Genomic DNA, 72,089 nt, shown 5'->3' with positions numbered 1-72,089 from the left:
GGTCAGAGGGGCTTCTGTGACTCATGTTTTAATACTTTTTTTTCCAGACACTCTGACTTCTGTAGCCATAGGGACAGGCTTACCACATCTTGGTCTGGGAGAGCACTAGGCTTTCCAAACTCTGCAAATTACACTCTTGCACTTGATAACAGTAGCGGAATTCAAAATCATGAAGTGAACAGCTGAATATTCTTTTATTTCTTTTTCATTGCTTGTGTGGAATTTTCAGGAAACATGAATACCTATTTTTCTGCCCTTCTTACTCCACAGCAATAACAAGATATCTTTTAAACACATTTTACAAAAACAAGGAAATAATTCAGTCATATATTCTGCTTTTTCCAGGGCAATATTCTTTAGTACTCTGTTACAAACAGATTTGACATTGGGCTTTGAAAAAATAAAAGGACAATTCTATTTTTATTATGTGAAGAATAAACACAATGGTATAGAACGCTACTGTATAGATTACGTCTTGATACCTGCTGGATGGGAAATCTAGTATAATATGTCTCTTTTGTTTTAGAAAAAAACACCAATAAAAATTGTAGCTTTATAATATCACAAATATGCATACTTGCTTTACATCCAAATTATGTAACAGGCCAAGTAACCAAAAAAGTGCTAAATAATACAAGCTAAAAACAACAAAGATGACGCTGAAAAAATTTAATATGCATTCAGCTGGCAACGTAAAAGTTCACAGTGCTTTCTGTGACCACTAGCAGTGTCACCCAGGCACAAATATGATGATTGTGCACAATTTCCATGTTTAACTGTAGAAAAGAGCAGGATATAGGCTAGGTCTTCCCAAACAAAGAGGGGGGCCATTTAAATACAAATATGAGACAGAAACTCTGTTTCGAAGTAACAGAGAATAAAGGTGGAAAGCGACAAAATTACTTATATAAAGATAAAAATAACATTTCTGGGTCTTAGGAAGGAAGGCATGGGAAAAAATCACTAGCCTTCAGGTAAGCAGACTTCTATAACTTTACAGCATGGTTGCTGAACTCTGGTGGGATGGATGTCTAGACAAGAGAAGGGAATGAGTAGAGCTGGTGACCTTTAAAGGGCATGGGTGCAAATTATCACAGTTCAGTGGAAAGACAAGTAAGGCTTGGGAAACACTGACTTGGTTACTTCAGTTTTTCAGTGATTTCAAAAAGAGGACCCACAGTAGAAATTAGCTGATATTATTCCTTATTACCACTAGTAATTTAAAAGAGACAAAAAGAGAAGAAAATATGGAAAGGTAATTCTTTAAAGATTTAAGGATAAATTAAACTTATTTCGTAAGTAATTCAATACAAAGACAATCACCAAAAGAGCTGCCTTTATATACAGTGAAAAGGAAGCACTGCTTTGCAGTTCTCAGTGACTGACATATTCAATACCAGTTTGCCTCCTTCCTCACCCGGGGAAATGTTTAACATGACCAGTGTTAAACATGACCAATCCAAGTGACTGAAAGGTAAAAACTCCAGCAGAGCAAAGAGCATGTTGGATGTTTTGAAGCTGGCAGTGCTGCTAAAACACACTATTGCACAGACTGAGGCCAGTGTCTCCGTGAATGGTGCAGCCAACCTCACAGACCACTCAAGATGAGGGCAGAGAAGAGGAACCTGCCTCCTTGCCAGCAATGGGCAAATTATTGGCCCACCTTGCAGTCCTAAAACAAGTGTTTGCAAAAGGCCAAAGGAAGTAATTCAAGAACAAGTCAGAAGTTATGCTTCAGATTTCTAAAAAACCTGGACAAGCTCTGAAAACTGACAAGACAACAGGAAAACCACTTGGTGAAAACTTTTAAACAGGAGAAAAGAGAGGGTGGAATTTATGAATCTGAGCCCTATGAGTTTATCTCTGATTTCTAGAAAAAAAAAAAGAACAACAAAGCTCAAGCACCACAGAGGTGCAAATAGCACCAAATTATTTGCACTTCTCTTCCTTTCAGGGCATAGATCCTCCTGAATGGGGAGTAAAGTATGTGTTAATACCTTGACTTTAAGCTTTGAATACAAAGACATTCTAGATTATTTTCTTGCAAGAATTAAAAAAGCAAGTTAAGAGAAAGCGACATGTGGGACCAGTTAAATAGCAGAAGTATCAGCAGATAATTGGCAAGCTGGATCAGGGAATGGAGTGAGGTTTTACAAGAGTCTGTCCCAAGCCCAAAACTACTCCATATTTCTTTACCAACCTTGTTGAAAGAAACAACAGGTATGGTAACAAAATTTATTACAGGTAATATCAATAAGGAGCAGAGTTAGAATTCCAAATCATAGTTAACTGAATTCTTACTGACTGCAACAGAAATTAGGCACTGTGCAATAACGGCAAATGCCAAGCTCTACATTTAGAGGTAATCCATTCAAACATAGGAAAACATATTACTCTATGCATAGCTGGAGCTGCAGAAAGAGATCTAGGGGTTAACCAGTGTATTTTGTGATCCAAGGGGAAATGCATAATTGGAATAGGTTTTGTCAACCGTGTGAACTTCTTCATTCATTTAAGTGACTGAGTTGCCCTCAGCTAGAGAGTCATGCCCAGTTCTGGGCACTCATTCAAGAAAGAATGTGAACCAGCTGGAAAAGGCAATAAGAATAATCAAAGGTTTGTAATACGCAGTCTAGAAGGATGAAGAAGAAAGTGGTCAAAAAACCCCAAATGTACATCAGAAGAAACGGATGCCACTGTCAACAGAAAATAGTGGTCCTAGAGGTTTAAAGCTCTACTTACATGCCAATAAAAAAATCTTAACATCCCAGACTTTTAGAAATGCAAGACAGCGCCTAGAACCATTCTAATTTGACAGCAGACTGGGCACTACTCTATGGCAGACAGGTAGTAAGAGGATCACATTGATCCCCTAATTAAATCCAAAATAATATAATCTAGTAAAAAGAGTCGGAATTGGGAGCAGAGGTGAGTATCTGTCCTACAGAAAGTGTTATATGAATTATTTTAATTACATTTTGTTTGGTTGGCATGGCAAGGTTTTGGTAGCAGGACTGTACAGAGGTGGTTTCTGTGAGAGGCTGTGAGCGGCTGCTAGGAGCTCCACACATATCCAACAAAATTGGTTCCAGCTTGCGATAAGACAGCTACTGTCACTGCACCACTGGCAAAGGACAAGTCCAACAGCTGCAATGGTAACACCAGTGCAATAATGTAGTGAAAAAGAGGTGCAAAATGCTTCTCAATAGCAGCTGAGAAAGACAACTAAGAATATCTGAGAGAAAAAAATTTCAGCCACCAAGGTCAGTAAGTGGGAGGAGATGCTTCAGGGGACAAAGCAGAGGTTTCCCAAGACTGTGGTGAGTCAGGCTGTGCCCTGCAGCCCTTGGAAGTTCATGGTGGAGCAGAGATCAACCTGCAGCAGATATCAACCTGGAGGAGCCCAAGTCAGAGCAGTTAGATGCCTAAAGAGGCTGTGATCCCACGGGAAACCTGCACTGGAGCAGGGTCCTGGCAGCACCTCTGGTCCCATGAGGAGAGGAGTACACGCTGGAGCAGATGTGCTGGCAGGACTTGTCACCCAGTGGAGCAGTCTGTTTCTGAAGGGCTACACCATGTGGAAAGGGACCCACACTGGAGCAGTTCATGAAGAACTGCAGCCTGTGGGAAAGACCCACACTGGAAAAGTTCATGGAGGTTCATACATCTTCCCCCACACCAAACGAGGGGGAAAGTGTGAGGAGTACCCATCCCGCTCTGCAGAGGAAGGAGCAGCAGAGATAACTGTGATGAACTGCAGTTTCCATTTCCTATACCTCTGCACCACTGGAGGGGAAAAGGTAGAGATAATTGAGACTAAAATTTAGCCCAGGAAGAAGTGAGTATTGTGGGGGAGGTGTTTACAATTCAGTTTTTATTTCTCATTACTATACTGATTTGCTTGGCAAGAATTTATATTAATTTCCTCAAGTCGCTTTTGCCTGTGATGGTAATTGCTGAGTGATAGCTCCTTGTTCTTATCTGAACACACAAGTCTTTTATTACTTTTTCTCTGCCTTGTTCAACTGAGGAGGGGAGTGATAGAGCTGCTTGGTGGGAATCAGTTATCCCCTCTGGGTCAAAAGCACCACAACAGTCAAAATGTCTCATACTGCAGGGAGCTCTCTTTTCCTTTCTGATTCTCAGTGACTTCTTCCATTCAAACCTCGTTTTGCTAGCCTTTAAGTCTCAGTAGGCTACCAATTTTTGGCACGCATTCTTTGCAAATTGGATATTACCTCTGTTTTCTGGAGCTGAATCATGAAAAGGAAGAAAGACATGATGGAATTCCATGTTAGCATTTGTGAACTTTGCCATTGAAGGACAGGATAAAAGAAACAGAAGACACCTGATCAGTGTCTTGCTTAAAGCTACACATCACTTGAAGCACAACAATGCTGTCTCATGCCAGGCCATTATCTTAGCTAGAATACTATGTATTGCTCGTGGTGGTATTTAGGCAGAATATTCAAATATTCACTTAGGCAGAATATTCAAATGTGATACCAGAAATGCAGCAGTAGATGGCATAATTACACAGTGATCTGGGGGAAATTTCAGGTTCCCTCATCTCTTTGGCTAATTTAAGCAGACCAAATATTAAAAAAATTAAAATGCCCTATAAATAAAATAAGCGAAAATGCCCCCTAAATAAAATGTCCTATACCTAAAACATTTTGTTCTCCAACTGAGGAATGATGAAGGTGGCTGACCAACTGTAAGAGCAGAAACAACACAGAGGAAACTGGAACTGTGTTTTCCTGTAAGAAAGTTGAGCTCTAGGCCCAAGTTCCTGTAAAAGTGGTCAGAATCAAGCTGGAATTCAGTGTTTACATTCCTTTCTTTAAACTGAAAGCAATAAAAATTTCAGAAAAGAAGTCCATTGAGTTCTTATGTAGCTATGTAGATAATGTGGTTGACATTACTTACTCTTCCTTTAAGACTATTTTCCTCCATATTTTAAGAGAAGGCTGGTTGGATGTTACAGCTTTGATGTTTTTTAAGGAATCATAAATCAATTTTTAATTAACTATATAACAGAATTTTTCCCTTGGACTTCAAAGCTATCACAGATTTTCAATAATTTTATGTGAAGCTATATTAAGTTACAGTAAAATCCCTCACTGCATTTCAGACTATGATTTCAAAGTGATAAGTAGATATTAAAGCATGTGAAAAATGACAACATAAACAACCTAATATAACAGCTTCTGAGCCACAGGCAACAGTAAAACTAAATTTCTGCTACCAATAGGGGTTAGCAGTACCCTAAATATAATTGAATTGCATGCTGCCTGTTTCCTTCATCCTTACAAATGTTTCAAGGTGCTTGCTGTCTTGCAAAACACTTTGATTTTTCAGTTGAAAGAAGTTTCCTAAATAAAAAAAAAAAATTCATAATTAAGCTCTCTTCTCACAATTATTTTCCTTTGCAGGAGATGGAAACTGGACAAGTTTTATTCCACACATAATGAGGATTCTATGGCCTTCTCCCACACTCTTGCAGTATTTTTTTCTTGGAGAATCCATTCTAGTTACTGGGATTTTCTGCTGGGTTTTTTTGGGGGGAGTTTGGTTTGGTTTGTGTTTAGGTTTTTTTAAAGAACTGAAGCCACCTAGCTTTTAGCTTTTGTACTTTGATTTCTGTTACTGCCCTGGCTGATTTCTTCTTTACCACAGGCAGATGTTGTCAGGCTGTGTCTTACAAGTGTTCTCTGAAAGTTGTCAGGCACATTTACATATTTATCTAGTAACAGGTGTTATCTTGCCTAAGGTTTTTTCATGAAACATGTGTCCCAATTCCCTACTTGATCGTAAGAGTTAAGTCCTGCTTGCCTCACAGGTTATAAAATTGCTCTCTGGAAACATATAAACTTTTCTTTTGAGTCAGTGGATTCCCACAGTATTACTAAAACTACTGTTCTGTCAGGACACTGGACAATGCACAGCTGATATTAAAACAAAAACAAAAACCAACCAACTAAAACCCCAAACAAACAAACAAACAAAAATGTTAAAAACTCTGCACATTTCACACATTAAGCCTGAGGAATTCTCATTACATTTAAGAGTAACTTTATGACAGTTGTATTGGAGTCCCTGATTTTTTTCCATACTAGGTAAACTCAGCTAAGGTTTGCAAACGTAAGGACTGATGTAAGCTTTTTCCACCCTATAAGTAAAAGTGTGTCTCTTTGGCTAATTGTAAGGCCTAACAAAATTTTTTCTGGACAACAGCTTAGATCTCCACGTGTTTATACACTACAATTTCATGGACTGTAGCATTTCACATCCTCAAATCTCTACAGTTTCAGGCAATATTTACCTACAGAAATGGACCAAACCCACTTTCTGCCAAGTTGTAGCTGTTTTGTAAAGCACACATGGTTTTTCAGAGTTTTGATTCAGTATCTTTTCTTTTCTTGAATACATATTGCAAATGAAATCAACTGCTTTAATCTCACTGCAGCTCCATCTGATCGGTAAAATAATATCCTCCAAGTTTAATTTCAGAAAATAACACCAAATTCTGCAAATTCCTATGTTTACATACGAAGCTGGCTCTACAGAACAGATCCTTTCATGTAACTGAAAGCCATTTCAGAATAGGAAGCCCCTCAGATATATCATGTCACCACAGCAAATGCTTCCTGAACACCTGCAATAGCGCTTGCTACTTAAATTTTCAGGGTCAAAAATTATTGTTGTTATTATTACTATTATTATTACTATTATTATTATTATTATTATTATTATTATTATTATTATTATTATTATTATTATTATTATTATTATTATTATTGTTATTGTTGTTGTTGTTGTTGTTGTTGTTGTTGTTGTTGTTGTTGTTGTTGTTATTACCACCACCACCATCATCATCATCACATGTCTTAGCACACTACCATGTGTGGTATGCAGTAATTATTCAGAAATAAGATGGTTCATGCAGTTCTGATTTCAGACACTTCAAAGGTAGGAAAAGCAAGCTTTCACACCTCAGTTGCCTATGATCTGCAACTCTACCGAAGCAGCAGTCAAAGAATCAGCCTGCAAACACTCAAGAAGGAATACAAACCACTCCTGAGCAGGGGATTGCCTCCCCAGAAAGCAAGACAGTGGAGCTACTACTATTCATGTCTTTCATTTTTTAGAACCTGCTAATTGAGTATTGTGCCACTCAATAAAGAGATATAGAAACACATGTTGTGAACATGATAGGCCTTTTTCTGTCTCAGGTTTTGTGGCACCTGCAGTTTTAAAAGCACTTGAATATCATGATCAAGATTAATATAACTGGTGCTTCATAAATGCAAGGGAACAATTCCTTCATACTTTTGCAGCAAACTGTAGCTCTCCCGTTTTGGAGCCCAACTTTTCATCTTCACTTTCTTGTGATATCTTTAGACTCCATTCCAAAAAACTAGCATAAAAATTAAGTTTTAAAATCACTTTATTGAATGAAGAGTTTGTTGTTACAGTACTAACTTGGGAAAAGGATTTGAAAATACTCCACAGCAAAACAGACACTTCACAGAATAATGAAATAATATAATACAGATGCAATACCATTGGCAGATCAGTTCAGAGCTACTGAGGCTTAATACGGTTATTAAAATTATATTATCATTATGAAGTTATAAGTTTCAATACAGCATTAGGACTTGTTCATTAAGCAGCTGCAGAAAAAAACTTCAAGATTGTGGCAGAGTGTACTGGTGTGCTTCTGCATGTGTGAATGATCCAAAATATAACATTCACAAATTGAGTTCTCCTGCAGGGAGTGCTTAATTTAGAATGTTTATAAGGCATAACAGATTTTTCAGCTTGCTTTCTGAATTTTAAATATAAAATGAAAGCATAGGATTAATCCCATGCAAAGAAACTGGAGGCAGACATTGCATTCCTCTCATTTGGATTGTTTGCAAAATGCACTTAATGGTTTAATTCCAGTTGTTCCCACAGAGCAGACATGGGGAGGCTGCTGAAATCTGGGAGCATCACAGGACTAAAGGAATGCTATTGAAATCACACAGCTCTTGTAAGGCTCAAAGGAGAAGGAACTGGAGACATCATAGCTGAGTCTTCACACCTTTCTAAGCCTGCGGTCATGCACAGCAGCTCTGCAAACCTCTTGGTGTCTCCTGCCTCCCCTAAGGCACACATTCCTTCCCATGGCTGTCCATTCTGGCAGCAGTCCCTGCTCTGGCAATGCCAGGGCCACTGCATGCCCAAATCCCAGATGCTCCTCCTAGCCTGACTTGCCCATCCAACATAAATTCCAATGTCCAGGCCAAGAGTCACCCCACAACTCCAGCTGGCTGGGCACTGGCTGAAGACCTGTCCATCACAACTCTGGTTCAGTAGGTTCTCAAGCAGGACCTTCAAAGCCACCACTTCATCAAAAATGACAAGGACATTTCTGCATGGGGAGAAGGTGCCCAACTGGCTAACCTTCACAGTGGGGCACTTGAGATCTAATGCTGCAGTCTTCCCTCTTTGTCCCTGGCCAACACCCCTAACAGACAACAGGACTCTGCACTGCCCTGATATGGCCTACAGCATTTCACAGCAGTTGGATTTACTGCTCAGCTCCTGAATCCAAACACCTGCAGCTCAGGAAATGAAAAGTGGTAACTGCCATTTATCATCTTGCCCTCTTGCTGCTGCAGCATGCCAGGACACAAGCTCCAGGCTGCAATGTCACCACCATGGAACATCATGGTGACATTTGAGAACTTCCCCTTGGAACCTGCAGCCAGCCAGTGCCAGTTCCTTGGCATTTGCTGTCTGGCAGGACTAAGCCCAGCTGCCCAGGGAAATGCCTATGGCTAGGAATCACTCTGCTCTAACGCTGACAAGAGAGTTTGAACGGGAGCCATCTCCAGGGAAAACATAATCTGCTTCTGCCCAGGATGAGTCCCTTCAGCTGAAAGACCCAGCTTCTCCTGTACTTCCAGAATGTGACAAGAAATCACCTTGTAAAGCTGGTCTAGCATCCCACAAGGAAGAAGAGCATTTCCAAACATGTATTGATAACCAAAGTACCAACAGAATTCATCCCCTTTATTAAAGAGGAGTGCTCTGAAGCTGATGATTTTACCTTTCCAAACAGAGACATACATACACACACACCCCCCTTCCTAGATTCATATGCATACACACATTTGTGGATTCCCCAGGAGCTAGCATGGACCCTCTTATCTCACATTCAGACTCACAGAATATTCTGAGTTGAAAGGGACCCTGCAAGGATCATCAAGTCCAGCTTGCAAATAAATATACAGGGATTGCATCCACAAACCTTGATGTTATTAACACCATGTTCTGACCAAATGAGCTGATCTCCTCTCAGTATCCCTTCACAGATGTCAGCCTTCTTTTAATCCTGCATCACCTGAGGTACAAGATGAAGTGTCTAGAAGTTTCAGTTCTGATGTGGCACAACTGCAGCCCTGTAACTGCTGCACAAGGTGGCCCAAACTCTTGCCCCCATACTTTTTCAACAGTGCACCAAGGCATGGGGGCTAACAGACTTTTAGGATCTCAGCATCTTTTTGCAACAGTCATTTCCTTTGCATGTTTACAAGCACATCCCCCCACCCTGTGACCTTAACTAAAGCAACATGGTCAAAGTTACAGCACGTGCATCTGATTAAGTCATCCTGGAAATTTTCAGATTGTTCTGTGATTTAGGGTGTGAAGGTATATGTGTTCTCCTTCTGTCTCCTTTTATTTTGTTGAAATTGTAACCTAGAAATATGAAGATTCAAGAATGAGAACACTACTTTGCTAGCAAGCCTCCGCTGTTTGCACCCTAATTTCTAATAATTGCAAATAATTAAATCCCATTCTTGATCATCCAAGGTATAGAACTATTTGATCAGGAAAACAAATGTATTTCAATTACACAATCCATACTTTTTTGTACACTGTTGAAAAACCTTCCTCTTTTAAATTCTTTATCTTTTCTTTGTTAGTATTAGCTGTATTTTCAGATACAGAAACATTTTACAGGTGTTGCCAGCCATTAGTTCAGTTTAGAATGGCATTTCAAACTCTATAGGTGAAATTGAAGAGACTATAGCTCTGTTAAGTACAGGAAGAGCAAAGAACTAAAACAACTACACAGAGACTGAATGAGAAATCAAAAATAAAAGCTGAAGCCTCACAGGATAGGCACGCATTTTTGATACTGCATAGCCCAAAAAGCAACATAGGACTCAGTGTAGCCTTTGCTGTGTATTCTCATCATAAGCAACACAGGCCAGGACAGCTTTGCTTTCTTCACTACACTCCTTGAACATTTCACCAGCATACTCTTTAACCTTTTAAAGACTAGGTGTTCTGAACCCTGGAATAACAGCAAGGCATCATGAATTTCACATACCAGCCGAAGTTCCTCTGAGAATAAGTGAACACAGGCATGTTCAGCTAGCAGTTTTATCTAGCTTTGTAACAGGCCTTGGAGATTACACATTACCATCTGCACACTTTGGATTGAATTTCCATGGTTTGGGATGAGCTGAAAGAACAATTTGCCAATGGCATACAATCGCCTGAATTTTGATTGACTGGCAGATGAGGGAAGAGTTTTGTATTTACTACAACGAAGTACATTCAATAAGTAACATTGGTAGCATTACCAAAATTAATGGTTCCATCTTGCCAATGGTACTCTTGCTGAAAGAAGTGTGCTGACACCCTTCTGCCTTCCTGCACACAAAGGCTTCATACAACAAAATCAAACATAATAGGAAATCAAAATACCTCCAAGTCCTTCTTAGCACACACTAGCTCATCCAGTTGTTACCATTGTTATAAAAACAACAATGAAAGATACACTGGATGAGACTTTACTTTGAACACTGAAATATCTGAAGAACTACTTTCCATGGGAAAAAATCAAGAAGATACTAGATATTCTTCTCTTCAGTGGCAAAAGGACTGCAACCTCTCACAAGCTGAAAAGCTGCTTGAAGAAAGAAACCTACAAGATGCAATTTAACAGAGGAAAAGAATATACTAACAGTCAGATTTGGAAAATTTGAAACCAAGCTTCTTCTTCTAGCGTGTCAAGGTCAAAGGAGCTGTGATAGAACACATAATGTCCACTAAAAAGATACTTAGTCCTTTATTTTTATGTAACTAAATAATGAGATTTAGCGTATGATGAAACAGACCTTAAGCACACTAACTCTTTGTTTTAATTTCTGCAATACTGTTTCTCAAGACCACAAAGTTTGTTCCTACAAGCAAAAGCACAAAATGTCTGGTTTAAATATGATGTAAATACAGGCAATCAGCTGTTCTAGCTATCCAGACCCCTGACTGTGGACTTTGCGGCTATCTGAAGGGAAGAGGCACAGCTACTCACTGTGTAGAGAAATTGGGCAGAAAAAGTTAGTCTCCAGATTAGAAAATAAAGTCAAACACTGCAGAAGCCTTCAAAAGTCATGAGTTCAGAAACAGATAGAGGTAGGTAAAAAGAAGGTAACACATTCAGCTCATTTCATGGAAAAAAATGATATTTCTATCTCTTCTGCCTCTTCTATCCATCTCCTTCAAGGAAGTGTAATTTATAATTTTTTTTTTTCAGATACTTTTGGTCCTAAAGAATCTAAAAGTGAGGTTGGGGTTCTTTTTAGCCAAGGGGTGAGGAGTTCTTTCCAAAATGCAAAAGCCAAAACAGAAAATCACACAAACATTTTTCCCTCCCATAAAGAATTCTAACGAATGAATTCATTCTTGCAATGAATTTTCAGAATTTTTAGATGTAGTCATGTCCAAATGTAATTTCAAATACCCAATTAGTAGCACTTCTTGCTAATACCAACCAGCACTGTATGGTACTGTATGGTACTTCTATGTAAGTTGTAGGACTGTGTGTGCTGGTTTCAGCTGGGTTAATTCCCTTTCCTTCACAGTGGCTGGTGTGAGGCTGTGTTTTGAATTTGATCTGAACACAGGGTTAGTAATACATAAATATTTTTTTTCACTGCTGAGCAGGGCTTACAAAAAAAGCCAAGGCCTTTTCTACTGTTTGTACTTCCACTGACCAGGAAGTTGGGGGTGCGTGGAAGGTTGGAAAGAGACACAGCTGGGACAGGTGATCCCTTTCTAGAGAGACCAAATGGATTTCCAGGCCTTTGTGCTCAGTACATAAGGCTGGAGGGAAGAAACAAAAAGGGGGGAACATTTTTCTACCCAAGCAAGTGTTACGCATGATGGGGCCCTGCTCTCCCAGAGATGGCTGAACACCTGCCTGCCATGGGAAGCAGTGAAATAACTTCTTTTTTTGCTTTTTTGGTGAATGTGGATTTTGTTTTCCCTATTAAACCATTTTTATCTCAACTCACAAGTTTTCTCACCTTTGCCTTTCTGATTCTCTCTCCGCTGGCTGGTGGGGGATGAGCATGTGGCTGGCTGGGGTGAAACAACAACACTGTGATACTCATCCTTCTCCAGCTTCAAGAGAGGTTTCACTTAGTTATGCAAGCTCTATGTTTCCAGCTGAATATTGCCATTAAGATTTTTATGCAGGTTTACATCCAGAGGTTCAGTCTGTTAACTTGTTCTTCCACTGTCATGCTCTTTTGTCTTTAGTACTAAGGGGAGCTACAAAGGAAAAAAACAATATCAAAACTAATGCATCTGTGCATATGAAGAAATCTGAGACAGATATTTAATGGGAAACAGGTTAAGAGCTTCACACTACTCAGTATATCAGTTCTTAAGTAAGAAATTCTTTACTGTGACATGGCAAGGCACTGGAACAAATTGCCTAGAGAGGATGTCCCATCCCCAGAAGTGTCAAAGACCAGATTGAAATGGGGTCCTAAGCAATCTGATCTTGTGGAAGATGCTCCGCCCGTGATGTGAGGGTTGGAAATAGATGGTCTTTAAGGCCCCTTTCGACTTTTCTATGATTCTGATTCTATAAATTCTTCATCTTAACTTTTGTAACCTCCCTCATAAATAACAAATGACAAACATCCCGATCACAAAATAAGATACAAGTTATGTATCAGGATCTCACAAATACTCATACCTGGTGGACATATATTATCTGTTATCCAATAATCTCAAATGTAGAAAACACAATACTGACACATAATGCAGACAACATTGAGTAAAGAGCCACAGAATAAACATGCTTGTTCTAGAAAGGAAAAATTTATGAAACTTTCTTCTGTTTATATAAGTTTCTTGATTTTGCACTAAAACTAACAAATGACACACAAAAAGTAAACTGTTTTGACACCTGCCTGCCTTTGGATGTCAACTTTCTTGTTTGTTTCATCATCCTTGGCTCAACCATTTAAAGAAGCTTTAACTTAAATTCTTGCTAGAATCATCTGCATTTAAGGCACTTTACGAGAGTCAGAAGGGTAAACGACTCACAGTGGAAAAAGTTTTCTTTGAAAAAAAGACCATTGGTGAAGAACTCTGTTTACACTTATAAATCCACTGCAGAGATAATCAAGAGCATTCTCAAGCAGGGAACATTTGAAAAGGATGTTTCTAACTGTTATCAGAAGAGTTTTTTTGACAATTAAATTAATCAATGAATTCTTAAAGATCCTGAACTCACCCCAAGCTGTAGAAAGTCATGCTCTAAATTTCTGCAGAATGCATTCCAAATTCACTGCAGGATCCGGAGTCTATCCTTTGCATCAGGCCCCATCCCAGGCAGGTGGGAACTGGTAGCTGCAGCACCAGCCAGAAGGGTGCGGGTGGGCTGGGGGTCCATGACTGCGGCTCAGCGGGAAGAGAAAGGCAAATGCCCCCCGGCACAGGCCACAGGGGTGGTAGGACCCGCTAGATGGTGCTGTTTGACCACATATTTTGTACCTTTGTCTTTGAAAAATAAAAAAAAAAATAAAAATGGACAGGGAAAAAAACCATTGAGGGCGGCTACAATTTTTGTAAAAAAAAAAAAAAAAAATAGCATAAAGTTTCAGGAAAAAAAAATTGATCAGCTTTGTCCTCATCATTCATGTGAATGGTACTGGTTTCCATCAAATCTCTTTCTTTAGGCAACATTAGATCAGAAATCTAAACTTTGGCCTAGTGGGCTTAGAGACATGTTCTCTCTTTTTTAACTGTTGTTGTCTAAAATAATGCAATTCATAGGTTGCTCTAGGGATAATGTCTATTATTCAACCATATATTAAATTATAGCCTGGAAAAGACTTCTCATTTTATTAATTCAAAGAAATAGTAGGTTTGAAAATAAATAAAAAGCAAAACTTTTAAGGGAAAAGCAAATCTAGACTGTAGGATACAGAGCATGACCTTTTGTTTCCTGAACCTCTTCCAGCTCACTGACAAATATCATAAGTTCACTGCACAGAAAGACCAAGTTTAGTTTTTCCAAATGGTTTATTCCACTTTGTCTACACTTCAAAATAATAGTCTATAACAGTCTAACAGTTCCATAAACCACGAGTTCCATAAAGCCTGCCAGGAAGGGGACAGAGGGGAATATCTTCAGGAAATTTTGGTGTAAAAATGGCAGCTAACCCACAAAGGATTGTAATTTTCTCTTGGAAAAATAAAGTTACACACACAAACACACACACACACACACACACACACACACACACACACACACACACAAACAAAACTTGTGACATGTAGGATAAGGAGGCAAGAAAAATGGGTTGAGCCAAAAGGAAATTTTACTGAAGGGGGCAGGGACAAAGTATGTAAAGCACTAAGCCATTAATATACAGCACACTGTAAAAGAATAAGAGTGATAATGGGGACAGTGAAAGTGTAATCACTAGCAGATTCAACAGAATTTAGAAAATAGGTTGCTTATTGCTGGAGGCCTAAATACAGTTCACAGAGAAGCATTCAAGGATCACATTACAATTTACTTTTCCTGGTTTCTCATGAAAAGCTCAGAAACAAGGCCGAACTCAAAAGTTAGCTTCAACATCTTAGATAAATAAAATCCACTGCTTGCCTGAGTAACAATACACAGGAAATAAATATGCTGATTAAAACTGCTTACATATGCAAAGTCACCATCATGCCTCTAGAACCTAGTATAAAACAGTGACTTTTGGAGCATTTTTAAAGACTTTTTTTAGAGACAAGACAAGAGTATGCAGCCTTAAGCGGCACCAGTGGAGGTTCAGGATGGACATGAGGAAGAAGTTTTTCACTGAAAGGGTTTTTAAGCATTGGAATGGACTGACCAAGGAGGCAGGGGAGTCATTGTCCCTGGAGGTGTTCAAGAGACTGGACATGGCACTCAGTGCCATGGTTTATTTGTTGTGGTAATGTTCAGGCACAGGTTGACCTGATGATCTTGGAGGTCTTTTCCACTGTCATGATTCTATGATTCTATCACACAGGATTTACATAGCCTTAGAATGGTGGACACAAAATACAAGCTTAAACTATGCAACATTTTGTTTATAATTCTGAATATAAACCAAAATTTATTCAAAGTGTGACTGCAGAAGTTTAATTTAGTCTTTCAGACATAAAGCTGACAATAATGTTAAAGTTACCCAGAAAACTAGGAACTGAGAAAATATTTGTGATATTTTCTTTCATTAGCACAAATAACTTACTATCAGATTAGATTATTCAGCAAATATTCAGGCATTATTTATAATAATTTTTAATTTCTAGTAATTAAAACCAACATCAGTGAAATTAAAGATGTTAAGAGACTTGAAGCATTGTTTCCAGTTTTACTGGAACACTGGGCTATGTCTTGTATTTAAGCATAGCCTTTGTTCACTGCGATACTACCAATAACAAATTGATAGCTTGGCGTAGCAAACTGACCTACAAAACATAGGTTTCAACATAAAAGATTTTTCTGCACAAATCAACAACTTCTTATGCTATTAGCTTACCAGGTAGCCTACCACATATTTTATTGTTCACTGTAGAATACAGTGAGTACAGAGCAATGAGCTGATGAAAATTTCAATTCCTCTAATTTTTAACAATAAACTATGTTACCACTGAAAGGTAAAAAAGGGTTGCTTTGTAATGCTAGATCTAGTAAACATTTTAACCGTGCTTCTTTATATTTTCAAATATGTATCTGGATATACTCATTACTGATAACAATTTCTAGGTATACCAATACTGATACAAAGTTGTCACCTTTGCTGCACTAATCTGTTTTAAATTTGTTCACCCTCATTCAAGGGCTTAGAAAAATTGTTGTAAGAATATTAAAAAAGATTTGTAAAAAAGGTTGCTAAAAACCTAAGCCCAGTTACCCTAAATCCATCTGAGGAATGCATGCAGGCACACACAGACTAAAATTACAATGGTTCAGCTCCTTGAAGTGATACTATCTACTGCAAACTGATCCAAAGCATAGCTTTATGTAATTCATCTAAAGTGGCATGGTTTTCAAGGACACAGTCCTGTATTGCTGGTCAAATTGAAGAGATGAAGTTTTGAAGGCTCTCCCTACCCCACTTATTTGAATGGCATGGCCTGCTTGAATAGGCTTTTTAAACACTCAGCATTAATTGGTAACAGAGACTAGATTGAAATCAGTCGAGTTCTTTTAACCTTTCCCAAATACCCTCACATCTTCAAGTTTCACTTAATGTAATTGTAAAAACAGGTCTACTGTTACTCAGCTCTCAAGGGTGGCATTAACTTCATTAGGTGCTGTTTGTACAATGTGTTAAGCGCCTCATTAGAACATGCACAGAGGTATTTTAGACTAATGAGGCTCTATTGTTATAACCTATCCCTGCTTAATTGCAATTTCTTTATAAGTAGTTGATGTGGTGCAAACTCTCTTAAATGGCAAATACTGGTACAACAATCAGTTTTAATTGATGTGTACATTAAAATAAATCTTCCCATTAGGCTGCAGGCTGTATGCCTATTAGCCTCAGAGAATAAAAAAGCATTTTTTAAAGAGAAAAAATACGTGTGTCCAACCATGGACTTCACCCATTTGAAGAAGGGTGCTGCAGACTCCTTCCTTCTCTACAGCCCTACACAGCACCACCAGATGGACCCTACAGCTACAGTGAGATAAAAACATGGAATCATTTAAACTGGAAAAAACCTCTAAGACCACTGAGGCCAGCACTGCCAAGTCCACCACTAAACCATGTCCTCAAATGCCACATATATGAGTCTTTTAAATACCTCCAGGAATGACAGATTTCAGCTCACCACATCTGTATTCTACAGCAGCAGCCTTCATCATCACCCTCAGTTCAGTTGATTCACTGCCTTCTATCACACTAGAAGAGATACAAACCCAGAGGTCAGGATAGACATTCTCTCACAGGACCTAAACTGTGGTATTGGAACTGTGCTTGTGGTGATAAAAGGGACAGATGAAATCACTCAGCTTGCAAATGCCTCAAAAAATGCTCTATGCAGGACAAGTATATCCAACAAATCACTTGGAATGAAATAAATTAATCAAATCAAGGCAAAAACAAAAGCAAAATCAAATAAAGCAATATGCAGGCTGCAAATATGAATTCTCTTTCTGAACAATGCCAGTTCTGTGGTCTTCTGTTAAATCATGACAAATATAAAACCTCCAAGGGAAAAGAAATGCACCTAATCTTTAGTTCTTTTGCACTGGCAAAGCTCCTTCAAATTATAATTCCTGGGCAAAAAAGTATTTTGATTTTAACACAGAGAAAGACAGTACTTAAAGCCATGTCTGTGTATACAGGGATAGAAATTAACCTCTGAAAAGACATTCAAACAGAAAAAGTATCTTTTAAAACAAAATTTGTATTTTTATTTTACTTTCAGGAAGCACTCTACTGAACAATCACATAAGATTAATCTTGTATCTCTAATCCTTCCTCCTATTGTTTGTGTTAAATAAAAATATATGGTAAGAGGTAGGAAGGGACCATATAAACAAGTGGGGGCAAATTCTGCATGGGATTACATGAAAGCAGTAAACCACCACTTTTCTTCTAGAGAACAGAAAAACAGGTTTGAAGTGCTTAAATTTCATGGATCTGTTTACTTTCCTCCTGGTCAGGTCTAATCACTTCCTGAGAAAATCAAAGCAACCAAATCCACGAGTTGTTCAGATCATCTTTATGATTACTGTAGGCAAGTTTCTATCCAGTGAGGGTTTTCCATATTCCTACCTGTAAATTCAGTTCAGTGTTGCAGCACAGGGATGTCTGACCCCGTGATTGGATCAGAATTCTGATGACACTTCCATTCACCTAGGTGAGGTTTTGTATAATACCTCAAATGCCATTCCTGTTTTAATTATTTGCTGCATAGATATATTAATAAAGCTGTCCCTGTTGGCTTCTTATAACCATGTTGTTGCTTTGCTGACAGCTGTATTACCAGGTGCTATCTCTTTAATGTTATTAGGGTCTTATGCATCTTCTTGGTGCTGCTACTCTAGCTGAACATTGCTGGAATTTCCTATTTTATTCACTAATGTCTTTGCCCATGCACAGCTTGAGAGGGGGTGTTACTATAGTCAGCAATGACATTTTACATGAGACATACCAATACCTCATTTACCAAATGAAATGTTTAATAAAGCAGAGGTCTAGCCAGGAGGCAGCTAGCTCACCACAAAGATGACAGTAGTATGGATAAGCAGAAATTTCCAACATTTCACAATGCTATTCATTGAATTGATTTCTGCCTTTCATGTCAGCAGCGACCATCTTAGTAAAATCTCACTCCTAGCAACATTTTACTCTAGGTCTGTCAGTAATCTTCATCATTAATACAGAAAATTTGAATACATGACCTAGACAAACTCATCAGATTCAGCTGTGCAAATAAGATATTAACATTAGTATTACAGTACAGAAGAGACTAGATCAATTCACATTTTTAGTAGACTGAGAATACAGCAGAGTCTAGATATCATTTAGAGAATGGGGAACACAGTCATTTACAAAGCTGAATTTATTTAACATTTTAAAGCATATCCTACAAAGAGCCAGTCCTTATTAATAGTAATGGTATTTTAGTCAATCAGATGAAGTGGTTTTTTTCTTCTTAATAACAAACACAAGTCTCTCACACCAGGCAACAAACTTGGGATTTTTGTCTCAGACATTGTTTTTTTTTTACTTCTCCTTATCAGCCTCAGGTGCTCAAGATCTAAGACTTGAATTTTTAGATTTCAGTGTTTCCTTCTGTTGAAAGAAAATTTTGCAAAGTCTCATCTTCTAAGGTAAAGTTGTCTTTCAGAACTCTACCACATCAGACTGTCTTTTCTTCCCCAGTGGCTTTCTCCCAGATTTATTGGGTGAGGGCTTGTTTCTTTAAAAAGCTTTTGCTGCCTGGAAGTAGAGGCTTCCAAACCCAAATATGGACCTCCAAAACTTGAGCATATGGGAGTTCCAGGATGAGAAAGGGAACTGGACATTCATGCAGTGGAGTAACTGAAACAGCATCTACTAAGGTGACCACCATGAGAGGGAGCAGAAAAGACGTAGTTGAAAGAGCATGCTCTAACAACGAGATTTTTGAAGAGTAAAACAGTCACTGGCTTCCACAAATATGACCACCGCACCATTGGTTTAATTCCTGTGTACCTCTAGGCGTAATTCTTCAATACATGTTCTTCTATAACTCACACTCCACCTGACCAGCAGTTTTCTGTCCCCTTGCTCCACAAACTTGTCTGTGATTCTACACATGAGTTTTGGTCCTGTGAAGCATTTAGAGTAGCACAGGAGGAGGCACAGCAGTTCTACATAACTGTCTGTAGCATCCTACATTCTCAACACAGCATTTGTGTAAGTTCAGGCAGGAACAGGCAGGAACAGGAACAACTGAAAACCCACTACATGCAAACTGAGTGTCACTATTGCAAATAAAGCACAGATTAGAACAGATTAAACCCCAGTTCAAAAGGGAAATCAAGAAATCTAAAATCAGAAAAAGGAACGGAATATTGGAAACTAGATATAAAACTTACCTAAAAATGTCCAAACTGATTTTAGAGTGACCAACATAGGACCCATATTTCTTTCGGGAATTATTTGTGGAAAGGTGCACTTTTCAATGTCCAATTAAGAGGAAAAAAATATTACTTTTTGAATAGACTTGGTCCAAGCAGGGAAAAAAATGAGACAATCTTAACCACAAAAGACAATGTTGGCTTTGAATCAGAGCAGCTGCTTCTGTATATACCCCAGAAAACAAAAATTATGAGAGCTAAACCCATAAAGCAATAACTCACCTACCCATTATTCTAGGCATCAAAACAGACTAGTTATGCAGTCCAATTTACAGGCCAGTAAATTCTGAAACTTAGAACAAACTGATAAAATGACCATTCATTGATTCTCCTACTCCTTATTAAAAAATCTATAAGCTTCTGTGGCCACTTTCCAGCCAAGACATAAGCTCTTATAAGATTGTAAATAACATTCACTACCATCTCAAGTCTCTTGTATGACCTTCAGCCACAAGTTCAGCAGCTGGTTTATTGCTCATTTGGTTCATTCCTGGATGGTGATAAAATAGAATGTTTTGTTCAAAATCTATTTCCTGACATCTCTTTACAAACTCTGTCTAACAGCATCTTCCTGTATGATCACTTCACCTTGCAATATCTAGGCAATTTTTTAGCAGTGACCTATCACAAGGCACAAAGTCCTTCCTAGCATAAATGAAATCTCTTGCTCTGAATGCCCAGATTCCACCATTTTTTTCATCCTATCCCATAACAGGAGACCATTTAGAACAGACAAATGAACTTAAAATGTGTGTAACACAATTGGCATTGTTAATATATTTCGGAATACCTCTATTTTTAGAAGAAATACTTCAGGGACTAAGAAAGCAAGAATAATCTACCATTTCTTTTCTTGAAGTAATTCACTTTATTTTGACTGGAAAAAAAAAAAGGCCAAACAAAAAAAAAAAAAAAAAAAAAAAAAAAAAAAAAAAACCACAAAAAAAAAAAAAAAAAAGTAGTCATGAATACCAAAAAAAAAAGTACATTTTTCCAGACAGTTTCTAACCTTTTAGTGACAACTGCTGCAGACTGAAAATAAAATCGTATGAGGTTCAAGGACACCAGCCACATTTTTTTCCTCCCTGCCTGCCTATCAGAAATAATTGCAACAGTCCTAGACTCCACAAGATATAGTCTAGCAGATAAGTGATAGCAGAGTGTCAGTGACAAAGGTTAGAGTTAAAGGGTATAGTTTGATAATTGAGAAAAATAAGGATACACTTGGCCAAATATGAATACAGAGTTCAAGAAAAGTAGATTAAAAGAAGAGGAACTCAAGAAATAAAGGGGAAAAGCTGTTTTCATTGTATGAGACAACAAGAGCTAGAGCAAAAAAAATTTACTCAAGCTTACAAGCTACTGAGCTACCAGTTTCTTCAGAACATGAAGAACAATTCTCTGGGGAGAAGTCCATGTAGAGCAGATAGCCACACCATCAGGAGTATCAACTTCTTCCCACACCTGATCCATTGCATCAGAAAGAGAAAAGATACTGGTGTCTGTTAACTACTGCTAAGAGATCTGAAGTGAGCAGCTTCAAAAAGTAAGTTCTCTATCTGCCCCACATCTCTATTGGTGACATTTCTGTAGGTATCTAGACTTCCCCTGAAAATATTTATGAATATCAGAAAGACTTGGAGTGATTAAATGCTTTTAAATTTTCCTAGTGGTTATAAACTACATGGTTTTCATATCCTTGCATCAAAATAGGGCAATCCCAAAGATTATAATACAGCATAGATCCACATGGAATAAAAATTGCATTAATCCAAGTCTTATCATTTATACAGGCAGCATCAGGTCAGCCCTTCTGGCCTCCTAACTACAATCAACCATCTACTATTGTTCAGCCCTAAAACGATCTCCAAAACAGCTCAAGATCACAGTTTTGCAATGCACTAGAAATTAATAGTAAACTCACTTTGTGTGGGCCTGATAATAAGGAGAGAAAATAATCTCTTGAGCAGTACCACCACTGTACCTTCCTGTTCCCACTAGAAATGCATCTCGTAGGCCTGCTCCTTTTCTTTTCATCAATTCAGGGAGTTACTGCTGCAACATTCAAGGCAAAGACCTTACTAAGACCTCTTAATAAGCAAGAGCCATGAGAGTCTCAGGGCACAGTCACACAAACCTGTTTTTCTTCACATGGCCATACATAACACTGATTGTCACTGCAACAAAGCTCCTGAGGTGGAATTGGCTGTGTTAGGTTTATGGATGGACTTGATTTATATGATTCTGTAATTTTGTGTAGTCTGGCCTGAGCTGACCTGAACTATCTCAGTAACACCAGCTGTGTAGGCAGGAGCACATAACTTCCCAGCCCAGTCCTTGACCTGGTTAGCATTGCACTAGCATGGCAAACCTAGAAGCCCTTCAGCACAGGCATATGCAAGTAGCCGTATAATTGCAGGCTGGAAAACACACACTTACCACTTACTATTGTGGTATAGGATGGCAAACAGTAGCTTAGAAGAAGGAACAGTACCTGCACTGAAACTGCAAAACTTGACTGTTTTATAGAACAGCAAAGATGCATAAAATTTGAGGAAGGAATAATGTCATAGTTTTTCCTTGCTAAGAATGTTCCTGCAATTACTCATTTACTCACTGTACTTGCTCTTTAACATAGAGAAAGAGCACAGTTGCCATTCTGACTCTTAATGAAGGGGTTTCATTACATTTTACTGTACAAATAGATTTCTTTCAAAGATAAATACATCATATTAATGATTTACAAGGTCACTATGTCACTTAAGTTTTCTAAAGTTTTAAGAATGTTTCTTTCTTTGAAAAAAATAAAGACTTCCTATCCTAAGTGAATAGGTATGAACAACACAACAGAGCCAAAGCAAATTCTTCTTGTGATTAGAGAAGGAAAAAGCTTTTGTATTGTTGAAGGTTATATCACTTGTTTTATGGAAGAATAATAAAGTACAGAGACTTTGCCTAGTTAGGCAGCCGCATGTTTGTAGCCTATGATCACACAGGATCAAGAACAGAGTAACAAAAAGGCCTAGATAGCAGGAAATCAAACAAGTACAGCACAGTGACTCAAGAAGGCATTAATTCAGAATCTAAGTAACTTAAATACAGCTTCTTAAGTACAGGTTTCACAGGGAATACTTAAAGATTATGAAAAGTATATATTTTATTTCTTTTCTGTTTTTTTTTATTCAAAGTCTCCTCACATTTATTTGGAATCTTTGCTCCAAGGAAGCAGCTGTTTAATCTTTACCTTCCTTAGCTATTATGCTAATCACGTATTTTAACACTCTCTCACACATTCATAGATTTCATTACAATTTGCTTAATACTGATCACAAGCAAATTTTCTATTAAAAAAAAGTCTAGGTATTTAGTTATGCAAAGAAACAAGAAACAAAATATATTAAAAGAGAGAAAAAGACAGTAGTTTGATTAGATGTCTTTGCATTTACAAATAAATCTTGCGAATAGTCAAAATGGATTTGTACTGTTTCACAAGCTGTTTATAGATGCTGACAACATTACAGAGTGTATTACATTAAACATCTTTGGTCAGTCTCATTGACAAAACTCCATTACCATGCAGGTCCAAGATGAAGTTTAACAGAATTTCTAAATGCTTTGAATGTTAAATCAGTACTATAAGATGATTTGCAATATAAAGATTTCTGATTATTTCATTCCTTAACCGAATCATTATAGTAATCTTCAACAAACAGAAAACCATGTAAGTTTGCAGTTAATGTTTGCCAGTTTATGGAAAAACTGGTTAGACAAACTGATTTTGTCCAGCTGGGTTCCTGTGCATTGAGAATTAAATGACTACCTGAATTTAAATTGAACTGCAAAGATTTGACTTTTATAGCACCTACACGCACACATGTGAACTTGTCACTGGAGAAGTGCAATATAATAATTTTGGCATGTTCACAACAGGTGGATGTAGTCACTTCTTGAACATATACAAATTTGTTATTCAAACTTGGACACTTAGAGATCACAAAGTGAAATAGATCACAAAGTAGAATTTATGACAGAACATGTTTCAGCTTTAGGTACAAACCTGAAAACAAAACATAATATATTTGAAATACAGTACATGTTTTACACTCCTCAATTCATCCAAACGAGTTATTGTTATTTATAATGAAATTTCAAAGACACAGTTCACCTAGATTTGATAATCTTTGTTCTCAAGTAAACTTCTGAAGTGCTGCAGATAAAAAAGAAAACTCCCTTATGATGTCACAACACTATGTTACTCATTAACTGATTTTTAAACCTAGTTTGAGCTGGAGTCACACCAAGACAGCACTTCCTACAGCAGAGAAAGGCTGTGTGTTTCACGGATAGCTCCAGAATTGAACTTACTTAAGTCTGCAGTTAGCTCCATTAAAATGCTGAAAAAAGGAAGCTCCTTAGAGGACTCAGTTTTTCTTTCTGAAAGTCAGAACAGCTTCCGAAAATCAAGTAATGACACCCCAGCCAGTCCTGCGGAGAGTGTTGGATCAGTATTTATAAGGTAAATCCCAATATAATTGAATATTTTGCATGTGCTCGATGATGGGGGAAGAGGGCAAAAACACAGGAGGGCACTGGGACAAGCGCACTAACAAAAATACCTAGATAAGGAAGCCTAATATGTAAAGGAAATGCACACAGAGGTAGTAATTTCATGTATGCTACTGATTGCACTGGGAAGGGGAGCACCACTGTAAAGGAGAAACTTGTAATGGAGGACAGAAGGGTACTTTTTTTTCTTCTTCCTTATCTATTGACACTCAAATAGGACTTTGAATGTGTATAACACTATATACTAACAAAATTCAAGTTTTAAAGTGGCCTCTATGGGGTCAAATACCTACTATATTTGATCTCTGTACAAAACAAATGCAAATTTTGTTAGATTGGGGAGTTTAACAAAATATTTTCATGTGTGTTTTGGCCTAAAGGAACTTCATAATGTTTATTAAACTAATTTTCAAGAAAAGCTCCACCTTATTCACAAAAAATATTCAAGGAAGTAGAAAACTTGCTGAATGAATACTGGTAAAGGGTTTCCTGATAAAACATTGCAAAAAAAAAAAAAAAATAGGGGAAAATATGCTTTCTTACTTTGGAAGGGTGGATTTATTGAATTGCAAATTCCCTCTATGGTGGAATTCATTGCAACGCAGAGTTCTGGATAAATCATGCACATTTTAGACAGCACAAAAAAAATGAGGGAAGGCAACATCAGAGGGCTGCTGGCACTTAGTGTTTATCCTTCATAATCTACTGCAGGAGCAAGACAAGCAAACACCCACAGTACTTATGTTAACCCATCATGAATAAAATAGCTTAAGAAGCTATTCAAAATACCATTAGACATTTATTGGTTCTTCATCTGCTTGAAAATTCTTTGCCAAGGGTTGGTCTTTAATTGTGCATGGTGCCAAACAACCCTGAAGAGTCATTTGGAACCTCTACATAGTCTTTGTGTGGCTGAATTACATTTCTTTGTGGCTGTGCACAAATTCTTTATATGGGATGACAGATCTTATCACTAATTGGGTCACTACTATAAAAGAGCCTGTTGGCCTAATTTTTCTCTTTTGAAATATTATTAGGGCTTTTTAATACTATACCTGCATATCATCCTTTCTTCCAACTCAAATGTCAGAGAGATAATGTCCAATAGTTTGAACAGATAATAGAGAATCAGAAATTTTAAGTTTTAATTAGAGATTTCAAAAACTCTTATCTAGAACTGATCACTTTGAGCTTGTTTAAAAAAAAATTCACATGATTTTTCATATGCCTCTTGATCTCATTTTCTAATTAGGCATGGGACATAAGTAACATACAGAGGTATTCAGAGGGTGACAACACAAACATGATTTTTACTGACTTCCCAATTTGGACAATATAAATTCTGTCCTCCTTTCTGTGTCCTGTCCAGAACACTGGGCAGACAGATCTACCTACTTTTTTATTTACCATTAAATAACCAGTACACAAAAAGCTGCCATAAATGCTCTGGGGGCAATGTGACCAGACCTTACAAAGAACAGGGCCTTTACCCCAGATTTCTCAACAATCAACCTGCCTGCCAAGTATTGAGTGGTAGGAGCAGACCTTCTAGAAAACCAGTTTACTCAGTTGCTGGTTCAGTAAGGATAATGTGATTATAAAACCCTGCTGTGAAACCATACCTCTATCAATAGCAAAGATGGAGTAGCAGGCTGCAAATACTAGACAATCTTATAAGGAGGATGCACAATAGCACACAATGAACTAGATGGACTGAGCTCTCACCAAACGTGCTTTTCATGTCTTTGTCACAGTCATGACACATTTATTGAAAATGACCCACATGAAAAATCACAGAAAATGCTTTTGGAAAAAGTAAATGCATTTTTAGGAACTATTTTCATACAGTCTTATTTATCTGGAGCGTATTTTCTATATATGATTCACCCACAGAGAAAATTTACTACAGTAATGATCCTTCTTGGTCATTTTAATTATTCATGCCTGAGGAGAAAAACTGACTATACGCCTAAGTTTTTGTATACATCTGTTTTCACCTACTGTAATTGGCATGTGGATGAGCATGAATTTGGCAGAAACCAGGGAGTTATTAACATTTCATAAAGGGAAGCTCACAGTTTATCGCCATGGCAGCATGTTGTTCCTGACATATGGAGCAAAACTGATTTCAGAGGGAAATTATACCTCTGGAGCTAAAGCTGAGGTTTCAGCCACACCTTATCGATCAGAAATTTGTATTGATAAAAGTGCTGGCCACTTGTCTTTGCAGCATTTTATCAGCATGAATGTACAGAGTTGTTCTGACATCAGAACAAAATATGGGCTAAAAAAACAGAGATCTCAAGCTCCCATTTGGAGCCAATCCCTATAATATGAGTCAAAACCCTGTATCCACTTCTCCTAAAATTTAAGAAAATCTTAAGGCTTTTGGTTTTGAATAATCCCCTGAGTGACTCTAGAAAAAAAACCCCAAACACATTGAACACAAGAAAATTAGTTTTTTCAGCAATTTAGACCACCAGTTCTGTGAATGTCATAACACTATGTAAGTTTACCCCAATCTTAGCAAAAATCACATTGCAGGTTATATATTAAATGCTTTAAAAGTAAATCAGCATTTGTCAGTAACATTGATATTAGGTGAGAGTTATAAACATTTTTTTAAATACAAAACAATGTTTTTAAAATTACAGAACATTGAGAGGTTTGTTTTCTAAATATCTTATCAAAATGGAAATCAAAAGGGTTTTCGACTCCAGTCCTGACATGGCAGCTCATTTGGTGCACTACAATACACAAATACAGTAAATAAAGCACTCACATTTTGCATCTGTGATCTGGCATTAATATTTATCTATCTTTTGCTAACAACAAAATAACAGAAAAACTCCTGAACAACCACTAACATAAACTTTAAAGATGCTTTTGTTACAGACAGGTTTTTGTTTGGACACAAAAGGAACCCTTCATCCAGATTTCCTCTATGAAGATTTTTTGACAGAAAGCTTTTTCAAAGGAAATTCTGCATTGAAATTATATCCCTCAGAATTTTCCAGTGTACCGCTGTAAGACTGAGGCTTAGCTCAGACAAATATAAGAAGTCATGTTAAAAGGATAGGCACATACCACCTTCAAAAAGGTGTGCTGTTTGTATAGCTCAGTTATGAGCACCTGAAACACTGGCAACCACCTGACTGCTCAATGGCTTGTATCTGGGCTTTGGCATTCATCCTTACTGGCCTGAATATGAAGACATATTTACACTTGTTTTGGTTTCTTTTTCCCCCAGAGTAACATGATTATATTACTAGCTCTAAATGAGACAAAACAGTAACTGTATAAGCACAGTCAACTAGCTTATTATTCACAACCCTATCTGATGTAAAGACTGTGAGAAAACTGATAGTATGATTAATTCTTTCACATTATCTTGTGTTTCTCACTTTAACCTTCCTCTTCTAAAGGTAAGGACAAAGCTTTCCTAAGCTTCTGGAAAGTCTGAGCACTCTATTTTCTTGTGGAAGATTCAATTTATCCTCAAACAAGACAGTTTTCATTTTTTTACATACTTAATGGACCATACTGCTGCACTTCAGAGACTGCAAGATGACTAAAGTTTTTTTCAATAAAATGATCATCATATTTACACATATCATGAACGTTTGCATGCACTTGGGCATATGTGGTTCCAAACAGGACCCACACGTATTCATTTACGACACATAGATTGAGTAATTAAATACATCTTATTCATTAGATATACATCATCTGTGTGTATTTAATGAATAATAACATACAGCTGTAGCTGGATTGAAATTTTTGTCCAAGTCATTTCTATACAGAGAGACTTGGATATTGTCCAGGATTTCCTTGGACATTTATAATCAGAGGATGACAAACCAAGCTAATGTGACCCACCAGAGTAGAACAAGCAATACTTACATTTATCTTTTTTAGCACAGCTGGACAATATACTAAATGAGAACATATATCTCTTTTATTAAAAATGGAAATATCTTTTTTAAATTATAAATGGAGAAAGTGGAGTTCACTGCCATGAGATTTCAAATAATCATTTTAAATGACAAGATCTAGACATCACAGTATTCTAATATGTTAGCATTGACATTTATGAAGCATCCAGGCCAACATACTGCATGAAAACATGCCACAACTGCTCTTTTTTTTTTTTAATCATGAGCTAAGAGGAGACAGTGATGCGTTTTTCAGCAAAATGCCAACTGGCTGAGTGCTTTCTCACAGCTGGCAAAACCAAACTGTTAACACGTCGCAAGGTTGCTTTTTCCAGTACGTAAGAAAGTTGCCACAAACAATTTGGAGTGAGATGAACATTCTTTTATGTCAACATTTGTACTGTGATTTTCCATTAACCCTCCATCCCATACTGTTCTTTTGATCACCAATGGCATGGTAAGACACAGTGGTGAGGCTCACAGCATGTAGTGTGTCTTCTGTGACTCTACAGGGGTCATTTTAAAGGTCATTGGTCCTAAAACGGCAGAAAATGTGCTGACGAGTACCTGTGCAATATGTTATAAGCTCACTGAGGGGTGGGCTGACACCAGATTACTGATTCCCCAGGAGTTTTGGGTGGCAGTCTCTCCCCTTTGTCCTGCTAGGTGTTACAGCAGGAGGGTCTTGTTCACCCAACTGTTTCAAAATGGAGCCCCAAGGAACAGCCCTGGCATGCTCCACCATTTGTGATAAGCTCTCCAACTAGCTTTCAGCCCTGCTTACTTAATTTGCCCCATGCACTACCCAGTCCAAAGGGGGGTTCAACCAATACAGTAATCCAGGCTACATTCAACAAAAAACAGGAAGAGATAGTCAGATAAGACTTCCAGTAAACAGCTCAGAAGAAAAATATTACCTGATATGGGTATCTATAAAGTAATCTCAAGCTTGTAAAAGCAAATAAATTATTAAATTCTTAATCCAGGTAAGGAACAAGACTCAACTGGCCAAAACTTCTTTTCACTTATTACAAAATGGCACTATTCACTGGGTTCTAGCCCTAGTTATCTTCCACAGACTATTTTGGACCTTTGCTCCACCTATTTTGAGCATACTTCATGTATGCTGAGTAACTTGAACACTGTTTTTGAACATTCCTGCTTGAGTCAGGAGTTTCATCAACACCAGCTCAGATAAGGTATGGCTTTGTCTAGCTGGGTCTTGTACCCTCCAGAGAGAGTCTGTAGCCTCTCTGGGCAACTTCTTCCAATGCTGCACCACCTTTTTAGTCCAGTTGTTTTGTAGTTTTTTGTAGTGTGTATCTCACAAGCTGGCTTCTCTCTGATTTGTGGATGATTTGTGTAAATTCTAGAAATTAGAATTTTTTTTCCCTGTTTCAACATCTTTCCAAATTAGTTTGTGTCTCATATTTTCAGAGTTCCTATTTCTATAGTATCTAACATAAGACCCCTTTACTATCACCTTTCAACTATAAGGACTTACCAGGTCTTCCAATACTTAATGCAAAACATTTGCATAGCTTTCACAGAATCCTTCCAATGCAGAACATCATAAAGAAAACTGAAGACAAAACATATACAATGACCTATTAGGCAAAAGTACTTGTATTCAGGAACTATTGAGGCTGTAGCTCTTAATACATTTTTACACCTGCAAAGACATACAGAAGAACTTTCTACTGAAGAGAAATGTGCTCAAAGCACACAGAATGCATTTAACCACTTTATTAATTTTCTGCTTTGTTTTGTTCCAAGGAAGTTTCCTCCCATTCAGGCATGCTGATACTTTCCAGATAAACTGAAAAATACTTTATGAACAGCCACAATGACTGCGCTGAAATAAACCTTGTTGATTAAGACAACCTCTATTGTTGTCTATTTCCAGCTAGATTGCCTTTTTCCTCACTTAACAGCAATGTCCTAGCCATGAATCTCTAGGCATGGGTAGCAGTTCCACTGCTTTTTGCACTGATCTCTCTGGTGTGTCTCATTAGGCTCTTTTACTGTTTCTTGCTTCATGTCCTTCAAGATATGATTCATAACTATTCTGATAAATTGAGAAAACAGATTGGAAAGAAAAAAAAACAAAAAAGAGCAAAATGGACAAAGGATATCTAGATGGTCATACTTAATCAAGTCTTACAATTTGCTGCCAATGTACTTGAGAACAGCGTCTCCGCTGACGTTTATAAAAGCACTATTAAGTCATAGTGCTTGAATACTAAACCTGAGCCAGCCTCACCTGTTGTGAAACACAAACACCTTTCCACAAAATATGACCAGTGGTGCTGTGTATAGGAAAGATAAAGTAATCTTTTAAACTCCTCTTTATAAAACCTTTAGAAAACTACTGGTGTTGGGTCTGGGGGATCACACTTCAGAAATTATCTGAACCTACAAGAGGCAGTTCATAGAAAGAAAAGAAAAAGAAAGAAAAAAAAGAAATCCAAAGCCACAATTTATATGTTTTATCTGAGTCTAAAGATAAAATTAAAATGAGAAGAAACAATAGACAGGTTTTCACTGTTCTTCATATTTCATAAATTAAGAAGCAATGGCTTTAGATTTCAGCAACAATGATTCAAGACCACGTTGTGGATTGAGGACATCCCCTGGATGATAGCAAACACTGGAATTGGTGGCCTGGGCACACTTAGGATTTTTAAGAACAACTTATACAGGAGTCTTGCAAGGAGTGACACAGGAATAGCAGACCTGAACTTAACTCAGGACAGGAAATTAACTCAGTAACTCAGTAAGTCTCTCCCCATTCTGCTTTTCTGTGATTTCATATGTATGTTAAATCTTTTTATTTTGCAATGAAAGTTTTTCCTACTCTTCCATCCCTAATCTTTTATCCTTTGCTGTGTTACATATAATGTTGAAGGTACTAATTACTGAAAACCCTGGATCCCCTCTAAGGTTTAATATACTCTTCAGAGCAGGAACATGTGAATTTTAGTCTATACAGCATCACCAGTACTGCATGCACTGAAAAGCAATCACAAACTTTACAGTACACTACTTTCTCTCCCAAATCTGCCCTTCAGCACACTTAGAGAAAAACACAGATTTTCTCATGAGTCTGTTGGTGACAGCTTGATCTTCAAATACTTGCTTTACTGTATCTGTACATATGAGCAATTATCACATTACAGTAAAAGGTCCTCTGTGCTTTTTCTTTTTATGTAAGACTTGATCATAATAAAAACATACAGTTCTCGAGCATATTCCACTCACAAGAGCAGTTGCACATTTGCTTCTTTAATATAAGGTACTCCTCCCAAAATATTCCTGAGAATCCTGGTATTCAGAGCTTCTTTTTCAAATCCTAACAAAACCCCCACAAGCTATAGTCCTGGTTCACTACTACTACTACTACTACTACTACTACTACTACACTACTTCACTACTACTCCTGGTTCACTCCTACTACTTCCACTGTCATTATCAGATAAGAGCAAACTGGACTAAGGACACATCTATCACCAGTCTGCCAGAACAAAGTCTCTGACAAGAGTTAAGATATCATTACATGGAAGAAATAACTAAGCAAGGAGTCCTTTTTTTATTGTCGAGGCTTTAGGCATCGATTTATTTTAATGTAAGTTTCTTCTGCACTAAATGACAGATTTATTTTAATCAGAGAGCTGTGCACACCTTGAGAATGGAGCCAGATGAAACCACAAGAGAGCAAGAGAGACTGAGTTCCAGGACCAAGCAGCTCCTTTCTAGATCTTGCACCACTGAGGTGAAGACCGGAACTTCTGGCAATGAATGAACAGAATAGTCAGTGGCAGTGTTCATCTCCTAAAGAGGTGGTTACACCTGACAGACTGAAAATCTCAGCACTCAAAAGAAAACAAATTTTATTTATGCAAATATCTAGAAGTCACATTCTCACCTACTAAAACCAGCATTTCTGCTGAACTACATACAGTTCCACAGGAATTATTTAACAACAAGTCTGCCTCAAAATTAGGACTAAATTAGAAAATACATTTTTAGTGCAATGAGAAGCCTCCAAAAACAGGATAAGGGATAGGCAGTCACTTTTCCTACTGATTCCAATCCTCCTGTGCATGCCTTGTTAGTGCACACTTACACGATACCCAGGGTACTTAAAACCTCACACAGATTTCTGCACCCAAGAAAAGGGGCTGAACAGATACATGATGCCTTCCCCAGCCCTTTCAGTGCCAGCTCTATTCATCGTCCAGGCAGCTGAAATGGCTCCTATTCTGTTATTTTTGGATAAACAAAATGCTGTTATATTGCCACAGGTTGTGTTTGGTGTTAGGAGGTGGGAGAGGCTCTGCAAAGCAGTGCCAAGTGCACTCAGGGGCTCCACAAGGAATAAGAACAACAATCAATGTTTCACATGTACAGGGCCTAACAGGCTGAATAACCTCCCTTGTAAATCAAACCTCATTTCTTTTCCACATGTGCCTTGACATTTATGTTAAATACTACATGAACATTAGTTAATGGTCTCCCAGAAATGCAGCCATTTTAAATGTCTTCCATTCTATACACCTTAGCACATAGTCTTTAAATTTTCCCATACTGGAGCCAATTAAACGCACACGGTCTAGCAAAAATCATACAGCAGTCTCACATTTTTTGCAGGATCTCTGTGCCCAAGCAGCTATGGCAGTCTTGAGGCATTTCACCATTAACACCTCTTTTCTAGCACTTATTTCCTGAAAGTATTGCAAAATACCTAAAACTTTTTTCTTGTGTCTCCTAAAGACTAAATATTCAAAGGTGATTAATTTGCTTCATACACTTTTCAATCTGAAATGTACATTAGTATCTATCTCCTATACAGATATTCACTAAAAGAAACCTCTCTACTGTACATATTCTCCCTTTAGCTCATGTGAATAGTCAGCTGTTAGGAAGTTATTCTATTATTAATTTTATTAAACATGAAAATAGACCTTTGCCTAGACATGTTACTTTGAACTCTCATCCCAGGATTTTCTCTCCTTTGATTGTGTACTTACAACCACAGAGCCCCGTTAAGCTTTATTAAAACATAATTCCACCAAACTGAAACCTAACTTACTTAACCAAGTAGTGAAGACATTTTTCATAGTTAGTGCCTGCCATGCAAAATGACTAGTGCCAAGTGCTGATAAATCTAACCTTCCTGAGGGCACTTAAATTGCCCCACAGCTCTGCCAGCACAGGCCCAAGGAAGGCCAGGGGTAAGCCAGCTTGCTGGTTTTTTACTGCATTAGATCATTTTGTCAGAGTTAGTAGAAAGGAGACAAGGGCAAGGCCCATCTGGAATAAAATTTGAATAAAGATGTCAAAAACAAGAAGAAGAATGTCTTTAAAATACATCAATAACAAAAGGAAAAGTGAGATGCAAAGAAGGCAAAGCTACGGAATGCCATCTTTCCATTGGTCTTGAAGACCAGCCCTCAGGAATCTCTGACCCAGGAGATCTCAGTATAGGAATGCTGGAACCAAGACTTTTCCTTGGTCAAGAAGGATGGGGTTAGAGAATACCTAGGCAAATTCGACATACACAAGTCCATGGTCTTGACATTCCCAAAAGTGCTGAGAGAGCTGATGGACATTATAGTTATGCTCCTTATGTTCATCTTTGAAAGGAAATGGAGATCAGGACTAGTGCCTGTGGACTGAAGGAAGCAAATGTCACCCCAGTCTTCAAACAGGACAGGAAGGAGGATGCAGGGAACTATCAGCCAGTTAGGGAAGAAAAGGAGTACTCAGCATGGATTCATTAAAGGCAAATCACGCGGACCAATCTGATTGCCTTCCACAATGAAACAACTACCTGGATGGATGAGAGGAGAGCAGCAGATCTTGTCTACTTCAACTTCAAGGCTTTTGACACTGTAACAGGCAAACTCAGGAAGAGTGGACTGAATAGGAGGACAGGGATTGAGAACTGGCTGAACAGCAGATCCCAGAGACATAATCAGTGGCACAGGCTCTAGTTGGAGGCCTGTCTCTGGTGGTGTCTCTCAAGGTTCAATGCTGGGCCCAATCTTGTTTAAATCCATCAGTGACTTGGGTAAAGGGGCAGAGGCCTCCTCAGCACTTTCAACACAAAGCTGGGAGGAGCGGCCGATAGCCCAGAGGGCTGTGCAGCCCTTCAGAAGGACCTCAGCAGCCTGGAGAGATGGGCACTGAGGAACCTCCTCAGTCAGCAAAGGCAAGTGCAGGGTCCTGCACCTGGGGAAAAATAATTCAGTGCAGCAGCACAGGTTGGAGGCTGACCTGCTGGGAAGCAGCTCTGAGGAGAAGGACCTGGGAGCCCTTGTGGACAACAAGCTCTTCAGAGCCAGCAGTGAGTCCTTGAAGCCAAGCAGGCTGATGGTATCTGGGCTGCATTAAGAGGAGCAGCGCCAGCAGGTTGGAGGATGTGATCCTCCTCCTCCTCTATTTGGCCCTGGTGAGGCATCACCTGGAGTGCTCTGTCCAGCACAGGGCTCCTCAATACAAGACTAGGAACTCCTGAAGATGTTCAGCAGGAAGGATCAGGAGTCTGGAGCATCTCTCTCATCTGAGGAAAGGCTGAGGGAGTTGGCACCTTCAGACTCAAGAAAGTACAACTGAGTGAGGACCTCATCAATGCCAAGGGGACAGAGTCAGGCTCTTTTCAGCGGCGCCCAACAATAGGAAAGGCAGTGGGCAGAAACTGATGTAAAGGAAGTTCCACTTGAACATGAGGAAGAATTTTTTTCTCTGCAGGTGACCACACACTGGAACAGGTTGCCCAAAGAGGTTGTGGAGTCTCCCTTGCTGGAACAGTCGGGACAAAATCCTGTGCCATATACTCTTGGATAATCCTGCCTGAGAATTGCTGGACCCACTGGTCCCTTCCAACATTACCTATTCTGTGGTTTTGTGATTTTTCTGTGCAAAGCAGCGTGGGGTGCTGCTGTTGAGAAAGGAAGCATAACCATCTACTTGTCTCCTCAAGATGTAAAGCCACAGATGGAAATACCAGCTAATCATTTCAGAAGTTCACCTTAGTAGAGCAGTCCTGAGCCCAGTATCAATATCTGGACTACTGCCTGCTTCCACGAGTCACCGGGGAAGCGCGCTGACAGAAAACAGGGCCCCGGCCACCGCCGGGACTGCGTCTGTGTCAAACCGCGTATCACCCGTACCCCCGTATAAAACATTAAGGATGGCTTTTGTTGGAGCCGGCGTCTCACGCGACAGCGTCCCGACTGAATAATTTAAAGCTCCTAAGGGATCGGCCTCACGAAGAGCGAGGCGCCGCATCCCCCCACAAGCTCCGCGGCGCGGACGGCGCCGGGTCCGGCCGGGCGGGCTCAACCGGTTTGTGGCGGCTCCGGCTCCTGCCGGCCCGAGTGGAGGCGGCGGGTCCGCCCCGGGGCGGGGCGGCGAGGGCGGAGCGGGCAGCCCGGCGCAGCCCGGCCCTGCCCGCCGGTGCCGGAGTGCCTTGCGGCGGCGGGGCGAGTCGTGCTGCCCGTGCCGATGGTGCTCATGACCGAGCCGCGGTGCGATGTGGAGGAGCCGAGGGCAGTGCGGGCCGCCGGCCGGCGGGAGAGCAGGGGCACTCCGCGGCTGTGAGTAGTGCCCGCGCCGGGAGAGGGGCTCCGCGCGGGGCTGTGCCCGGGCCAAGCGCCGGGGCCGCGGGGAGCTGCGGGCGGGGGCGGCGGGGGAGCCCCCGAGCGCCGGGGCCGCGCTGTGGGGGCGTCGGCCTGGAAGTTCCCGGGGAAGAGTCCCCAGGGCGGCTCCGCCTCCTGGCTTAAATTGAGCGCGAACACCCCCGCTTAGGCAAGACCCGCGCTCGAGTTCAGCGTTGAGATCCGAAGTTACAGTTTAAAGAGCAAGGCGTATAAATACTGCCTCTAGTAGTTTCACCCAACAGCCTGAGAATCTTTTTAAGTCGTGGCACTTAAATACAGTAATTGTGCTTTATCGCTTATGTTAAAGTGCACGGGCTCCTGTGAGCTTCCTGTGATCCTTTCCTCTGGGTGCGAGGAAAACCCCGAACTTTGTCGAAAGTTCGCAAAGTCTGATACAGGCAAGAGACATTAAAATGGGAGTTCATTCTGATGTCACAGAAAGCGGAGGATGTCCCTTCTCAGGAGGAGGATGGTGGTCGCCTGCCGGTCCTGGCACGGTTCCCTGCGGGGCCATACCCATATTCACGCTTCTGCTTTTTAACCTGAGAAGTACTGTAAAAATTAGGCAGGTGAAGAGATCGGAAATATTCTTCATGAGGAAGAGGAGGCCCTGCGGGCCGGTAAAGGCTGTTTGGACTAACTGACTGAAGGTAGGGAATTCAGAGGGGTGGGAGAACTCCCCTGAGGCTGCTGACCTTCCAGGCCTGGGATGACTGGGGACATCCAGAGTTAAATCTCGTTCCTGCATTGGTCTCTTGCTTTCTGCAGAGATCTCAAGTTGCTTAGGTGCTTGTGAGCCATGGCAATGACCATCACATGAAAATGTTGCTGAAATGAAGCAGCTGTCTGTTTCCTTACCAGGCTCCCATTTCACATGGGTCTTGGCAGTTCCAAGGACAGTTTTTGAGAAGTTAAGCATCTGTGAAACTAGAAACTAAAACATGTGGAGCTTTCTCATCAAAAGAAATTAATAAGAGTTAACTTTCTCCTAAACTGGGATTCCTCTCCCAAAGAATGTTTCTTCACAAATATTTAACCTTAAACAGCTTCCAGGAGAAAGAGCTAGCTGCTGGTAACTTATTTGCCTTTCTCTTGAAAGAAATTCCGAAAAAGTCTGTGTTGGTTTTTGGGTTTTTTCCCCCAGCTGTTGTATGCACGATGTCTAAGCAGGTGTATTCCTAAACTATGTATCGCAGTGAAATCTGTTGCCAGAAATAACCTGCTTATTAAAGAGCACTGGGAATCAAAGTGTCTTCTAAGTGTCCTTTATCCTGTATGGTGTAATCACATAGTGACTTCACACTACAAATGAAACATAATTCCCAGACCTTCTCTAGAGCCTTCTGGCTTCAAGCCTTGGATCCTGATCCTTGCACAGAATTATGCCAGTGAACCTGATGAAATTTTTCAGGTATGCAAGATCTGTATCTGATTTTTCTCTTGAAAACAGAACTAGGAGTCCAAGATAGTATATGGAGAGCTTGATCTCAGAGGTATTGAACATGCGCAGGTAACTGACAATCTGTTTTGCCCCCAGGTGTTTAGTCTTCAGTCCTTCATCAGTTAACAGTTTTAGAAGCAAGTTCAGTCTTAGCCAGTGTGATAAACAGAGAAGTCTTTCTCACTATGACTCTCTAGCTTTTTTTAGCTACCAATTTTTGCTTCAGTAGGTGCCATGCAGGGAAGAGCTAGGTGGTCTGTTACACTTTAAGATACAGTGTTCAGCAATAGTAGCCTGACAGCAGGAGTGTGAAAAGACGGGGAGAGAAAAAAAAAAAAAACTTGAAAAGGTTGTCTTAAACTAGAAAATTGTTGAAACATTTGCTTTTGGAAACAAAGTTGAAATTTTTTTTCCAGCCCCATTTTACTGAGAAACTTGACTGAGAAACTCTTGTGTTCATTTGATTGGGAGTTAACCTCACAAGCCATGTATCTTTGGTTTGACTAATGTGAAGTTACAGGGATGATTGTTCAGCTCAAGAACAGAAGCGTGGCTTTAATTCAGCCAGAAAAGAGATTGCTAGAAGTTGAGTTGTTGAAGGTTTGGTATTAGAAGATGTTGTACATAAGCGTATGTGGATTTGGTGTAGTTTCATTCCCCTAATGTACTTCTAGGGAACAATATGCAACTAACAGAGCTCATGATGACCTCTATTTGAAAAAAATATTAGCAGGGTTATAGAGGTTTATGTAATCTTTAGTGTTTTCCAAAGCTCAGCAGGGAGAGAGATTCATGTGTGTAAAGAGATTTGTGTGTATACAGTAACCTGTACTTCCTGGAGGTATGCTTACAATGTTGTTCAGTTTAGAGATGAACTGCCTAGCTTAATATGCTGCTGGTGCCATAAAGACTCCCTGGGGGATAGGTGCATCTGAAGGACTGAAGCTGTAAAAGTTCTTTTGGTTTTTGGGGTTTTTTTTTCAGGGTTTTTTTGGATTAGTTTTTCTAAAGTGTTTCAAGATTAGAAACTTCAAAGTTTGTATTTATCCAACCGTGATTCAGAAGAGTTAAGTACTTTCATACTGATTCAGAAAATGGGCTGTTCTGGCATTTTTAGTGATACTTATATATTTGCAAAGTTTCCAGAAGAGCTCTGTGAATTGTAATCCCAGAAATAACACTATGTGGAAGATGGGCACTGTTATTATGCAGACCCAAAATAGTGGTGTGCCAAAAGTTTGTCATTATGTGGGGCTCCTTCCAAGCAAATAAAAAATTTGTGGACAGGAAAAACCTTTCAAGTGGAGCTGCCTAACCATTACCTCCTGATGTGGCCTTGGACCAAAAAGGAGATAACCCTTGCACTGTGTTAGAGAATACTTATTTTTTTGACTGGGAAGTGGGGTGTGTTTTATTTGTGGTGGCACTGGACCTCCGGTAGAAACTGTCAGCCTTACTTCGGGGATAGCAGGTGGAACTGATGTTAGAAAATTGAGCATTGAAAGTAAGAGGGTGGCACATTAAGGAGAAATAGCAGAGGAGTAATAGCAAGTAGTTCTCATGTTTTGTTAGCATCCCTCTGCTTTTATCCATGCTTACTTCTGATGAAGTCCATGTATCACTTTCTGGTGCCACCGGTAATATTTGTTCTCGTATGATTCAATCTGTCTGTATAAGTGTAATGTGATGGATTACAGTATGGCATGGTTCTGCTAACATTAAGTGGCACATTCTGTCCCGTTATGGTTTACAGAATCAGGTAATGTCTGCTTACTTGAGTGTAACTTAAAGAAATGAAGGGACTGGGATTTAAAAATCTGAAATATGTGGAAAGTTTTAAATTTTTTTTTTCTTTTTAGCAAAAATGCATTGCAGGTACTGGGCAAAATATGCTACTGCAAGCAGTGGAAAATGCTTGCAAGCAAATTAGGTACTTCTGGGCAGGGAGAATGTGATTTTTATGGTTTGTTTGTCTGGCATATTATTCTGCCGTAACAGATGTTTCTTAATAACTGTTTATCAGTTGATAAATTAAAACAGAATTAATTGAGTGACTTTGCTTAATCAAAATTCACATTTTTTTTAAAGTCTCCTACTTGAGAAAAACACAAAGTGCAGAGAAAAAAAGGGACTTAAAGTTTTATTTCAACTTTGATCTAGGTTAACTCCTTTCCAGTAGCCAAACTTTTACTGTGGGGTTGGGGTTTTTTTGGGGTTGTGGTGGTTTTTTGGGTTTTTTTTTGTTTCTTTTATTTTTTTTTATTTTGCAAAGAGGAAAAGTATATGTACGTTCAGGGGATGAAAATACTAATGCAAATATCACATTTTTTAATTCTTCCCTATTAGTTCTTCCTTACTTTTATAGCAAAAGTTGTAACGCATGATCTCCAAAGAAGGAGAGGCTTGTAAATGAAACATTTAAATTTATGTGTGTGAAAAGAGTTTTCCAGGTTTGAATGTTTAAACCTTCCTTTGTTCATTATGATGTTTTTTGATCACTTCTGTTTTTTCCCTTCTCCCTGCCATTCCTATGGTGTTCACTTTATGTGCCTGCTTAAGTTATAAAAGCAGATTTTTAAAAATATTTTTTTCCATGTGTAAATGCATGGTATGGATCTGAAGAGTTTTTTCTTTCCACCCAGGTGCCTCATGTGGCTAATGTATTTGCTAGTTATATGCAATGAGAAATTTACTAGTTTTATGCATATGAGAAATGCTTGTCAGGCAACATATAACTACAGCTTTGGGCAGCAGGATTTGTTGTTGGTATTTGACAGGTGATGCATACACATCCCATCACGGTATTGTCTTCTTACTTCCATCTCCATAACTGTTGCAGTCATGTGGTTAGAAATTATGTGCTTATCTAATAAGGCCACTGCTGAGACTAGTGATCTGGATGCTCTGTACATAGCTGTTGCCAAGTCCACCTATATCCTTTCCAATGGATCTTTTCAGACCTGTGTTACTTCAACTAAGCTTCTACTTGGTACTGACTGTCTTTGCCTCTGTCCTTGAAAAATAGCACACTAAGGTTAGGGAGGTTAATAAGCTCCAGAAAGAGTGACAGGAAATAATGTGTAGGCTGCAGATAGACAGCAGACAATTTCAGCAGAACAGAGAACATAGAGGCAGACTGAAGCCTTCACCTCTGTGGACAGAAGAGGGAAACCTAGTTATCTGACTATGAAACAGCAGTTCTGTACATCCCCCATAAAACCAGCCATACCCTGGCATGTCCTGCACATGACTCAGTCTGGCACTCTGGCTATAGTTTCAGTCTGTTTGAGAAAGACAGACACCGAGGTGAGAGATTGTCAGTGTTCTTTTGTAGCTGCTATCTATGCTATACTAGTTCAAGAAGAGCTGCTTAGATTCACTCAACAGCAGCAGAAGTTTATCTTACAAAAGTCCAGTAAATAACGGGTTTATATATATTCCTATTTGGTTTTGAGAAATTTTAAAATGCATGTAAATGTGCTATGGCCAGCATAAGAGCGAGTGTGTTTTGCCGTGGAGGAGAGCTTGTTGCCTGTGGAAAGGCTCAGACTGAAGAAGCAGGCTTTGAGAGCATTCAGACTCAGTGTTGTGGTGACATAGAAAAATAGATAAAAAATGGTGAAAATAGAAAATCCAGTTTTCCTTAGCAGATGTCTGGCCATATGTCACATCTGATCCCAATAAGACTACCTTTTTCCATGACTCTGGAAGGAAAACAGTTCCTTATATTCTGTGTCACAGTCAAAAGCACTGTAGTGACTGGTGTTGGTTAGACCCATTGTTGGGAGCTAGTATTTCCTAGTGTGAAATAGTAGCTTTTGTATTCAATTATCCACATTGTTCTGGTCTATTCCATGAACACATGAGCGGGTCTGTAAGAGTAGTCATAAGTTGAAAAGATAATAATGGGAAATTCAGCATTGTCAGATCCTTGGTGAATGGTTCACTTCTGTCCTTGGTGAAATGCATGATGAAACATCAAAAATATACTCTGGTATTCTTTGAAACTTCTGGTTTTGTCTCCTTGATTAGTTGTGTTTTTAACTAGGAAAGCATGATAAAGCGCACTAGATAGAAGCAAGGAGAAGTTCATTTTCATCTCATTGTTTTTCATTTGGCTTTGTTGTGCACTATTCTTGCTGGGGAGCCTCACAAAAAATGTAAATAAAATATTTAGGAACAAAATCCAGCATACTTTAAACAGGGAAATCTTATAAATGATTTTGGATTATCTTTTATCAATGCCAGTTTTCAAAGACAATGCTTCATTAGAATATCCAGTCCTCCTTCTCTTTGTATATAACCTGTCAGAAGAATAGGGGTTTATTTTCTCATGTACATTGATTAAAACACTTTTTGTGCAGCATAGTGAGTCATTGTTTCTAAACTTACCATAGAACAGAATCTGGTGGTCATGGGTTTCGTGGCAACTTTACTTTTTAACAGCAGAGAATGGAATAAAAGTTTTGATAAGATTATTCCCAGACCTCTGATTTCTAACTGCATTCTTAATAACAGTTGTTAATATAATTGTAGGTGTCTGATTTTTTCTTTTTTCTTTTTTTTTTTTTTTGCATTTTGGTTTTTGGGCTTTTTTAGCGATTTTGGGGTTTTCGTTTTGTTCTGTTTTTTAAGTATTTGAGTCTGATGTAACCACTTAGTTTTTTTCAAAAGCACAATTAATGCTGGAAAACTGGAATCCAATTCTTAGAGTGTGCTGAGGTATGTTTCTCTGGAGTTCCTATTCCAGAAACCAGAGGTGCAGCTTCAGGCAACGAGGCCAAACCTTTATGATTATTCTATTGTGATAAGGCCTTATGTGTAAAGATGCTTTTATTTTTTCAGATAGGTACATATTGTTTCTGCCTTAGTTAAGGAAAAGCTCTGATTGACAGATGTTTATATGGTGGTATCGAACACAGAAATTGTATATAGATGCAGTATTTATCTTTCTAATTGAATTTGTTATTGAAGAATTGGTAGACCTGGAACTTAAGTGCCTTTTTTCTCTTTTTTGCCCCCTGAACAAGTCATAATTAGGATTTTTTTTTCTTTTCCCTTTCTCCTGCTACCTCTGAAAGCTAAAGATAAAACCTGAGTTAAGACTGTACACTGCCTTTACAGTATGAATTGTGATTCTCTTTTTGTCTTTCTTTGGGTTAAAAGATTAGGTAGACTAGAACTAAGGAGATATGAAAACATTTTCTCCTAAAGGATGCAAGCAGATTGAGGAAAGAGAAAAACATATGCTCCTATCCAAAGCAAAGGTAAATGAGTGTATTTTGCGTAATTTTCTTTTTTTTATTCCCCCAGAAATGTGTCTGTAAAAGATTTCTGTTTTGTGCTAGATTTGACTATGCCTATGTTGAGATAAATAGTTGTTGGTCATCTACTGAAACTCTCATGGAAGCTGCATGATGGGAATCTCGTGGAGTTGAGTGAAGATACATATGAAAGGGCTTTTACTTTTTGAAGTAGATATATGAAACGGAAACTCTTGAGAAGACAAGAGAGCTAAATGGCTTGTGCTTTTGTTCTAGTGTTAACTTAGTAAAATATCTTGTTATAGTGTCTCTGGTTTCAGAGCACAGGGAATTCTTCTGTGGTTGTTTTTTTTTTTTTTCTATGGAACTTGATAGCAGTCTGGTTTTGATTAGACAGGGAATACAGACAGTTAATAATAGATGGTATTTAGAGCAGAGAATTTACATACTTGCTAATGACGTCTGCGGTGTCACAGTGATCTTGCTGATGTCCAAGTGGTAAGGCAGTGTGAAACTTGATCTAGTTATTATGTGAAATGTCTATTCAGTTGAGGAGAAAAACCTCACTTTCTTCTTCCTTAACAGTGTTGGAGGGTTTTCTATTCAGTACTAACTCCAAAATTTCATTGACATTTTTAATAAACACATTGCAACACAAACATGAAACTATTCGCAGGAGAGTAATTGTTTTCTAAGAAATAGATGTGGTATAGAACACAGTAAGCATTTCTACAATTAATTAGCTTGATATATAAAATTAGTTTCAGATTTTGAGGAAGTCCTAAACAATTGGTTTCATTTCTCTTTTGATGCCATCTGACATCAAGGTTCCAGCTGCACCTACAGGTGTGCTTCATCCTAGAAATGCCTAGAGAAGCACATGGGGTACGTGCAAGCATGCTCATCCATATGCATGTTTTACACAGTTAATGTGCAGCTGTGTAACTCCATTATGAGGTGTTTGATCTCATGAGAAGACAATTAGCCTGCTCCTTGAACAACCTGAGGAAGTTAAATCTCAGTCTGGTTCATACCTATTCATACTGGCAAACTGACCTTCTCTTGTCATGCAGGGTTTCACATCTTTGCACCATCATTAATGCCTTGCTGCTCTCTGTATTTGGTATAGATACATCTGCTGGCTGTGGATTAACTGTGTATACAAAATATGTACAAAATTGTGCACTTCACAATCAGCTGCTTTCCTACCTTCAGATTTCAGCCTTAAGTACAGGATATGTAATATGGAATTATGCAAATACCAAATAGATACGTTATGTCAATCTAACATCTATTATAGTAGTTAAACAGATTTCGCCCCCTTTGTGATTAGAGTAGTTGTAGCTCGTTTTCTGCCTGTTTTGATAATTTGGGAGTCTTAGTGATAGTCGATGTTTGGTTGTCCATTTGCATGGTAAGAATGGTATGTGGTCTTTAAAGTAGATTGTCGCAACATTTTGAGAAATTGTTTCTGTGACGTGTTATACCACGTAAACAGTGCTGTGTGCCACATAACACAAGCATAGCTGTAGAGCTACAGGAGGCATTTTGCTTCTGAGTGACCAGACTGTGCTGACAACACCTAAATCCTCAATTTGAGTACTATTGATATTTTTTCCAGGGTGGAAAGGACAGCAGGAGAGTTTACAGCGGAAAGGTATTTGCTTCAGTCCAGATATGAAGTAATTGACCTGTGTACAGTATGAATGCAAGCTCATATATATATATATATATATATATATATATATATATATATAAAACACTCCAGAATCTAATTACACATGCAAAAAAGGTTTGTTCAGACTGGTGTAGCATAGAGAAAATATCTAGTAGAATTATGGGCCATCTCTTCTGAAAGAAAACTTCAAGACTTTAGTCCTAGTTAAAGGTAGTTGGAGATGATTGCTTTGCTAGCACATGATAGGCCAAGGAAACTAAGTTCTTAGGAGGAGACCTGGTGACCTGCAGCACAATGAACTTCCAAGCATTGGTGCATTCCATCTTAGCCTCTTATAGTCATCTCTGCTTGAAGCATGTTGCTGGTATGTCTTTTGGATAATGCCTAGATAAATCTCTTCATCCTGCTCCATATTCTCTGCTTTTAAAAACCTGCCAAAGTCTGTCATCTTTATTTGGGATCCTTAAACATTTGGATTCTCTCCCTTTTACTTTAAGTTTTTGTAAAAGTGACACAGTCCTTTACCTGCATAGAATCATGTAAGAGAGTAAGAATAGCTTAAATAACACTATCTCTTAGCATTAGGACTGTTCACACTACTTTGATTCTTTTGTCAAATCCTGTCAGTCTGCCAACAACTACCCAATTAATCAAACAGAACCAAAAGATACAGAATGTCATTGTATTTATGATGGATATTTTCCCATGCGTTTTACCAAGCCTGGTTGTGAATATTTGGGGTGAAATTATTACTATCTTCTTGAGTTGATAATTTGCAGTAACACAGCAATCTAACTGCTGTTGCAAAGTTAATCCTTTTTGTATAACACAAAAAAACTGGAACCAACAGGGCTTCTAAGGTAACATGGTGATCTAATATGTATATTCCATCCCCAGAAGGAACGTTGTGCTGAGTCACATTAAACCCTTGAGAAATATGCTTTGACTCCAGTTTTGCAAACAAATGAAGATAAACCTAACATCTCTGATTATTCAACAGGTCTTTTTTCTTCCTACATAACTGATCTGCAATTTGTGGACTGGCAGACTGGTTTGTCACAACTTATTGTGGTTTCTGAACTTCTAGAGCAGTTACCAGGCAGATCCAGTAGCGTGGGTGTCCTGAGGAAGCTTTTTTGAAGGATTCATGTGGTTGCAGGGAATTGAAGACAATAACCACCATATAGTTCTGGAATTTTGGTCTCTCTTGTATGACTGAGAAGTGTTTGTGTCTGGTTCAGTACTGGAGTTGTCAAAGACTGCAGTTGTTCCTTGAGGTTCACTTTCCAAACTCAGGCTTATTACCACTTCTCCCTCTCATTGTTTTTCTTCAATGCTTCTTACTCAAACTATATTTGAAGGGAACAGAGGAGAAAGTGCTATTTTAGATTAATGTATTTAATCTTTTTTTTTCTTGAAAAATTTACATTAATGTGGTACAGTAATGTGATAACTTACACAGGGAGTCTGAAATTTCAGGTCCTGGTGAAGGTTAATGCCAAACAAGAAAGTTTGAAGTTCAGAGAATTTTATGCAATTCAAGGAACTTGACATCTGTCTGCAACAAAGTTTGGTTTTCCCAGAAACTGTTCAGATCAGAAGAGGTGAAGTTCCTTTAGCTTTTAAAATTTATTGATTAATAATGTATTTCTGAACAACATAAGAATGGGACTTAGCCCACTGCCTTGGTTTATGTATTTCATAGCACTTTCCCTTAAACACAGCTAATGTTTATGTTAACTAACTTAGATGCAATGTATCATCCCACTGAAGTGCAAGACTTGGCTATGAAAATACTCACTATGACAACTGTTCTTTATTTGAAAACTGGAGACAGCTTCTTTTCTTTTAGCTGTTATTTTAATAGGCTTGATGGTAGTACCAAATATATGAGGTTTGGGTTTGGTTTTTTTCATTTCAATGGTCACAAATTTCTTTTGGTTTGCCCTGACATTTGCAAATCCAGGCTTTTTTTTTAAATATGTATCTTCTCCCAACAGTTGTCATGCGAATCACTATTTAAGTGCTCTTAATCTAATTTGTTGTTGTTGTTCCTGACTTTTGTGCTCTTTTTACAAAGTATTTATGAGTACTGACTCACTCATGAGAATGTGAGGAATGCTTTAATTTACTTGTGATGAAGGGAAGGAAAGGGAAAGGGAAGGAGAAGGGAAGGTTCTTCTGATACTTAGAAAACACCTGCTGTGTGGAGCTGTAATTATCAGAAATATGAGGACAAATCCATCTGTAGTTTTTCATTATGTGAAGGAGGCATAAGGACATAGGGTGAAGGATAGACGTGGTGAAACTGTATCAGCTAGTAGGAATACATCCTATTGCTACTGTCACTGTCAGGTATTACATGGGTGAGTCTCCTCTCACCTGTGCTGCTGTTCTCAGGAGGCATACTGGAGAGGTGAGCAGGCTGGCAGAAGTTAGCTCAGCATTTCCACAGCTATCAGGATTAGCATATTGGGATGCCTGAGCTCTCTGTCACCTGAAAGCAGCTGGATGGAATGGGTTCAGAGGCTAGAGATTCAGAAGTATTAGAAGTCAGTAGAGAAGACAGAAAGAATGAATGAGGGAATTGGAGTATGAATTGTAAGTTAAAAAAAGCAGCAGCAAAGCATCTAACCATGTTGATAGATGTAAATGATCCTGTGTTATAGGGTTTTTTTAAAGATATTTGTAATATAGAGGCATGAGACAGGCCTCCTTGATCAGTTGGTAGCCTTCCATGTGAGAATAGCAGGCTGACCAAGACAGTGATGGACACCAGTCAGGCTTCAGGCTCAAACAACTAATCTTAAAAACAGTACTGTGATACCTAGTTCTGTTCACTTGGGAGTTTCCATGCTAAACTGCTTTTTTTGAACCTGGCAATTTTGCCTCACCCTGTTCCTTATCCCACTCATTTCTGGTATTCTCTGGCCACTCTTGGAGTCCAAGGCTTTGGGTAATAGAAATATAGCCAGACTGTGAATAAGAGGTTTTCAGGATTTACAGACTTTTGGAATATAAACTACTCTATGATTGCAGGGAACACTTTGAGTAGGTAGTCTGTTTGTATGTCTGTTTAAAATCTCAAACAGCCTAAAGCTGCTTATTTGGGTTTTTCAGGCAGATTGGGTTCCACTTGGATCTCATTAATTGCCTATTTGATTGTCATTTATGTCAACTGAAAACAAAAGCTTATGATGTGTGGTCAATGTGGAGGTGATCCAAGAGTGAAGTTATGGGGAAATAATACGGTTTTTTTCCCCATTGGATTTGTGTATAATTGAAAAGATTGAAAGTCACAGTAATTAACAGTGTGTGACTTAGGGAGTAGGAATTCAGTGCCTCTGTGATGGGGAGTGCGAAGGGTGCTGAGGAAGGCTTAGATATGGAAATAACAGCTCTGTGTGAATATAAGATGTCTTGAGAATCCTGGCATTTGTCCTGTGACATAAGTTCTAGTTTAGCTGTGAGGTAGGATAACACCTCATTAGGTGAGGTATATCTTCTGATCTTACTCATCAAAGTGTAATAAAAGCAAAAGATCTTTTTGTGCCCTTCCTAAAAGAAGATTAAATTAGTTTGAAAACCTCTGTTAAAAAAATTTTTGCCTTAGTAAGAAAAACACTCTTCATATAAAGACAGTGTCACATGATGCCTATAGTCTTGCTGTAAAATATCACAAATTAAATATTCTAATGGAAATCTTCTGTGAATGGAGTCATTGAGGCCAGGCTCTAAATTAGTGGGCGACATGGTTTGGCTTACCTCTTTAATCCTAAGAGAATCCTATAGTTTTTGTAAAGCTTCAGGTTTCTTCAGGCAAGTGTGTGTATGTATTTGTCATGTCATTTTAAAGTATCATCATTCTTCACACCCTGTTATTAATAATAGCTCTTTTTCTCCAAGTTTTCTGTGTTGTCATTTTGTTGGAAAGTTATAGAAAGGGAAGCCGGGGGGGCTCTAATGGTACATTGCTTATCCTTCAGACTCTGGGTCCACAACACACATTTCTGAAGCAGTGTCACGTGCTGTGAAAAGACAATGCACTGTGGTGGCAGTGCTGCTTTTTAAAATAAAAGCTTTTTGTACTTGGAGAGAAACCTTTATTGTGAAGATAGTACACGTGGACTCACACAGAAGATGGGAAGTGAGAGGCAAAATAGGACCCATCTTCCTCCCTCTTGCAATATTGAGCCAGAAATAATCTGCTAAGCACCAAGTGCTGTCATGCAAGATGTTTTTCTCATGGCCTGCCAATCAGATTCATTTCCATTAGTCATCTAAGTCTGATTACTGAGCATGGAATGCATTTTTCCTAAACGAGAGGTTCTCTTCAGAATGGAAGCTAGAGCTTTTTATGAGTGCTGAAATATCCATGGCAGTCTTTCAATTTTCTGCTTTACATTGCTGAAATTCCAGTACTGGAGCTCAGATGTATAGTACTGTTGAGTCAGTAGACAAAGATTTTTTTTAGGATCTCAGAAGAAATGTCAGTTACAATTTTGTTCTTTAATACATGCTGTATTGTCAACATGTTGCAGTGGCATTCGACATTACTGTGAATTCTGTAATACACACTTTTATTTCTTTGCTTCTTTATTTCTTTGTTTATTTTTTTATTTATTTTTCCCCCTACAGTTCAGATGGAGAAAATGGAACTGATGAAAAAAGAAAGGCTGGAAAATCACCCACTGTGTTGCTTCAGACTCCTACCAGTGAAATGGAGTATTTTGATGACCGGAGAAAAGTTGATCTTGATAGGTAATGTCAGAAATACTGTCAGTTTTCTTCTAGTAAGATAATTAGAATGACTGCAACCCACTTCAAAAGCTAGACTGAGTAGTAATATTTATCAGATATCCTAGGGATAGCTTGCACACTATGCAAGTGGGTTGAACTCCAGGCACCTTCCTTGGTTGCTGTGTTACCCATTGCAAGCAATCACAATAGAATTTAGACTCTGAGCTGGCTTAGTTCCCCTGTTCTAGGAAAAAATATATTGCACTGTTTGGTGCCACTGCTGGTTGCATTCCTTTCATAATCAATTTGACAGGCAGTCAAACAGAGCTGCAATTTTAGTCCTGGCCTGTTTCCAGAACACTTTCATACTGGAGTATTGATTTTCCATGGTAAAACTATGACATAAGTTTTAATTTTGGACTCTGTGCCATATATTGCATCATATTTTTCTAATGTCCCCACAAAGATACTCATTCTTCTGTTGCTGGAGAACTGAAATGCATTTAAGTGCTTCTAAAGCTAAAATCCCACGTGGATGGCTTGAACTTTTGCATCCCTTTCACTTTGTCAACTGAACAGTCAGTGCAAAAGTCAGTGGTCAGCCTGACACTGTTGTTTTGGTCACAAGGCAAATATTTTAAAAAACATAATTTAATTTCATTAAGCATCTTTGAAGAAAAGGTACTTGAAGGAATATGTTTTCACTTTTTTTTCCCCCAAACATCGCAGTCTTACCTGTCATATGCTGTAATTGACTACTTTTGGTGAAGGCTAAATAAAAGATTTTTTTCAAGCTCACAATTTGTTTCAGTTTGACCTGTACTTTACATAAGCACACAAATACGTGTACTCACAGATTTTAGAGTTTTCTTCTATGAGGGACTGCCTGAAATATGCAGCTGGTTTCTCTGCTAAGTCAGTGTCTAAGTCAGATTGCTATAAAATCTCTTTCCTGCTGTCTCCATAACACTTAGGGTTTTCCTTCCTCTCACTCATATGGTGCAGTAATGGAAACTTCTGTAGCACCTTTATTTCACTACTGTATCTTTAGCACAACATATTTTTCAGTTCATTCAGTATGAGTTATGTTATGTGTTTTTTCCTTCTGCTGTTCAGTTTGCATCTGAGGGCGTCTGAAAAAAGAGCTAACTGATTTTTATAGTATGGTAATAAGCTATATTCTCTGGATCTCAGAGACAGTGCACTCCTCTTTCTGATTTATGAAACAGTTGTCCAACTTCTCTGTTTGTTTTTCTGAAGAATCCATGCCATTAATTCCTTCTGTATAAAACAGCTGATTTTTTGTAAGCTGATTTTTTCCCAACCATCCACAGAGAATTTGATCTGTACTTGGTTTTTTTTCTTTTTAAAGCTGTTTGAGGTTTTGTCTGGATTCCCAGTATAAATGGCTGGAGCTGCAGAAGTTTAGCCACCTATACAACTAGTATAGGTAGCTATACTTGTATACCATTTCATTTCCTGTAGGGTTGCCAGTTGTGTTTATGATTTCATTACACTACACTACATAGTTCATAGCCATCCTCTGACTTGTGCACCTATTCTTCTTTGTTACACTTTTCAAATGACCTTGCAGCTTCTGTTACAAGTCATAGCTTTCTGTACACTGCCTTCCACTTCAACTACTAGGTTTATATAATTTTATCTTGAATTAGTAAGGAATGTGCTTGCTTAGTATTAGTATTTCACATGTTGCCCTGAAACAAAGGTGAAGCTAAGCAATGTGATAATTCATGAAGCTGGAAAAATATTTTGAACTTTTTGTATTTCCTTACCAACTAGTCAGTTATTTAGAATACCCCTTCTAAATTAAAAAGCAACTTTCATCAGACTGTCATAGTCAGCATTTTAAGAAAAGATACAATCCTCTTTATCTCTGCATAATCCTTAATGATTTAGATAAGTTATCTAAAGGATTATTATGTTCCAAGGAAAAGCACATCCTGTTGGTAACTTACCAAGACCAATGCCAGGTTTACGTCAAATGCTTTAAATCTTCAGGACCAAGAGCAGCACAGATAGTCCAGTCCTGACAATCAAGAGTGACTCCAAGATTGAAAGAAAAAAACGTGCCTCAAATCAGGTAAGGCAGAGACTACTTGTTTAGTTACATAGAGTAAAAGTAAACAAGCACATAACTAGCATGACAGGGCTTTGTTTAGCAGTACTATATAGTTCATGGTTGTATAAGGACACAGGTTCCTTTATCATCAGTGTATTAGAGTTTGGGTAAGGCACAATACAGCATTAATAGCCACATAGAAAAAAATGAGGAGTTCTTGTAAAACAAGTGGGCAGAATGGGAAGGTGTGTGGAGGACAGGAAGTGGAGCAAGTCGCTTGGTTCTCAGACTGTCTAATAAAGTGTGGTTTTGTTGTCGGGCTTTTTGTTTTTTAGCTGAAGGCAAATGCACACTTTCATAAGCTGTTTCTAGATGTTCCCATTGATGAGCCACTGAAACAAAGTAAGTATTAATCCCTGTATTGTTGTTGGCTGTGGATCCTAGATAATGTTGTTAACCAACAAATGTGGTGATGTACAAGAGGAGCTACCTAAATTTTAAAAACTTTTAACAACAGTTACTTAGAGCTACTGGGCCTTGATCCACGTGCAATGGGCATTTTGTTGTAATTTTGGAAAACTTAAATCTCTACATGTTTGGTATATTTGGAAATTGCAGCCCACTTGGCCATTCCTGGAAAGTAGCCTAATCTAATGCAGAATTTTTTGGTACTGAATGTTTCTTAATAAAGGCATTACTTGAGACAGCATTGATCAAGTGATTAGCTTGAGTTTATGCTGTTAAAGATATTTTAATGATTTAATACTTGTAAGAAGGGAATTGTACACAGACATGTATAGCAAATGTTTCTTGGAAGGAATGCAGGGAAGGTGGCTCATGAGCAAGAAACGGTTTGCTCAATGTCTGTGAAGTAAAAGCAGCATTACTTTTCATGTGTTGTATCTCTATTGGACATCTATTTTAGACAATGGCTGTAGAGCTGGAAGTTTAAAGATAAAACCTTTCATTAAATTCTTCACGTTTAACTAATGCAGTTACCTAGAAGTTAGTAAAAAAAGTTTATAGGAAGCTACATCACATTCTCTCAGAAAAGATTTTTGACCTTTGGAGGCCAGTTGCATGTTTTAATTCACTTTATTAATTTCAGTTGTAGTCCTTCTAATATTTTGAGTCAAACTTAGGCCTGTGATATCTTCTGAGCTTCTCAGTATTAGTTAAACTTACTGAAAATTTTGAGTTTTGACAATGTTAATCAAAAGGTATAAACCTAAACAAATTATAGCTTTGTAAAAAAAAAACCAAACAGAAGCCAAATTGGCTTGGCTTGGGTTGTGATTACATTCAAGGTTATAGAATTTCTTTTTGTTTCAGGCTTTACCTGTGCTCTGCAGAAAGAAATTCTGTACCAAGGAAAGTTATTCCTTTCTGAAAACTGGATTTGCTTCCATTCCAAGGTTTTTGGTAAAGACACTAAGGTTAGTAAAATGTTTTTATATAGAACAGTAATGCTATTCTTAACAATTTTTTCAGCACCAGAAGTTCAAATTATTGTGCAAGGCTGGAATAGTAATACTTCCAAGTTTTATTGAATACAATCATTATTTATAAGTGATGTTTGAAATACAGTCTAGAACTGAACACTATTATTATTAGAAATTGAATCTTTTGTGTAAGGACTTCATGTCTGAAACAGATGAGAGGAAAGGATCTGACAAGCAGCAGTGAGGGCATTGTCAAAACCATGTAACACAAATTGCAAAAATGTTTCTCTTGGGTTGAGTACATGAAAGAGGAAGAGGAGGAGCTGGAGGAAGGAAGGCTGAAAAATATTAAGGGCTTCAAGGCTAGAGCTGGGGCCGTGGAGAGAAGGATCAAGCATATTAAGGCGTTTAGAAAGGAAGAACTAAACTGGCTTCTGACTTGAGTAGCAAAGCTCTCTGAAGGATTCTACTATCAGTCCCGTTTTGCATAAACAAAGAGCATGATAAAAGAAAAACAAGTTGGCAAGGTTTTTATTTGTGAGCCCAGTGTGCAGATCAGAACTGAGATGTGAACTGTTGGAAAGATCATAAATTAGTCTTTCTTGGTGATCCACCTAAAGCTTAGTACCCCTGAGGTGAATGATATGCATACAGAAAAAAACAAAGACTTGGATCTGTTGATTTGGAGGTTTTGGAGTGTGCTTTGTTTACATAAACTGCTTTGGTTTTGACCACTTCTGGGAAAACAGATCAAAATGCTTCAAGGATTTCTTTGGCTTCTTCTTTCAGGTGCATTTTTAAACAAAGCTCCTGGTTAGATCCAGTGATCTAGGAGTTGATTAGGGGTTGAGATTATCTCATTTCTCTGGGGTCAGCTGTTTTGATGGTGTACCATCAGTTGTTAAATGGCTTTTTACAAAGTGTAATAGGTTTAAAGATTGTTTAATATTATTAACAGTCCATTGTCTATAGCGACCTTATGGGTTATTGTGTTCCACCACTTGGCCCAGGACTATTGTTGATTTCTAGTTAATGGAATCTGCTAGTCATAGACAGTACGTTAATGTGGATGGTGTGTATGTTGGTGAAAGCTGTATGACACAAAGTAAAAAGCAGGTTGATTACTATCATTCAATATTAGTAACAGCTATCTTTGCAATTTATTAAAATTTAACCTGCTGTACTAACAATCTGTGGTTCACCATGACCAATTGCAACTTCTTCAAGCTGTGGAACAGCTTTCAAATGTCAACTAAGCTAAATGTATACAAGAATATGGTAGAACTTTACTGAGTAGAAAAACTGATGCAGAATGATGATGGTGATGTAGTACTAGGAAATTATTTATCAACAAGGTTTTAAATTCAGGAATATATACATACTTATGTATATTCTGAAAAGTGAAAACATTTTACAAGATAGGGTAGAATAAACACTGGAAATGTAACTATGGCAATATTGCAAATTATTCAGTTCTGGGTCTTATTTTCAGAAAACACTGTGGGGAGAATTAAAATTTAAGGAGATAGTTCTTATCATTTATTTACAGCTTCATTCTGCTTTTAGAAATACCATCAAGAAAAAAGCTTGACAATCAGGGATACAGTGAAAAATAATGTTGAGGGAAAGGAAGGAGGAAATCCAGCTGGACAGGAAGGGGAACATTCTTAGCAGTTAGATACACTGACAAAGTTTTCCGGACACAAACCTTCTATTGCTTAAAACTTGTAAAACTATATAAGCTTTGGGAGAAAGTGTTTTATTGTGAGAAACATCAGATCTACACATTCCAGTTAATTTTTGATAAGAGTTCTACCTGCAGGACTGTTTTTTTTACTGAAAGCTTTTGTGCAAGGAAAGCTATGCAATTCAGGAGTTTTGAATATGCAGTAAAGATACTGTGTATATTAAAAAGTAAAAGATTGTTTCTGCAGGATTAAATAGGCATTGAACAACTTTTTTTCCAGGTAGTACTCATTTGGCTATATATGTTGGCCTTGAGTATTTCTTGGATTTAGACGTTGTTTTACTCTTGGAAATTGCTTTCTATGTTGCCTGCAGGTAAACCTTTTATTCTGAAATAATTATTGTTCCAGATAAAAGTATTTGTGATCAGTGATTCCACCCTAATGCTGTGGGAACAATGCAGTAAGCAAGTGCTGAATGGACACATTAGTTTTGATTATAGTAATGTTATCTATCTAAACTGCACACAGTAGAATGCTATTCACACCTCTGATATAAAGTTCTTTAAGGTGAATTGTGAACTGAACCAACTAGAACAAATTATGTACACTTTTAGCCTTGTTTCCAAATATCTCAGGTTGGTCTGAGAGCCTGTGTCAAAGATATTATTAACAGGATCTCTTTCTTAATCATGGATGTTATATACATAACCAGGATTATTATATTTGCCTAACTCATTAAATCTCTAGGCTTTTCAACTCACTGTCTCCAACCAGGTTTTCTTACCATTGTAAATTGGGATTTACAGGAAGAACCCATGCAGAATATCTGAAGCGAAATACTCTGAAACTTAGCAGATGTTACGCTAATGGTGTTGGATATAAACATAAAGGAGGAAGGAAAATTGAGAACTTTTCAATGTAAATCTAGACTGCCTCCTTGGCACACAAAGGAATCAGTTGAAGTCAGCAGGTGTGTCAGTAATGGGTCTTTCAACCTTGCTGAAGGATGAGCTGTTTACTCACCTGCTTGTTGCGGATCTGTAAGTGGTGAGAAGACTTTTATGCGCATTACTCAACAGGCTTTTCTTGTCTGATATGTTCTGAAATATTTGGTTTCTAAACAAAGAAGCATAGCTTTCAGATTGGTTCATTTTGCTGATCTGCAGTGCACTAAGCCCATAGTCTTGTGAGAGCCAGAAGGGATCAGGAAAGGAAGACAGAAACAAATGCCTGGATTATCATTTTATAAAAACAGAAGTAAAAGTAGTTAGGTATGGTTTCAGATTATTTCTGTTTCTTATTTTACATTAAATAATAGTAATCAGAAGGGCAGTGGAGACATCCTTAAATGGTGAGTGTTGAAGGTCTGACTTATCCCAGTAGCTGGGCTGGCCCCTCAGGAGAGAGCGTGGTGCAGATTTGTATGCGAATATTGGGATTCCAACACTATATTGATCTTGTTTCAGATTAGTATACCTGTACTGTCAGTGACACTTCTGAAGAAAACCAAAACTGCCCTTCTGGTGCCAAATGCTCTGATCATAGCGACAGTAACAGATAGGGTAAGTACTAGTAGAAGACAAGGTATTTCAGTGAGAAAATGAAGAACAGAATCTATGTTTGGCTTATGCTCTCAGTAATCGTTCATTTCCTGTTTTCCAAGAATTCATAGCACCAGAGGAAATGAAAAAGCTGAGTCAGGAGGAGTCAGGAGGGGCATGCACAGAGGGTTACCTTCTTTGTTAGCAGCTCTGTCAGTGTTCTTCCATTTACTTGTATCTCTTACCTAACCAGTCATACCTTAGACACACAAAAATCTTTTGCTTATAGTTATATTCAGGAATTGTAATTGCATCAATCATTACAAAATGTGATTATCCTATGAGCAGCCTCAGAAACAATGCATTTTCGTTGCACAAATATTCTGTGGGTGCCGGAGACAGTACATAAAAGCAAGTCTGGGATTTTGTTTGTTTGGAGTTTTTTTAAGGGGTAGGTAAAACATAGCATGAAAAGTGTTTTTAAAAGAAAGAACAGATCTGGATTATGCTCTTGTTCCTGCAGCAGAATATGGTAACTTGTATCTGCCTACTCTGTGTTCATGTGATAAACAGCAGGTCTTAAGCTTAGAAGGACCACAAGTTTTTGCTACCATACTAAGGTTCTTGAAAATTGTTACTTGATTAGCAAAATCACCCGTCAAGTTTTATTTAGATAAGAGAGACTGTATGTCTTTTGCAAACAGTCATAGAACTTTTATTTTGCAGTACATGTTTGTCTCACTACTCTCCAGAGATACCACCTACAAGCTATTAAAATCCATCTGTACACATCTTGACGTAAGTACTTATGTGGCTTTGTGTTCACTATTACTGCTGTCTTGCTGTGAAGTGGTACTTTCTGCTTGTGTTCCCTGTTGACAGTGCTGGTTTTTTTCAGGATGCAAGCGTGGGCAACAGTCCAAATCCCTCTTCTGCAGAAAACAGCTTCAGGGCTGATCGCCCTAGAACCCTGCCCCTGGTAAATGGCTTAGAAGTTTATTCTTTTGTTGTGTGGCATCTTTCATTGCAAGTACTGTTTATAATGCCTGGAGAAAATCATGACATCTGTTTCTAAAATTTCCATGAGTCTTTAACACTGGAAAACAGTTGGAATAATTAGTATAATTATATGTGTCATGCAGTTTGTATACATGCGTATGCTTTGGATTTATTCAAGATCTGTGTGTTCTTCATATCTCTAGCACTCAGATTTTAGTGTACTGATGTAAACCATGGACAGTTTTTGCAGTGTTTCTAGTAGCAAACTTTCCTCTGTAAAACAGTTCACTCATCTGAAAGAGTGGTGAAGCTGTGTGTGATGACCCGTCTAAGTCTATGGACTTGTCCTGGACTTCACATCTTGTCTAACTTAACAGTCCTTCTTGTGGACAAGGCAGGAGATGAAGCTTGAATTCTGATGATGTTATGGAGCTTTTTTTTTTTAGTTTGATCTCCTTATGTTGCTATCATAGATTGTTCCTGGTTTAACAGTTCTAGAGCTTTGATCTTTGGTTCAGATTCTAGAGGAAATGAGATTGTTTTGATTTAGAACAGGGCTGAGCCTTTTTGTGATTCATTCTCCCCATCAGGATTTCAATGAAGATTATTCTGATCTGGATGGAATAGTGCAGCAGCGAAGACAAGAGATGGAAGAGTCCAGCAGCACAGGCTCACAGACACCAGAGCTGGAGTGCTTCCAAGGTGAGTGGGATCATGGAGCCCCAAGAGAACGAGAATGGACTAGCTCTCAGTTTTGCTTCTGTATCCCCTTCTGATGTGGAATCCAGATTTGCCACAGTCCTTGAGAATTACGTGGATTTTGAGATCTTCCTCAAGGCCCCTGAATCTACATTTCTGTTACTATGGCCCTCTGCAATCCAGGCTCAGGCAATGACTTTGTCATCAGCAGATCTAAGTTGTCGCTGCTGGTTTCAGTTGCTTAGCCATGTGAACAGAGATAGAATGGAGGAGCTGTTCATGCTTTAAAACACGAAGGAAAAACAAACAATCAAAACCCATTCTAAAGTAGTTCAAGTCACAGTGCAACTTCTGATCTATACAAATAATACTTTGTACCATGGTGACTTTTGGTCATTCGGGTTATTTTTGTCATGTTTTTTTGTGGGGTTTTTTAAACATTCATTTTATTCTTTGCAGCTATTAAGATATTTGAAGATACCATCCAAAGCTGTTCTTTCTTTACCACACTCTTTGTAATCTCTTGTCTCAAGTTCTTCACCTAACTAGCAGCTCTTCTGATTGAAACTCACTTCATAACTCGTACTTCAAAACTTCATGAGTACATCAATACTTGTTTTGTGTAGCTCATGCTGAATGTTCTTATGAAAACCTAGAGTATTCTCTTGTACAATTAATATATATTAAAATATTAATGTGTTGTTATGCTGTTAGTACTCTGGATTCCATCTTGACTGTAATTTGTGTAAGAAACTGCTGAAAGATACTGTCATTTTTTTATAGCAATTCTCTATTACGTTATTTTTTATTAACTCTCCTTATTGCTCTGTGTCTTTTGTTCACCAAATGATTTGGAGTTATTTGCTTTCATTGGTATTTTACATTTGCTGTGCGTCTGACTTTAATTGTGTAGTGCTGTTGATTAACTTGTGGCGTCATCACAGGCCACAGAAGTGCTTCTAAATAAAGTTTTAATTTTCTGTCTTACTTCCTGATGGCTAGTAACTGCTTCAAACCATTTCTTTTTTCACAAATGAAAACCAATATCCAGGCAAAGAGCCATCCTTGGAAAGGAGTTGAAAGCGGGGGTGAAAGGTAGCACGTCTGTCACTCGTGGTTGTTTTTTGTGCGTCATTACAGCAAGTCCAGGGTAAACAGGTAGCGCGTAAAACTGAGTGTGATTAGATTTTTCTGTTCCATTTCTTTCAAGATACCACTGGCATTTTTAAAGACAGTCAAGAAAGGGAGTTTTAATGTCCTTTTTTAAGTTACAATGCACTACCCCCATTTGATGTTGCAGTTAAAGTAATTTGGAATCATTAGCAAATTCAGGCCTTTTGAGAGATTACTTTTGTGACTATAAACTTCTGCCTGGAAATTCAGTAGTAACTTTCAAGATTTTCATGGGTTGCTGTCTTTTAAAAGATCTGGAATATAAATGCAACATATATAATCTTCTTGCAATCCAAGTGCTTCTTTTATTTTGTGCTGATGTGAAATTAGTATGTAAACTGTTTCAAGGATACTAAACCAACTTCTGCTTTTTCCCCAAAAGTACAGAAATGCACCTTTTAAAATTCTCTTCTTCCTCTATTTCTTTACCAAAATAAGCTATTGACAATTTCACCTCTATTAAAATTCTTTCTTTTGACAGATTATCACGTTGTTGAAACAGAGACCCATTTGAAAGTTTCGAAGCCTGAGGCCAAGTCTGTTCGTTCAGATGTACATAGTAAACGTGGGCCTGATGGAAAAGCCCGAAACAGTCCTCGAAATGGTAAGAATCAAGGACAGATCTGCAGCTGGAGTAACTTGAGATAAGTTTGCATAAGTGCATCGGTTCACATAACACGGAAGATCTCTTTCTTGTTTCTCCCTCTACATTATCTGTTGCATTCTTCAAAAATCTGTTTATATTCTGTGGTCTGCTCTGCTCAAAGTAAGACTTGGTTCCTTCCCTTGCAGGCCATTCTGAAGCCTTCAGGTTCCTGCACAAAGTGAAGTCCCAGAAGCTCTTATCTCTGAACCATGTACTCGTATTTTATGCAATTCTGTAAGTAAGCAGTAACAAGATTGTCAAAAACTAAGATTTTCTTATGTTTACATGATTGATATAATGTAAGCATGATTGAAATAATCTAAGCTTTACTTGAGAAAAGGAAATTATTGGAAATTGTGGCATTTACATTTCCCAGAAATGTGTATATGCATACATGCATATATATATATATATATATATATGTATGTACACATATCTATATAAGCTTGCTGCCACAGGCTTATACTTAACTGGCCGTTTACTTTTAAAAGCAAAGGGTCTTTTGATTCAGAAAATGTTAAAAGTGTTTAAGTACTTGCAGAAGTTCCTTTTGCATGTCACTTGGCAAACACATACTCAGATTTGAGATTTTCATAACTGTCTAAATACCATTGATGCTATTCCTGAAATGTTTCCAAGAACAATACCTTTATTTTTGAACATGTGCAAGTAACAATTTAAATGGCTTTTAACAACGAACTGCTAAAGTTTCCTTAACTGATATACTTTATTTTTCTCTCTTACAGTGTTTGTGTTTTAATACTTTCTACCTTCTACATGAGATATAAAATCAGTGTCCTGGAGGAACGCCTTATGTCCATGACAGCCTTTGATTCACATATTAAGGAGTAAGATAAACTCTGGGAAAGTATTGGGGATTTTAAATCTTTTTCCAGAGCAATGATTCCATGAAGAAGGTGTAACTTCTGTTGTCAGTCTTAGTGTAATTTGATTAGTATGTTAGAAACATGCTCTTTGAGCTAATACATCTGTCTTGCTTATACAGAGCTTTGTGTTGTCTATTTAGAAACTGATATCCTGTCTTTCTGAAATAAAAACCCCACACCACAAAACCAAACTGAAGCAAAATCCAAACACACCAAGGGACAGGTGTCTGTGTATTTGAAGAGGAGCTAGGGAAAGGGACCATAGTTACAGAAGTAATTCCTTTCTGTAGCTGGAGTCTTGGCTGTCATCTGCCCCTGCAGTTAGTTTTTGTGGAGTTTTTTTTTTTTTCGTCTCCATGTTGCATAGATGGAAAATATGCAAACATTAAATGGAGAGGCTGTGCAGTAGTTTGGGTTTTTCCACAGTAGTTTGCCTCTATAAGTTATATTGGCTCCCTCCTCTTGTCTTAGGAAGTTAAACTGGATACTGCTGAGAATACTAATCAGTTCATTGAGCATTAGATTTTGCATTAACTATTCTCCCCTTCTTATAACAGATTTATTTCCCTGAGCTGCTCTGAAAAATATGGCTTTGAAAGTCATTTATCAACTCTGCAAAACCTGCAGCCACATGCAACATGGGTGGAAATGATGACAGCTGGAGAAGCATCACGTGAAAAAGAGAAGGGAAAAATAAAATTCAAGATAGACCTAACTCAGGCGTGGTGGAACTGTTTGCAAAGTGGTTCAAATTTAGCAAGCCCTTGCATAAGCTTGCTTTTAAATTCAGCTTTCTTTGATTACCCATCCATGACAAAACAGGTCACTCTGACATTGCACTTGTGGTCATATCAAACAATGACTGTGCTGTTTATGATCCAGCTGGTCTCAGCTGTCATCTGTGGAAAGCAGTAGGACTTGTATGCATATGTCAGAAGACAGAGCCAGGTTCTTCATGAAAAAAGGGATAGGAAGGAAATGGTGCTCTATCTATGCAGCCTTGCATTTATATTTTACCATTTTATAATGCAAGAAGTGGGGTAAACCTGTCCCACATAGTAAGCAATGTCAGAAGCCTTTTTTCTCACTTCTGGCATATTTTTATTAGCAGGATACTCTGTCCCTCTTCAGAAACACTAACACAAGAAAGTCTCCTGATTCTGTTGCTCTGATCCTAAACAGTACAAGATACAGGAAGGAAGATCTAATGTGCACTTCTGCAGTGTCAAGGGCTTGGGCTTTCCGATTTCCTCCAAGTTGCAGGATGTGGAATTTACAGAACTTTTCAGGGGAATTAGCTCTAAAGTGTTCTATCCAAACTTCTGGAGAATGGGATTTCTGTAAACTAGTACAGTTTCTAGTTCTGGCACTGTTGCCATCTACATGTGTATCCAGTTTTGTTTTCCTCATTTTTTGAGTCTGTCACACTTAACTTTTTCATTCTATTTGACAGGCATCAAGTGCACCAAGATTTGGGATCTCATCTGCAAATTAATGCTGATGCCCTTTGTGATGAGTTAACTGCTAATCTTAGAAAATTGGAAAAGGTAACATTGTATGATATAATGCAAATGCTGATAGACCAGTCAGGTTCTTGATGTGTTTTTATGATCTTTTGTCTTGAAAAGTGTTGAATTATCCCCAGATTTGATACCAAAAGAGGGCATGTTTTTCTAGACAAAGGGCTAGTTTTTGGACTATAAATTAACCCTAGTATAAACATTGGTGTTTGTAAAAGCTTTGCCTTGAGCTGAAGCTTATAACCAGGCCAAGTGTCCCTGAGGCAGACACTTCAGGAGTGATTATTGCATTATGTAGTGATCTCAACTTTTTTTTTCTTTTTTTTTTTTAGTCCATCAGGGCTAAGGATTTTAAACTCAACCTTTATTGGTATTTGATTAATTTTTCTGTTTGGGGCTTTTGTTGGAGTTTTGGGTTTTTGATAAAGAAGAATGGTGCTTGCTTACATATGTAGTCAGCTTCTTCACACCAAGTGGCTGAGATCTGCTTGTTTCACTTCAGTAACACAAATGCTGCTGCACCTGTTATGAAATTCCCTGTACCTGACCCTTGCTTTTTACCATTCTCTAATTGGAAAGCTAAACATATTTGGTGACTAAAATTGCAAGCCTATGCAAAACAAGTGGGTGTGCAGACCTTATTTCCTTATTTGGTGTTTTTCCCCTTTCTAAAACACTTTACCAGAGACTCCATTGCTCTCTTGGCTGTGCCCTGTGGTGGGTCTGCTGGATGCTGTTGGAATGGCTGTGTCCAGCACAGGGCAGCCCCTGGCCCTGGCACACTGCTGATGCCCCTGCAGACCTTGCCCCACCTGCCCCCAAACCTTGACAAATGTACCCAGTACAGGTGGGTGAAATGCTGTGTGTTGGGTATGCATACACAGGCTGAGCATGACAAAAGCACTAGTGGAACAAAACCAAAAGTTACTTGAATTCCTTTGTGCTTGACTCACATGGGATATTTTTGCCTCTGTTTCTAAGACTGAGTCTGTGCTAAGGTCTTTCAAAACCTTTTTATTCCCCAAACCAAATTTCTCAAATAGCACGAAGCTAAGAACATATAATAATACTGTTTACATGTGTGGCATAGGTTTTAGAAATACTACCAAAAAGGGGTTTCTTCCCCCACATCTTCTCCCTCTTGGCTATGGAAATCTAGAGTAATGCTGGCTTAACACCTCTGTATTTTCTGGATAATAACAGTGTGAATACAAGGGGAAAATGGTGGCCAGATACAGTCTTCAGCCAAATTAGGTCATTTAGGAGGTTACTGCTTTCTGGCTGTCTGGGACAGGCTGGCAAGATGGTTCATAGGAGACCTCATTTCAGTGGGAAGCCAGCCAGCCAGCCCTTTGCAGCAAAGCTAGGCAGTGTCCTACTCCCTTATATAGTCTCTGCTTGGAGACAGTAATGGACAGCTGGATGGTTAGGTCATTCAGCTGTTCCCAGAGAAGTGTCCTTCTGTCCTGAATTAGAGACTTAAGTGGTGTGCGTTTTTTGTTTGGTGTCTTGCTTTCTTTGTTTAGTGTCTACAGGACTGGAGCCTTAAAGACTTACCTTTATCTGCCAAATATTCAGGGCAATGAAGTGCTCTGCATATAAGCTAAATCAGAATTGCCTGTAGCCTGCATATTGCCACATCCTGTTCTAATCTAGATGAGCAGTGGTTAGAAATCTAACAGCTTTTTGTTAGAAAAAAAGCTGAGCAAAGTTATTGCAGTTGTTTAACAGTTTCATATGCCTTAGTGAAAAGTGCTGGTAACTGGCTGCAGCAGCAAAGGTAGCATACATATTCTAGTATAACTTGTCATGTTTCCCCTTACTTTCCCCATGACCACAGCACTGTAAACTGGAGCACTGAAATTATTTAAAATTATTATCTAAAATTATCTATCTTATTATTAAAAACTAAAAATTACTCTGCAATTAAAAATTGGTTCATGCACATATATGTTACAATGACTTTCTCTGTGCGACCTTCTGATTTTTACAAGTTCTCGTTCATACTTGGAGTTGAGGAACTTCCATTGTTTAACAAAATTCTGCTAACTTGGCTTTTAATTGCATTTAGCAGCTTGTTAAAATGCACTGTGTCTGTCATAGGATAAAGCATTAAATTGTGGGAGGGAAAATGTGGCCTAATATTACTCATTCCCTTTCACTAACTTACCAAGCTAAAAGGAAATTCCTGTTTACCTGTGAAGCAACTCTCATAAAATTAGGTGCTTCTTACTGTTTCCCTTTCCTCAAAATGTCCTTCTTGAGAAAGGTGTGCATCTGGGATAGAAATCGTGACATAGAACTGAAAGGTGGAATCTTTGAACAGGAGGTACAGTGGCTCCTCAAATTAAAGCCTGAAAGTAGCTGTGACTAAATCTGTTACCAGTGTTGGCAAAGTTGCTAAGATAAGTTACTGAGAACCTGTGTGTCTGGGGATGTGACCCACTCTATTCCCTCCTCTCTGCTTTTAAGGACAAGCTGATGAAAAGTGGGTAAATAGGCTGTGTAAAAATAGATCTGTTCAAATTATTCTTGAGGATGCAACTGGCTGACATTACTTTAATTGCAGCTAAAGAAAGACAGCCCACAATCAATTCACTAAATCTGGTAAATGGGACATGTCTCCAATGGTTACAAGACTTTGCTGTGCACATATCATGGCTGAAGCTGTTACAAAACTACTTGAATTATCCATTTAGCCATAGAGCTATGACTTGGAGGTTTGAGGCTTTTACTGGATTTTGATCAAGGTGAAAATAATTCAGTTTCTTGTCCCATTGCTTCTAGCTCTGATTTTTATTTCTGCCTTATGACTAATGGAGGAGACAATCTATAGGAGAAAATTTCAGGGGATATTCATTATATGAAACTTGCTAGTTAATTGTCTAGGCGTTACATATGATGCACTTACATTACGCTTATAATAAGAGAAGCATTTAACAGGAATACTATAGGTATGGAAAGGTGTGACAGAATTAACATGCAGACAGAGTATATTGAAAAGTATGTCTTCATTTTATTTTTTATTTAAAATGCAGTGTAACACTTCTTGCCTCACAACTCTTTCCCTCTCTTTTTCTAAGATACAGAACAACTTACAAAAACTACTTGAAGATGGTGAATGAAACATCAATGTTCTTGGACTGCTGCAGACCTCATTCTTCTGTCTTGACAAACTGTTCCAAAGGAGCTCTGCTGGCCAGAGTTCAAGCTTCTTTATTTTCAGTCCAAGCCAAGCTTAAACTACTGTAAAGCTCATGTCATAATGCAAAAAAGTCAGTTGATTCTTCAGCATGTATCTATATATTTTGCAAACATATATGGTTTGGTCTACATGTATCTATGTTTTAAAAATGTGGGGATTTTTCTTTCTCTTTTGTGTGTGAATTAATGGATTTTATAGCTTGCTTTATTTTAGAGTTGCTTTCACCAGTGCAAATCTGGTGCATATTCCTTTTACCTCAACATATGCTTTATGCCTATTGTCATACAAATATATACGTGGAGAACATCAGTCATGATTCATGTACTGAAGCATTGTGTGAATGAGCAGGTATCTGTTTTAGCTATGATTATGGATTGGTGCTGTACTCTTCATTTTTACTTAATTCTCTGCACCCTGACATCCCAAAGATCAGAAAACAGATGCCTCTGTGTTTGGGTATGCTAAATCATGAATGTCTGAGGTCTTCTCAGTTCTCCAGTGCTGTAAAAAGGCTCAATTCCACTTCTTGTGACACTGTATCACCACTGAGGGTAAGGTCTGCTTCTACTGGGCATTCCGGTTCCATTGAAGTCAAACCTGAAATCTGTATGGACTTGCCAATTTGCAATCAAGTTGCTTATGAATTGCAATATGGGTGTGACACACCTGCAGAACTTAGAAAAACTGCTTGTTTTCTGTCCAATCATATGGTCTCTCTCCTTCAAGTTAATCAGCGTGAAGATCCTCAGTCAGCTTTCCTTGGAGTTGCATGGGGTTTTGGTTGGCTGAGCAACTGCAATTTGTAGTCCAGTAAATGGAAATCTCATCTTCGTATGTGACTCCAGAGACTGGGTATTTCCACATAATGAGAACTGGCAAATTAATGGTGCAGCAATACAAACAATCAGTAGAGTGAATGAAAAAGTGGACACCTGCTTCATTATATCACATACTGTTTTTTTCCCAGAGTGCCTAAGATGGGGATTTTTAGCTTTCTGATTCACCAAGCAGGCTCATTAGTTTTTAAAAAGCAATATTTAGGATAATAACTACTGTCTGTGAAGTAACAGTATTGTTTATAATATGCTATGCATTTTATAACCATTTCTGTGAAATGTACCTACTTTGTTTAAATAAACTTTTTTAAAACCAGTGACTCAATACTATAATTTGGGTAAACCCAAGTCCATCCATCAGTTTTAGTCCAATGTGATGTTCATGAGGCTTATACCTCATGGTACAGTTCGTGCAAAACCCAGCATGCAGCACAAGGGGTTAGGAACTGCATCCTGCTGCAGTCCTTTGTCCGACTCTGTTGTGTGTGACTTCTTTCGAATCTCAATGACAAAAGCAAATAATATCTCAATGATCAGGGCAAGTTTGGCTCCAGGGTTTTGGGGACATGTTAATAGTTTTCTCAAGTTCCCCAGGTTTCTCAGGTTTCTTCCTTGAAGGATATTGGATGGGTATTAGAATGCTGAGGCAGCTTAGGGGGGGCTCTGAGGGCTGTAACATGCCTGCCTGGCTCAAGATTCCACATGAGGACAGTATGTAAGAAATTTTTGAGATATGACTGTTCTCTCTATTGAAATATCTGCCTTTGCTTCCTCAGCTTCTTTTTACTGTATTGGAAAACTTAGCTTCACAAGAAAACTGTTGAAATAAGTTATTTTTAATTTTTTTTTCCATTTTCCCCCTACTTTCCTCCACAGTTGCACAGCTTATATAATGTTTTGGACTCTTACTTCATCCTTTACCCTCTCTTCTTCTCTCCCTTTAATTCTGTATCAGAAGTCTCTAGCTCTGTGGTTGAAAAATTGATGCCATGAGTCAGTTTTATCAAAGAAGACTTGGTTATATCCAGCAGCTGAACTGAGTTAGCCTTTTACTTGCCATACATTGTCAAGTCTGTGCTTCTCTACAGCAGAGCAATAATATTTGATAGGTGCCTTAAGTAAACCAGGCAGGCTAAGGCCTTATCATTAGCCATACAGAACAAAATAATTACTGTATGGAATGAGCAATCAGAGGTGGATGTGTGCCCTTTAGCCTGCTGCAGCAGCATGCCAGGGGAGGCGAGTCTGGACAAAGGTGTAACAGCGTTCTTCTAACTCAGGAAAGTGAACTACGTTCCAGAGGAAGGATTGGCTTGTGACAAATCAGTCACAGTGGCCACGTGAGCCCTCTGGCACAGTTCAGGGTGACCTCTGCCCTACCCCTCACTCCCCCTTTTCCTAGAGGGAGGAGGAGGATGTCTCAGGATGTTACACTCTTCAGGCATCGGGACAGAGGTGGGCAGTGTGCAGTATTCTGGAACTCAGGGAGCTGCGAGGCCCAACCTGGAGAAAGCTTAGAAGGGAGTGGGGTTTTGCCTTTTGGCAAAAGCGCGAGCTTGCAGACATAGATGGGAAAGATGTGTGACTTTGGGAAAGTCAAAAATGCACACAAAATTCTTAGCACATACTCCTAGTAACAATCATTCATAATTTGCTGCATAGACTGCTTAGAAATCTACTTTAAAAGGACAATTTTAAATTTTCTCGTGTGTTTGTTTTTCCGGTTTTGTCTATCTTTTGTCCTTGACAGCACAGAGGCTGAAAACTAAGAAGAAAAACAAACAAGAAAAACATCTGAGTTCTACCAGCCATACAGGACTAGTAGTTAGTAGTGCCAGGTTCTGAGAAGATGTTTTGAGTTTGCAGCTGAAAGGCAAGAGGGGCACATCACTTGTGTTTTCCCTAGTTCTAGTTAGTGAAAAAAGGAATGAGGATTTGTAATGACTGTTTGGATTGAGGAGTTTTCTGTCAAGGTATCAAAGTATCAAGTTTATGGTGCTGTTGGTGTGAAGGATGCAGCTAGCACTCTAGGCAGGTAGTATTATCAGCTGAAAGCCTCCCTCTCAACAGAACATCAAAGCTTGTAGGACCCATTAGCAATTGCAGAAACTACAAACAGTTTTGTATGTGTTTTTGTCGGAGTATATCTGAATTTAATATTATTAACTGCTTGCACATGAACCTTTGTACAGGTGTGTGGTAATGCTTTCTGCTTCCTGCTATGTCTGCACTTTCATTTCCATGTTTCCACCTCATGGTCAGTTCACAAATACTAAAGAAATATCCAGGTTGGTGATATCCAGGCCTTTGCAGGCTATTGCTCCACTGGTTCAGCTGCAACTGCTAGTGAGGTGTTATTCCCAAATACATAGGAGATTTTGCACTTACAGAGCAGGTGTGACGTGCAGTAATGATCAGAAAAAACTGGCTATTTAGACAGAAAACTGAGCAAACAGTTACACTGAGCAAACAGGTTTTTTTGTGTTCAGTGCCTGTGTGTGTGCTTCTATAAACAACAGAGGAATAATGTCATTTGAAAGGATTTTACCAGCACCTGCTTTTCAGTTTCCCTGGTGAGACTATCTGAGTCTGACAGACAAATTTGCTCAAGAGGGAAAATTGACTCATCTCATTTGACGCTTCCAGGTTGATGGTTTGAACCCAGTGGACCGTTCTGCTAAACTTGGTTGCATGTAATGAGACTTTACAAAAGGAATGGGTTTTTTGCCTTTTTAGGTTTTCAAATCAGTGTAGTATCATTTTATGAATGTAGAGCCTCATAATATCCTGTTGTTCACTGAACAGCCACAAAAATGTATGTCAGTAAATTTCATTTAACTGTGTCTAAAGTTACTCCCTGTTTATCACAAGCCAGCCTGGATTTTAACAAAATATCAGTCAAATGGGAACAATAAAACAATGTACAATCTACAGTAAATCCACAACATTTGTGAGAGTTTCTTCCCTGAGCTTCATGAAATGTTGTGATACCTATTGCTATTCCTGTCCAAAATAGCGGCCTTTTACTTATACTGTTGTTTTTTCAGACCATCTGGTCTTCTACCTGGTGGCACCTACTTACCCTCAAGTTTCCATTTAGTCCAACTAGCCAGTGAGACTATGCCTACTCATCTTGGGTTAAATCTCAAATTATTTGGGTAACAAGGCCTAGATCTAGTGTTTATAAGACCATGATTACACCTACTATTGGTAGTACCCTCAAAGGGATGATCCCAAGAAGAAACTGATTAGAAATGTGCTATGAGAGGATACTAGCTGGGTCAGTATGATAATCAGAAGCAGGGTTTTTTCTTCTGTTCCTAGTTTCTTATCTATTATCATTTACAAACAAGGGGTCAGGATGCAGCATCTTAGTAAAGCCTTTCCCAAGACTGTGCTTCACTTACAAACTTGGACAAGAATATTCCAGTTATCCCCTACTGAAGTGAAAAATGCTTTGCTTGAATCACTTTATCTATTTTCCCCACAATGAGCAGTATTTGTGCCAAAAATCCATTCTGAGTTGGATATCTGTTCGCTAAATAAGCACCTGTGCTAAAAACCTTGGAAATTAGTTTAATTTCCTGAAGAGAATTGTTGTAGAAAAGATTGCCCTCCCAGCCTCCAAAAGTTCAGTCTGGATAGGTCTTCCCCCGATTGTTTTCTTTAAATTTGTCTGCTGTGGGTAGAGCTTCTGCTGATGTATTTTACTGTCTATGTGACTTTCTTATTTTTCCAGTTTCTGTACTAAGTCCATTTGGAAACTGCTTAAATGTTCATGATGTTTTTAAATTTGAAAAAATACCTTTCCCTGGCTTTACATAAACAGCAAACTCATATCATGATGATGTAGTAGCTGCATCATGTTCTGGAGACGTGACATTTTACATTAAGCTTCATAACAAGGGCTTTATAGTCTTTGGCAATGCAGGTACTTTGGACTGTACAATAAAGGCTCCTTCAACTCCTGTTCTCACTTAATGGTATTGATAAGGTAATTTTCCACTGACTAGGCATTTTAGCAGTGCTTAGCAGGAGATTAAATGAAAATCATTCCAATGTGCTGTCAAGTACTAAATTAAAAATCAGCTCTTCACACTATCTATAGGTAGATGGATAAAGGCTCCCTCCAAGAAAAGGTAATGAGTAACTTAATTATAACCTTACATGCTGGATCTGGCATGCAGGGCTAAAAACAGCTCTGAATTCTTCCTGCACTTAGAGCTTGCTATCGTGGCAGTGTGCACACATGGGCTCATTCCAGAGCAAGGACAAGGTTATAAAGAGTTACAGACCTTCTCTGACAAATGGATCATGAAACATAAACACGCCTCAGCACTGGCTTATGGTACTCGCATGAAGAGATGTCCTTCTATGTCTTTCCCAAAATTTGTTCAAGCAATGCCACTGGCACCACACATAAAGAAAACAATATAATCTACATTCGCTGACTTGAAATGGTCACACTTCCAAAGACTTTGATCAATAGTAAAGGCTGTAGGGAAGAATGCTGTGAGAAAGACCAAGTTTGTGATTGTATGAACACATCTTCCACTCTTCTCTTCCAAGTCTCTTCATGGATTTCTGATTCTGCAATCACTCTTTCACCATCACAGTAAATGCTACCACAAAAACATTTGGGTTGGGGGTCTAATTGAACTAAGAAAGTACAAGATTTGTGTTAGGTTTAGGATTAAGGATATGAGACTGCTTGTAGCTAAATATTGAGAGCTCTAGTATTTAGCTACTCTCTTCTTCTCTTTATAGACCATCCTCTGCCTCCATTTCCCATGTTGTTCTACCAGATATAGCCTGGATCCAGAACCTGATCTTCTTAATAGTAACCCATCCAAAACCAGTTAATTTTCTGCCAGAGATATGAATAAGAGTCTGTAAAAGAGCCCAATATCAAATGCAGGCATATTGAGCAATGCCTAAATAATGCTTTAGGAGCTTTGCTGACATTGCAACTTTTTCCCTCAATTTTTTGTGTAATTGTATTCCATGTAATGTAAAGCAACATTGGAAACTTCAAGAATATTCTGAGGCAAGTTCTCTGCACACCTGTCCTGTACCTCTGTGCTTCCCAGGGAGCCACAGCCACAGACAATGGACCAGATTTGTCAGCAGCAGTAAGTTAGGCTTCTACACAATTCTGGTGTCTTTCCTGAAATTAAAAATTAATGTAAAGAAATCAGCACTGCCTGATCCTTAAGGTTTTAGTCATGCATGTGCCTGAGTCACTTCAAATTCTTGCACATGTCCATCCCCTCTGCCATTAAGCACTTAAGTGAAGCTAGTTGTGACTGTTCTCCAACCTGCCAGCATCTGCTTTCCTTACAAACCAGTATTACTGTCACCCTACCATCACTACTTTCCTGGTCATGTGCTGCTGCTTCCCATCCCTACTAGTACACCTGTGGGGCAGTATCCCTTATTTTCTTCCAGGAAGATCAGTTGGAATTATTTTGTGCAAAGTCCACATTGCAAAGGTGTGTTGCATCACATTTGCTGCATCAGCTTTGCTAAACAGATTAGAACATCTGAGTAATCAGTTTGGTGAAGGAATGTGGAACTAGAAAGGATGAGTCTGGGGTAATAACACATTCGTGTCTTATCAGTAAATGTGGAAGATGCTGCTTTAGGTGTCGATTTCCCTTTTAGCAGCACGTTCCTATACTTAGGCCAAGGTTGGGTAGGACCATCATACACATCCCTGGACAAAAAAGAAAAGAGTTACAGCTAAGTTTTGCTAAATTTCCTGTCCTAGCTCAGAGAAAACTTACCAAATCAGGCTGACAAGTGCTTCAGGATAGCACCAGATGCAGACTTTTTGGTGGGCCACAGAGAGAACAGAATTGCTTCAGAGGGGAGCACATGCCCTGTGTGGGAAACAGCAGGATGAGGTTGCAGTGTAACCAAGATCCTGGTCAGCCTCTGATTCAATGCACAAGCAACAGTCTTACTTTGCAATGCTCTGACCACGTCTGTGTAAGGGAGCTCTCTTCATATTGATATCTGTCTCTGCACTGTGTGGCTGTGGAGCAATAATAATTCCTCTGGAAATCTTGTAGGCAGGAGCAGGCCCCGCTCAGCCCAAGGTGTTC

At 38.5% G+C, this 72,089-nt stretch overlaps 1 protein-coding gene across 5 annotated transcripts; it reads left to right on the top strand.

Annotated features, from left to right (window-relative positions):
- The first annotated feature begins 24,296 nt into the window (after positions 1–24,296).
- Positions 24,297–66,298, top strand: GRAMD2B (GRAM domain containing 2B). Of its 5 annotated transcripts, none has more exons than XM_018921194.3 (15): positions 24,297–24,494; positions 49,165–49,287; positions 51,286–51,367; positions 51,682–51,748; positions 52,679–52,782; positions 55,943–56,038; positions 56,744–56,815; positions 56,916–56,996; positions 57,607–57,718; positions 59,370–59,492; positions 59,681–59,768; positions 60,281–60,382; positions 61,875–61,968; positions 62,627–62,788; positions 65,025–66,298. In XM_018921194.3, exons 1-14 carry the CDS (start codon positions 24,370–24,372, stop codon positions 62,768–62,770), a joined length of 1,413 nt encoding a protein of 470 aa, XP_018776739.3. In that variant the 5' UTR covers positions 24,297–24,369; the 3' UTR covers positions 62,771–62,788; positions 65,025–66,298. The 5 variants fall into 5 exon arrangements, with proteins under 5 accessions (XP_018776739.3, XP_050842966.1, XP_050842965.1 ...); XM_030237155.2 differs by lacking the exon at positions 24,297–24,494 and adding an exon at positions 35,930–36,080; XM_018921196.3 differs by lacking the exon at positions 24,297–24,494 and adding an exon at positions 42,294–42,851.
- Positions 66,299–72,089: the final 5,791 nt, after the last annotated feature.

The sequence above is a fragment of the Serinus canaria genome, chromosome Z (assembly GCF_022539315.1).
Source record: "Serinus canaria isolate serCan28SL12 chromosome Z, serCan2020, whole genome shotgun sequence".
NCBI classification, from domain to species: domain Eukaryota; kingdom Metazoa; phylum Chordata; class Aves; order Passeriformes; family Fringillidae; genus Serinus; species Serinus canaria.
This window is presented reverse-complemented; position numbering and strand designations above follow the sequence as displayed.

What these genes read in the sequence shown, in the direction of transcription:
- GRAMD2B (XM_018921194.3), top strand. Translation starts at nt 24,370, where the DNA reads ATGCTGAAAAAAGGAAGCTCCTTAGAGGACTCAGTTTTTCTTTCTGAA. An exon ending in AGAAAAGTTGATCTTGATAG is followed by an intron (nt 49,288 to 51,285) that starts GTAATGTCAGAA and finishes TTAAATCTTCAG; the next exon opens with GACCAAGAGCAGCACAGATA. An exon ending in GCCCTAGAACCCTGCCCCTG is followed by an intron (nt 56,997 to 57,606) that starts GTAAATGGCTTA and finishes TCTCCCCATCAG; the next exon opens with GATTTCAATGAAGATTATTC.